Source organism: Festucalex cinctus, chromosome 17 (assembly GCF_051991245.1).
Source record: "Festucalex cinctus isolate MCC-2025b chromosome 17, RoL_Fcin_1.0, whole genome shotgun sequence".
NCBI lineage: Eukaryota > Metazoa > Chordata > Actinopteri > Syngnathiformes > Syngnathidae > Festucalex > Festucalex cinctus.
Genome location: NC_135427.1, coordinates 15,582,449 through 15,654,537, shown reverse-complemented (window position 1 = coordinate 15,654,537; position 72,089 = coordinate 15,582,449). Strand labels below are relative to the sequence as shown.

Below are 72,089 nucleotides of genomic sequence, written 5' to 3'. Positions count from 1 at the left end.
AGCTCAACTTGAACTTCGTGTTCAATCGGGAAAGACGCGCACACACGTTATTCTACCTTCATTGATATTAATATATTTTTTATTTGCCATTCAACTACTTCTACATTTGTCGACCATTTCAAACCATTCCAACTTCAACATGATACAAAAATTCACACTTCATGGGCTATTATTTCTCTGTTTACTAGCATTCACAGTTTTCCCACAATTCAACATTTTCACCCCCAAAACACCCATTCATTTCCAATCAGACATTCAACAAATAACTTCCATTTCAAATTCTCAATCTTCAGCACAATTCACCTTGGGATCAATTTTCAACATTTCCCCAATTTTCCCTCAATGCAAAAGTTCCACATTTTTCACCAACAAAATTCCCCATTCATTTTGAGGGAATCGGGTTATTCAAAATTGGAAATGTTCAGCTCTTTCAATTTACCTTGACATTCAATCGCACCCGCAAATTCCCCTTTTATTTCCAACGACACGTTCAACAATTCCTTCCCATTCTACATTCAAAACTCATTCCATTCACCTTTTGTGAATGATTTTCATCATTCTTAATTCCCACATATCAAAAATTCATTTTTTTTCACTCATATAGTGCACATTTTAACCAATATCATTTCACGATATTTAATAAATATTATTCCACATCATTCCATGCATGCAGTTTCACTCTGCCTTTCAAGATCATTCTATATCTATCATACCACATCATTAACTTTGAACATAATTCCATTTATTTTAACATTCCACCTTATTCAAAATGATTAGCAATTTCAATTTTTTTTTTCATTCAGCATTTCAACATTCACATACAATTTATCCAAAATTGCTTCATCTAGTTTCAAATAAAACAAACAAATATTCCCATCAATGAAGGACTCACCAATAAACACAATTTTTTTCAGGAAGTTACTGCATCAATAGTTGTCCTCTTTTAAAAAAAAATCTTATTTTTGTAGGAACGTGCAACATAGAATAGTCTTTCTTTTAGGTCAGTAAAACATTAATAGTTTGTCTTCTCTTTAGGAGATTGCGACATCAGATGTTTGCTTTATAATACATATTGCAGTCATTCAGACAAAGAAAAGTTTCATTCAGCTCCAGTAAGGGACTCAATAAACTGCAGTAGTATCAGTCGTTCTTTGCAGAGGATGATAAACATATGCCTGTGGGTATTTTTGTCTCTTTACACTACAGGTGCTGATACCTCGTTTGCGTAACCGTCACGTAGATGCTATTTGTTAGTCCGTCTATTTTGTTATTATGGTTTAGCACTAAGCTAGCGGCCTTCAGGACTTTTGTTTTTTTTTGTTGTTGTAAGATTTAAAATTGTGTGGTTGTTTCTAATATATCAATCTTTGTCATAGTGAGAGGCAAATCTAAATATGTCCTGCCGTCGCTACTTTCTACCATTCTACTATATATGTACAAATATATGTAGTTTGACCTTCAAACAAGCAACTCAATCAGGATTAGAGTGCATCTTAAGAAAAGCAGGACGGCATCACGCTCAACTTTTTTCATTATTTTTTTTCTGTAGATATAAAATTGCCGCTGTACTGTATTCACTGATGGCGAACACGTAGTCTGCTATAAAATGTCCCCGAATCACGCAAAGAACAGCCGTGGAGGCTTGGGGGACTTCTTTGTTCCCGATGAATGTCGCGTCGACAGTATGCACACTTAATGCATTGGCGCGGGGCTCGCCCTTGAACCGTCTCGGTGCCGTGTAAACACGGAAGCGGTTGAATTTCACAGCCAGCACAACCAAAGGCTTTTTGTATACCCGAGTAAAGAAGCGCCGCTTTTGATGTGACGGCTTGACAACAACGATGAAGGCCAACGCTGCCGGCGAGCGCACCGTTACGTCACAAATGTTGACTTCTTTTTTTTTTTTTCTTCTCCTCTGGACGCTTTTCACCAAATTGAAAGCTTTGATTGTTGGACGCATTTTAGTTGCGTTGAATGTCCGTTTCGTTTTGGAGCTTGTTTGTTGTTCGCCGCATCACATCGGCGCGACTTGAGTGCGAAGTGTGAAGTGAGGCCATTTTGTTTTGACGGATTTCAGCCAAACAAAAATGAACCAATGTTCAGACATGTCGTTTTTTTCTTTCTTTTTTTTTTTTACCTTGCTGACAGTTTCAGTGCCAACATTTGAGCCTTGTCGCCGCTTCCTGTTCTGAGTGAAACGTCACACGCGAAGTCACAAAAAACGAAGAAGAAAACACAGTAAGTCCCGAATGTCTCAAAAGGTGACTGAACAATAATAGTTTTGTTCCTGTATTGCAAAAACGTGTGTAGTAGGTTGACTGAATACGTGAAATAGTCTTTGTTGTATTTTGAATTAGTTTGAATGATTCAATTGTGTCCGTATACACAAAAAAACAAAGTTTGACTCAGTGCTGAAGTGGCACAAAAAAAAAATCAGCTCGGGCATTTTGACTTAGGCCCGGTACTTGCCTAATATGTAGTTCTTCCACTCATGTTTATTGATTGTTTCAATTTGCTATCTGTATTCGAACTGGATTAACGGACCGGTCCCCTCAAATTGTGGGCCAGTCTATTCGGGTAAAATGTAGGAAAATAATAATTAAAAAACGCTGCATCGGCCCCAAAAGAGGCCGGCCCACCGGGCATCCGCCTTCTATGCCAGATGGCCAGTCCAGCCCTGGTTTGTCTTAGAGCTGCATAAGTGTTAGGAATGGGAAAACGCTCCAAAATTTGATCATCCAGTGAAACTTGAAGGAAATTCTGCACGCAAAACTTGTTTGGACTAGTGTTAATTTCGTCAACACGCATTTTCCAAACTAGACTAAACTAAAACCCTCATTAATAAACAATGATAGGCCTAAACCATTATGCATTTTCATCGACTAATGAAGACGAGATGGAAATGTGCTTGACTTGGACATTTTAATTCATGAACAAAAACTTGACAAAAATATGATTTTTGTAAAATCTTGTCTCTGCTAATCTGTCACATCTGTGACACTGTCATGTGACACATAGTGACACACCCCCTTTCAAAACTGCAGCTAACGAGTGCAACATGCACAAACATGGGACAGACAGGAAGTGGATTCACGGTGAAAGGTTTAAAAAAAAAAAAAATGCAAATTATACATATAACGTAACATTAATCCAGCGGCTATAATGTTCCAACAGTAATATTAATCCAACCGCTAACTAATGCTGGCTAGCTTACTAGCTTGTAGCATGGAACCATATTAGCCACTTGTTGATATACGGTAATTGTGTGTCGTTTTTTATTTTATTTTGTATTTTTTTATTTTATTTTTTTTTATCAAAAAGGTGAGAGAAATTTTTATGTGAAATAATGTTGAACACTTCCGATCTAAAACTATCTGCTGACAAAAAAAAATATAGAGGGGTCAAATGATTGTCCTGACTAAAACTAGACTAAAATGTTGACATTTTTTGTTGATTAAAACCAGACAAGTGAAATTGCTTTCTTGGACTAAAATAAAAACTAAAATGTCAGATTTATAGTCGACTAAAAATGGACTAAATAAAAACGGGATGAGGTTGACGAACTATGTGGAAAAACTAACAAGCGTGATTGAAACTGGACTAAAACTGAGACTAAATTTAAAAATGGCGGATAAAATTAACACTAGTTTGGACTAAGGTTTGAAAAAAAAAAAAAAAAAAAAAGGGCCACTTTGGCGTCAATTTCATCAGAATTTCAAATTGTGGGGAAAATCCATTGTCTTAATTCTTATTGGACAAATTTAATATTATCAGAATGTTTTAAATTGTGCTGTCACGTAGTGTTGGATCCCAAAAATGCAGACACAAATAAGGTTTTAAATATTCACATCGAGAGGCGTGGAACAAACTTGACTAGACGAGAAAAAACGACAATTGCACAGAGGAACAGAGATAATAATCCGACAAAAACACACACTTCTCAGACAGGCTTATATAGACAGTGAATCGATCTGATTGGTTGTCTAGACATGTGGGTAACAGGACTGACATGGAATTATCTGATTGGCTGTTGACCAGATTCACATCACATAGCTCCTGACATCACATAGCGATTTACCAGTTGAAACCAGATGCTGGTTACATCAGTTCAAAACAGACACTTGACCGTACGGTCGTGACCCAAAGAACCCTTGCATGACCCAAACATAACCCTGGCATGACCCAGTCATGACAGTACCAAGGGCGCCTCCTGGCGGACCCCTAGGTTTAAACATAACCCTCACATGACCCTAGTCATGACACGTAGAACATTTTTACCAAGAAAATTTGCATCTTGACTTCCACATTAAATTCAGAAATGAGATTTTTGTGCAGATGATTCGATTTTTTATTTTATTTTTTTCGTGAGCCAACGAGTGGCAGCAAGTCCAGCATGAAGTGCGACTCGCACACCTACACGCTCGTCCACACACTTGCTGACTGATGCAGCCTGGCGTGAGTGTGTGCGTGCGCACGTGTGCGTGTCACCTTGCCGCCACGAGCGCCCTCCTCCCTAATGATGGCGCTGTGCCGCGCAGGCGGCTAACTAGCCTCAGAGTGGAGCGAGCCCCCAGGCTAGTGCCACATCTCTCCATCAAGGTCCGCCTTCATCCCGCTTTGCGATGGGACACACGCACGCACACGCGCACACACACATGCACGTGGCCAATGACAAATAATTCATATTATCTGGCACGGCTGAAAGTTTGCCACACTGCCTCATTAAGCAGTCCTGACACTCCCCGGGCTTAATAGCGCACCTTGCTTGCCGCCTTTTCGTACTTTTTTTTTTTTTTTTTTTTTCTTCTTGATTTGAAGCCGCATCCCACTAGAGGGCCTCAAGAAGAAAAGAAAAAAAAAAGTTGTTGTTTTTCCACCTTGTCAAGGTGATGCAACTTGCACAGCTGTCGCGTATCTATAATAATAATAATTTTCTCTCCTGTGGTTTAGTAAAGGAGGATCAAATGAGCTGACGAGAATTTATAAATGACCCAGTCAAGAGAATTTTGAGATTTGTAAAGATTTGTTTGAAGATTTTGCTGAAAACTCACTTGTGGAACATGAGTCGGTTTTCCGACGTTTGTTTTCCTGATTTTTGGAGGTGTGGCAAAAACATCTGGCCCCTCCCACCCCGTCTAAAAAATTTGAGCGCATTCTTTCACGACGAGCGGTTAGCTTGCTAGCTATGCCTACACCCCAGAAATGCACCTTCATTTTGAATAGTCAGCTGGCATGGCTACTTTAGAGCGCCTCATTGTTGGCCGTGAGTGTGCATAAGTCACAGGGAAAATGTGGAAGAACAAGGTCACATAATAATAAAATTAAAAGTCCAACATGACAGCCAAAGTGTGCATTAGTATGGCCATTTCAGCACAAAATAACATTTTCTATTTTTTTTTTTTTAATTTAATAATTGGTTAAACATTTATTAATTATCAATTAAAAATATATTTAATGATAAACAAATTTTACACGTTAAACGTAATCATTTATTATATTTTTGTTTATTTTTTAAACAAAGTATGAAAGTATTAGTAATGTTTAAAAAATAGCCAATGTTGAAGTAATTGAATTATAAATGTAAAAATTAGATTTTTTTGGTACACTTTTATCTTTATTATGTGTCTATGAATAGTTTATTGTAAAATGTTTTATAATGGTTAATTATCATAATTACATTTTAGTTTATTTTTTAAACAACGTATGAAAGTGTTCGTAATGTTTAAAAAAATTAGCTAATATTTCATGAATTGAATTATTATCTTCATTATCTGTCTGGCAATAAAATGTAGTTTATTTTAAAATATTTTCTAATGGTTAACTATCAAATACATTTTTTTAAACAAAGTATGAAATTATTAGTAATGTTTCAAAAAAGTTGTTTAATTTTAATAAATTTTAAAAATTCTTTTTTTTTTTACATCTTCTAAATGTTTGTTGCCGTCTGTCATTTTAAAAAACAAAAGTTGCCATTGAGCTCAAAAGTTTGCCCATCGTGCTCAATCTGCTCTTCGAAAAGGAATATCGGCACTAATTTCTTTCTCATTGTCCTCCAGTCCAGTGGGTGGCGCCACCTTACAACCCAAACCTGCGGGGCCCCTTTTCTTATTTGATTGTGTGTTTTTTTTTTCTTTTGTATCATCTTTGAAGCATCACAGCTCAGCTTCTTGTAAGTGGCAAGGTCGCTTGGAGAGGGAGACAACTTCTTCCTGGCAAATTCCTTCAAACTGCTTGCTTCAAAAAACTTCAGCTTGTGTACTCTTGCAGAAAAGAAAAAAAAAAGGAAAAGAAAAAGGCAAATGTGTGTTTGGGACTGAAGTTGAAGTGTTTTAACTTGCAAGAGTGCATGTTTCCCCCTCTGCGCTCTTTCCACGCGAAAAAAAAAGTTTCCTCTTCCTCCTCTAGCGGATTCCCCCGGAAAAAGTGCGCGCGCTCTCTCGCCCTCAGGACAGAGTGCGGCGCGGCTCACCGCGCGGCGCGCCGCACATGCCTCGTAGGCTCGCCAGGAGCTCGGCGGCGCTCGACTTGACGGAATGCCACTCAGGCAAATACACACATACACAAAAAAAAACTCGCACAATGTTGCTCGGCTTGCGTTTGCCTCGGTGCACAAAAGAGGATAATTTTCACCCCCTTTTCCAACGTTTCTTCTATTTTGTGCAGGCGCAATCAAGCACTCGTTACGGGTTGAAATCCTGACAAGAATATCAAATCAATTTGCCAATATTTTCATTTCATGTTTTTAATTGCTCTATTCGTTTATTTATTTTCACAATTTTGAAGCTCGTGAACATAAATTTTGGCTAGCAACACAAAGCAAAAAAAAAAAATTCAGAGCCGAGACTGGCTGACTCCAAAATCAAGATACCACAAGGAAGCCGGCTGAGATGTAATCACGCTTTGAGTACCGTTTCGAGTTGCTGTTGAGCAAGAACTATGTTCAACTGAGGCAAGGAGCTTCATTTAGTCAGACTAAGAGAAAAAAATTGAGTTGCTTTACGTTTGCGAACTACGCGACAGTTATTTGCTAACCAAAACAGCAGCATGTAAACAGCTCCTCAGAGGACCAAGGCGATACTCGTCATCTTTAGCAACAACTAGTGTCCTGGTCGACTATCAACATTTCGCAACATTTGTGCGTCCATGTTTTCATTCCTTCGGGAAATATGACGCTTGTTTGCTAACCAAAACAGCAGCATGTCAACAGCCTCTTTGTGGACTCAGGTGGTCCTCTTGAGCGACAGATTCGCTACCAACAAGTTTTACTCTCCACAATGGGAGCTCAGCTACGTTATGTACATACTGTACATTTCTATTTGCTAACCAAAACAGGAGCAGCCTAGTAGTCTCTCTCTCTCGAGGAAAAGGTGGGCTCGAGAAAAAAAAAGTGAGTGTATGTGTGGGGGCGGAAGGGGTGGGTACAGAAATAGGGGGCCCCGTACCCTTGCACCCCCCTCACATCAAAGCCCTCCCCTCCGGCAGCATCTTGTGATATTTATTTATTGAGATGATTTTGCCAGAAAGCCTACCCCCAACAATGTTCTTTGATATGTTGCCTGGCGGTCCTGGGAGAAGGCGGGTTCGAGGGGTCACGAGGGGGGGTGCAGCGGTTTGGCAGAGCGGGGTCGCAGAGCGCCGTAACGTTTCCAGATGATGCACGGGGAATTTTTATTTTATTTATTTTTTTGGTGGTGGGGGGGTGCTATTGATCACGGGGGGCATTGATTACTATTAAAGGGCCAATTATTGTCTTCCTCCACCGTTTGCCGGAGCGCGGCGCACATCTGAATGGATGTTGGATTAAGACGTCCGCACTTTTGCTTCCGACAGCGAGCTTACACAAACGTTAGCGTTGTGAAGCTAACAGATGAACGCGCATAAACACTAGGAACTTCAAACTTTAAAGGGATACTTGCCTCATTGAGACAATTTCAGCAGATAAAAAGTTAATATTTTGTTTAGAATTAATGTGGTAACTTCATTATTTTTCATGTACAATTTGTACCTTTAAAAAGTAATTTATCTACTTGCTGTCGACTGATGATGACATCACCTGTGCTGAGGAAGCCAACCATGGATCAGTTTACTGACCAAACCCAGAAAACAGGTGAGCCAAGATTGATCATTACCTACTTCCTCAGCACAGGTGATGTCATCATCAGTCGACAACAAGTAGAAAATTTACTTTTTAAATGAAAAATAATGAAGTTATCAAATTCATTCTGGACAAAATAATAACTTTTCACTGCTGAAAATTGTTCAGTGAGTCAAGTATCCCTTTAAGCATTTGTTTTGATATCTGACATGAAAAAATTTCAATACCTCGATTTTTTTTTTTTTTCATGTAACTCTTGGAATGATGGGGGAAAAAAAACTGAAGAAATGCAAATTCATACATGAGCTTGTCAAATAAAAATACAATTATGAACATTAATAATTTAAACATTAAACGTATATTGGTTAAATAATAAAAATAATTTTTAATGAATTTTTTTTCTCCTTGGGAAAATTACAACAAAAAATACATTTTGGGGGGTTTATTTACATGTTTTTATTTCAAATAAATAAATAAATAATATAAATAAATAAATCCGTCGAGCAGGGGAAAAAAAAATCATGATATTGTGGCTTTTGATTGCGTTTATGAGACGACAAACTTCTGGAAATTGATTCATGTCAAGCGCAATTTTGAATGATATTCACGTGCAAATTATTGCTCAGCAAAGTTTTCAGTCAAGTCAAACGAGACGAGAGAACAACGGGCACGACAGTCAGTCTCAATTCTATCACTACATTTTCAAATGCCTCGGAAATCACAATGTCCCAACTCAAGTGAACTATTTTTGGAACAAACCTTTTAAGGGCTCACCGGAACTCGTTCAATTATTCGTCACACTGATGTGGAAATAGGAGTTCAGAACATTCGCATTCTACTCGTTTGTTGCCAATGTAAATTTTCACCCGTCGTTTTTCATCATTTCGGTTCTGTTGCAAAATGTCCACTGGGAATTCCCCGTGCCGTTTTTTTTTTTTTTTTTTTTCCATTTCCGGCTGGCCCATCCGCGCCGTAATGCAAATAATTGCGCACGTTGAGATGGGCGGCCCATCCGTCAAGTCGTCTCCGCCTTGTTGCGTCTCGCTCGCCTCGTCAGCCATCTTTGAATCGAAGGCGGCCGCGCTCGGGCGCCCTCAACCCGACCGGCGGTCGATACGCCGCCCGCCGCTAATTGAAGCGGCGCGAAAACAATAATCCGTCGCTTGCACAAGGGTGCCAATTGAACACGGAGTTGTCATGTAAACAAATGCAGCCCTTAAATGAAGATTGATTCTGGGGTTTAAAAAAAAAAAAAAAAAGCAGCATCAACCCGATTCAAAGAGGGGGGAGGCATCAAGCGTGGATTTGGCACGCGGGGGCTAAACTGGTGTCATCCATCAGGACGGACGGACACTTGCAATTTCAAATCTATTTCCTCATCAATCACAATCTTACGCGAGGGCGGCTTTTACGCTGTGTGTCACCGACAGGAAATATTCACAGTGCGTCACTCGTTCCTCATTTTGTCTTACAACAAAATGGAGTCATGACAACATGAATGTATTTGCAACTAGCGCAACATGAGACAATTCTTCAGATGGATTGAATACGGGACAAAATGTTTCCGCTAAATGCTCAATTTCGTCTCAGTTGGACGCGAGTTTCCAACAAAGCAAAATTTATTGAGATTCAGCTCACAGCCGTGTTTTGTCAATGACTTAATTGAAGCTCGTTATTTACCCTGCATCTTGACCTTTGATCTCTGCGCTTGGCATGTTCATTTAACGGATTGTTGTGCTGTAAGGATCTTACAGTATACTGTAATTTGTGATTATTTAAAACGTTTTTAAAAAGTTCAAAAAATTTATTGAGGGTAAGGGGTTGGGTAGTCTTGAGCTCTGTTGCTCATCCCTTTTTTTTTTTTTTTTTTTAACTGTGAAATATTATCAATAACTATATCCAAATAATTTTTACAATAATTTATAATTATTCCAAATAATTTTTACAATGTGAAATATTATCAGTAACTTCATCCAAATAAATAATCCAAATAAATTCAAACACAGGCACAAGATTAATAGTGGTAAGGCATTCACAGTATTTTACAGTCGGTATCATTTTGGCCGATGTGTAAGTGTGAAATTTAAGTGTTTGTGGCCATGATTTTTCATCACATTGAAAAAAAAATCTGCACAAAGCTTATTGGGGTGAGGTGTTTATTTCTTAAAGCAAACATTGCAATAGGAAGTTAACCGGCACTGGTTATTGATTTGAAGAAATAGTAAGTACTGTAAACCATGTGTCTTACATGACCCTAGTCATGACAAAACCCCCCAAAAATCCCCTCCTCACCCTCTATTTTTATTTGGTTTCCACGCCCCGAGTTCCATCGGTGTTCCAACCCTAATAATGCAAAACATAGTTGGAAGACAGTGTACTTGTTTGTGTGTGTGTGCATGTGAGTGGATGATTGCTGAGTACATGTGTGGTCAAGTTTGCAATCATTTTGTAACAGAAAACCGGCGGCCTCAGCAGACTGGCTCTAACCATTCTGCTGCGTTCTTGTGCTTCTTGAGTCATCTTCTGTTAAAATGACGTGTAGCTATGGCGATATGATTGTGAGTGTGGAGCAGAGCAAAGCATTCTTCATTGCAGCAAATGTATGATAACTTATATTTACAATTATTCCTACAGGATGCTATAATCTTATTTGTGACAAGGGCAACCCCCTTTTGTACTTTTTAAGCGAAGCATTCTATGAATGATCCTTAATGATCCTTTTGATTGTTAAACATTCAAACCGATACGCGCTTTTTGGAGATGAGGCGTTTATTTCTTCATGTGGGTATTTGCGTGACGCAGAATATCAACTTGAGGACGTGCGGTATTAACTCATTCACTTGCCGCCATTTTCACGGAAGCAATCCCATTCGCTCCCGGCTGTTTTACTGGATTTGGACTGATTTTGCAAGGCCCACAGAATATTGTGCTCTATTGCTATAAAAATATGGAACCTACCAAAAGAAAGATTAAAGTCTCTTCTTTCATCAGTAATAAAAAGTATATTTCTATCTTTTTCTGTTTTTTCAGCAATTAACATTAGATTATAGCGCAGTTTCATCATTATTCACAAATATATTTAGAATTGTGAGTAATAGAGCTTTTTTTTTCCAACATGTCCCTGGTTGATCTCCTCTGCTCTGCTGCCACCTGCTGGTCGTTTGTGCAATAACGACCATTTCTTCAACCGTTCTTTGCAGTTAAGAGGCTGCATCAAAGCCTTCTGTATGCTCTAGCTCAGGGGTGTCAAACTCATGTTAGCTCAGGGGCCACATGGAGGAAAATATATTACCAAGTGGGCCGTATCGGTAAAACAACGGTATAAAACTTAAAAAACGATTGCCGTCATTTATACGCAGATTTTCATGGGCCAGCCCTAATTTACTGAGCTCAACTGTAATTATTGTTCCTGAAAAATAACACAAATGCAAATGGAACGCGGCAACACTTTACCAGTAAACGTTCCAGACGTGTTAAATCCACCTGATTTGCATATACAAAAATTGTTCCCAGAATACATTATGTGGCGCAGTTAATGACGTGAAAAGGATGCTAATTCTTACTAGTAATTGATTTTTTTTTTTTCGTATTTAACACGTTTTTCGGTCGATGATTAAAAAATAAATAAAATAAATAATCATTAAAAAAAACAACATAACTTTAAGTTGTGTGTAAAATGACATCCAGGACGATTGCCCGTACAAGTTGCATTGCTTATCTGAGGACTGCTTGTGAAATTACAAATTTATATGTTTTGATTGTGGCCGGCTGATTAATTAGTCCAACATTACAATTTTTTTTTAACTTTTCAAAATCATCTCGCGGGCCGGATTAAACCCCTTTGCGGGCCTGATCCGGCCCGCGGGCCGTATGTTTGACACCCCTGCTCTAGCTGATAGCATTAGAAAAAAAAGTATAAATACGTCTTTGGGACACTTAAAACATTTAAAATAGAACGTATTTATACGTTTTTGGGAGCAAATGAGTTAAAGATGGCTTGACGGGTGTAAGTGTTAAAGTCTATTTGTCGTCATGTTAAGCATTTATTTAAGGTAAGGCATTTATTATTATTTTTTTTGAATCTACGGTATCTTTGATTTTGTTTGCTTCTGATTAATTGCTTAAAAAAAACCGAGTCATTCGCTACAGTGTCTGATTAAACGTGTCAGATATTCGGGGAGCTGGCATTTACTGACACGCGTTTTGAATGTTTACCGTCACGCCGCCTTGTTGTTGACGCGCGACGACGACGGCGTCAGCCTTCTTCTTGTCATCCGTCCTCACGCATGCACGCTTTCCCGTCGAACCGCCCGGGAAGCAGAGTTCAGCGTGTTCAGGCAATTGTTTGCAATTTTTTATTTATTTTTTGCTTCTTGTTGTCGACTGCGACTTTGCTAAAAGAATAAATAAATATGCAAACACATACACAAAATGAAAAAAAAAAGAAAAAAGTCTGGCATTCACCGTGCCGGGCTGGGAGACGTTTTAAAGACCTCCTCTCACTTTTTGTGCCAGCTCGGCTTTACCCGAGTGGCGCTTTGCGTTTAAGTTCCCCCATCTGCTTGTCTTTGCGTTATCTCGCTCCAGGGCAGGCACCTTGCCCAAAATACACGCACACACACAATTTCATCTTTCAGATGATGACGCACTTTTTTTTTTTTTTTTTTTTTTGTGTAGCCCACACACGCACACGCTCACACTCCCCGACATGAAGAGGAAAGCGGCGTCCTCCGGAGAGACAAGGCCGCTAACTTCCTCGCAGCGGCGTTGGCGTCACGCGCGACTCCATCCCCAAATCGGCAAATCGACATTTGGGAAGGCAAGTCGACGACGTCTCGGGTGCGTTGCGTCACCAGAAAGAATTTTCACCCTTAAAAAAAAAAAAAAAAAAAAAAAAAAAAACTTGAACACTGAAGTTGCTCACTGCAAAAAGTTACAAATTTGAAAAAGTACAGATTATGAAAAATATAAAATGAGCAAAAAATAAAAATTAAATCAAACCAAATGAGCATATTTATTTAATCATTTATCAACTTTGAATTTAGTATTATGTATTAATTTTTAATAAATCCAACTAAATTTAAAAAAAATATTCAAATGAATTGAAACTCAAATTATTTTAAATGTGTTCATGTTTTTTTTTTTTTTTTTTTTGCTCCTGTTTTTTTTTAAATATAGTTTTAATGAAACAATTGTTTTACCCTTTGAATTATTTTAATTTTGTTTTACTAAAAATTGCTTACGCATTTTGGGAGCAAAGTATGACTGACTTGCAATTAAAATTTTTTTTTTTTGTGCTGCTTTTTGTTTAAGGTGGTGTGTGCCAAGTCTTATAGGCTCCTGCAAAAGTTCAAATTTAAAAAAAATAAAAGTTTAAATTATGAAAAATGCATGAAAAATTACCTAAAATTTATGATTTTCTTAGATTTCAATCAGACAAATGGACAAAATTAATCAGAATATTTTAATTAAGTAAATTGTGTGTGTATATATATATATATATATATATATATATATATATATATATATATATATATATATATATACTTTTAACTCATTTGCTCCCAAAGACGTATTTATACCTTTTTTTTATGCTTGAGCATGAACAAGATTTTGATGCAGCCTCTGAACTGAAGAGAATGATTGAGGCAATGGTAGTTATTACAAAAATGGCCAGTAGGTGGCAGCTGAGTATAAGAACTCAACCAGGGCCATGTTTTTCCCCACTGTTTTAAACATATTTGTGAATAATAATGAAACTGAGCTATATTCTAATGCTAATTGCTGCGAAACAGAGAGAAATATACTTTTTTTCCTGATGAATGAAGAGACTCTAATCTTGCTTTTGGTAGGTTCCATGTTTTTATAGTAATAGAATACAATATAGTAATAGAGTCCATATCCAGTAAAACAGCCGAGGGTTGCTTGAGTGAAAATGGCTGCCAGTGAATGAGTTAAACTTAAATTAGTTCAAATATATTCGCTTCTGTCAAGTATTTCTTAATTAAAATTATTTTTTTTAATAATACAGAGGATAACATTCAATATTTTTTTTATTTTTAATATTTTTTTTATTAAAATTGTTATGTCTGCATTTTGGTAGCGAGTTATGCCTGAGATAACTTGGAGTGCTTGTTTTAGGTCATCCAGCTTCCAGTTTTCTTTCGCCATCGCCACATTTTCCCGCCGTTTCTTCGTCATCGCTATGTTTCAAAGGAAAATGTAACTTGCGAAAGGCTAACAATGTTTTGAAATTCCTAGAAAAAAGAAGGGAGCGCTTGTTTTCCTTCACTGAACTTGCAGATTTGTTGGCCGGCAACATGACTTTCTGCCATTTCTTCATCATATTTACGTAACGTGACAAATATGTTGTTAATAATTTGCCGAATTCCTTCTTACTAAAGGAAGGGAGCGCTTGTTTTATATCACTGGGCTAGCATGTGGCCAAGAAATTACGACTTGCAATTAGATAAAAATGTTGCGAAATTCCTTTTTGGGAAGAGAAGGGAGCGCTTGTTTTGCAACACCGTGGTCAACTTACACGTCTTTCCCGGCGTTTTGTTCCTCTGATGAGCGTTTTTGGGCTATTTTTCAACACCGTCTTGACCTTTCCATGAAGGGAGGGAGCCAGAAGACAGATTGCTGTATAATTCATAGGGACTCCCCGCCGAGGACGCGGCGGGCCGTCGTGTTCACGTCTCCGTCGGAATTTCCTTTTGTTGGCGCCCGCTCGCGTGCGACGTTGCCAGGGCCTCGTCGTCAATTACCTCTTTAAACATTCATCGGCCTCGACCAAAAAACGGCGACAGACGACTGATTTGATGAATAAGTTCGTAAAAAGATTTCTCTGGCACGCTTGGAAAAACTAAAGGGGGAAAAAAAAAGCCGCACAATGTCTGCATGTGCACAACAAGAAGCCGAGGAAGGAAGAGCTCCTGGAATGACGCCTCGCGGTCGTCGCGCGCGTTAGCGTTAGCGTCTCCTGAAATACCTGGCGCGCGGGAACGGCGGAAGCGGCGGACGGCGTTCCCCAGAGAGCCTCTGCTGGTATCATTAGCGCGGCTCAAGCGGCGTACAAACTTCAGCAAAACGTCAAGCGAGGGGAAATGTGCTCGCATTGCACCTCTCCTGCTTTTTCTTTTTTTTTTTTTTGCCTTCTCCCCTTCTGATGCCGCCGACGCCATCACGCTCCGCTCCCAAATTAATATTTCTACAAATAAAAGTCAGGGACAACTTGAAACTAGCGAGAGGAGGAGAAGAAGGAGAAGAGAGACTTGTGTGAAGTGGAGCCTCCTGTCTCATTTTTTGTGGTTATATCGGCTCCATCTTGGATTCTTGCAAATGATGAGGTTGGCGTTTGGCGCACTGGTGTACATCAGCAAAAATGTTTCGACAGAAGAAAAATCTTTTTTGTCCCTCCAGAGGAAATTCTGTCAGTGTTTCCTATTGTCATGCATGTACAGACTCACTTGTGGCGAAAACAAGCTCCCGTCCTTTCTTTATTCATTCCGGAACTTTCATCACAGTCCAAGTCACGTTTTACTTCCAAAATGCAAATATGAAGAACAAATGCCAGCAAAATGTTGTTGTTGGCCACCAAACCTGTGAGCCCTGTTTAAGAAAACAAGCGCTCCTTTTTTTTCCCCTTTACAGTATCCCGTCAGCATTTTTTTTTTTTTTTTTTTTTAAGGAATTCCGGAAGTTTTCATCACATTCCAAGTCCACATACTTTCCTGATGTGAGAAACGAACGCAAAGAATGAAACCCGTGATTCCTGTAAAAGAAAACAAGCGCTCCCTTTCTTTTAGGAATTCACAAAAAAAAAAAAAGTTTTCAGTCACATTTTCCTTCAAACAAGACGACGTCAGGAAGTCGTTTTGGTTGGCCACCAAATGGGGAAGCCCAGTGACTGAAAACAAGCGCTTCCATTTGTTGTTCAAGAATTCAAGATCAAGTTTCATTTTTAGTCGAATCACACCCCTCGTTTATCCAAAAAGCAACGACAATGACATACTTCATAACTTTTCAGATTTGGCTTTGCCGCCATCTTGTGCAATCTTGTTGCCAAGGCGATACATTGACGTGAACGTGACTGTTCAAAATGTGGTTGTAATCTTGCTGTTGTTTCGAGGTTTCACTCATGAATCTTCTTCTTTAGGCTAGTATGCTAGCTGACGTTAGCCTCAAGTGCAGGCGGTTTTAGAATCATGTCACTACTGTTCATTTTATGTAACATAGCTTCATGATTGTGTTAAATGCACGGTTTGTTGATACTTTATGATCATCTCTGTTTTAAGATCTTTGCTGCCATCCTGTTAGTGAAATACAAACTTCTTTTTTGGGTAGGGCAACTATTATTTGCTGATTTTTGCTATTTTTGGCAGATTGCGGGGACGTCGCTGTACATTTACTTCCAGTAGTTTAGTACATTTAATAACACATTCTTATACTTTTACTCAAGTAACATTCAAGATACTCTAACCCAAATAATTCTCTTGTTGAGACTTATTCTCCGGGCAGTCAGCATTTCTTCTACTACTTCTTCTTCTTCTTCATCTTCCTCTTCTTCTTCCACTTCTTCATTTTCTACTTCCATCCATACATGTAAATGTTCACATAGGAAAACGTATTTTGTTGCTTTCCATTGTGAAATCAAACAGCACATCGAGTCCATTAAATGTTCTCGGAACCAAAAGGCTATTAAGACCTACAATTTATGTAAATATTTCAGTATTTTCTTGTGAATTTCACCCCCTGGCATTTTGTTTTGTTTTATTTTGTTTCTGTTTTGTTATGTATAGTCAACAATTGTTTCAATAATTGGTTTTTATTCTTTAAGAATGGCTTTTGTTGTATTGTGTGTTGAGTTGCCAAAAAGAAATCCACTTTTTCTTCTACTTGTACTTCTTCATCTTCTACTACTACTTCTTCTACTTCTTCTACTTAGTCTACTGATACTTCTAGCACTTCTACTTGTACTTCTTCAGTGGTACCTCTACTTACGAAATTAATTGGTTCTGGAAGAAAGTTCTTAAGTCGAAAAATTTGTAAGTCGAGACGCATTTTCCATGTAAATGCCCTAATCCGTTCCAAGCCTCCCAAAATTCAGACATAAATGTTTTATAAAGCATAAAAATGAATCAAAACATGTAACAAATACATGTTACAATTAGATTATTGCACAATAAATGAGAGTTGTGCATAATGTAAAAAAAACAAAGAATAAAGTAAAGAATAAAAATGATGGTCATTTACCTTTTTAACTGCTGTCCTCATCGTTTTTTGCCCTCTTTTTGGTTCATGTTCTCTCTCAGAAGTGTTTTTTTTTTTTTTTTTTTTTTTTGCCTGGTGTTTTGTAAAGAACTGATCCATGGATGTTTTTTATTTTATTTTATTTATTTATTTTCTTTAAAACAATCCTTCGGAAATGTCCAAGGCAAACATCATCTTAGTGAGCAAACGCCCGACTGGTGAACACTTTTTCTGGGCGATTCTTTTAAACAAATTCTGAAACTTCCGGTATGGCGAGGCATCTTTTAAAAAAAAATAATAATAAATAAATGCCCGTCTCGTCGCAATTAAAAACGTACTGTGCCTTCATCAATCACCAATTGTTTGAATTTTTGCACAAATTCGTTGGCCGTTAGTTCATACATCTACGAAAAATCGGAAATCGGAACACCTCATGGGCCGCGGGATGAATGATGAGGACGCTGTATAGACACCGATCTAGTATACGCTCATAGATACCTATGGTAGAGGTTCCTCTTAGCCAATGGGAAGCCAGAAACATGCACAAACACCGATCTAGTATTTACGCTCATAGGTACCTATGGTAGGAAATAGCCATAGCCGAAAGTATGTTGCGTTCGATAATGCATTTTTACCTTTCGTATCTAGAAATTTCTTTCCTAACAAGAGGCAATATTTTCCCGTTGAGGAGTTTCGTAACTCGAAAATTTGGTATGAAGAGACGTTCGTAAGTCGAGGTTCAACTGTACTTCGAATGTCCTGATTTCTTTTTTTGTAATTTCATTTGTTTTTCTTTTGTGTATGTAATTTACAATTGTATGTGTGCATTCTGTGTTTGATTCTTTGTAATTTTTTTTCTTTGCAAACTACTGTTCTCTTGGCGGTTGTTTGTATTGAAAAATGTTTGATTGTTGCCGTGTTTGTATGTCTTACAGCAAATAAAAACTTTGGAGAGAGAATATAAAATCTTTTTTTTTTTTTTTTTTTTTTTTTAACTTTTTGTTTGCTGTAAGACATAGAAACATGGCAACAAACATTTTTCAATACAGATCAACAATAACTTCCAAGGGAACATTAGTTTACAAAGAAAAAAAAATATTCCAAAGAATCAAACATAGAATGCACACATACAATTGTAAATTACATACAAAAAAGAAAATTAAAATAAAACATAAATGACATTACAAAAAAAGAAATCGGGACATTCAACGCCACACTTCTACTCTTCTTCTACTACTTTGTCTTCGTCTTTTTCTTCTACTTCTACTCGCACTACCACCATGTGGTGCAGCCACAATTGCAAGTTGCGTGCGAGTCAACGAGCAGTTGGCGAGCGAGCAGGCTGGTCCGCGTTGATTTCTGTGAAGAAAGCGCTTGAGCCCGTTCTCGCGGCAGACCTCACAAGCGCTCGCTTCGTCTCGCTAATGAGCACTCAGGCCAAAATGCGGTCCAAACGTACAATTTGACACCAGACGTTATTTCGCGATGCCCTCCACATTTCAGAAATAGCTTTGCTGGATGACAAAACATTGAGGTCAACTTTGGATTCCGATTTGGTTTCAAAGTGAAGCAAAAAAGAAATTGTGTGGACTTTGTTTCATTATTGTTTGAGGAAAGTCATAATGTTGACAGCATTGTTGCGCTTAACCAATCACATGACCGCAAACATTACGGAAGATGGTGAGCGTTTCACAACCGACGTACAGACACGGACGGGTGACGGATGTTGGATTTTCGGCTGAAATTTCAGGATGAAATAAAAAAAATACACTATAACCTTCACAGGTCAACTTCATTAATTGACCTTTCTCTCCATTTTGAAATGCAACATGTTTTTGTCGCACATGTTTATATTCTACTATAAATTTCAGGATCAAAAATGCACTCGAAAACTGTTTATTTGTGCGTGTCAAGGTGGGGTTGGTAATTTAACTCATTCACTCCCATTGACGGAAAAAGACGTCAAATGATGCATCGTTTTTGCTGGTCTGGCAATGAATGTGTTAAAAAAAAAAAAAAAAAAATTTAAATAAATTCTGAGCCTTTAGGTTTTCTTTTTTTTTAATTTTTATTTTTTTTACGTAACTTATTTTTAATATGAATATTCCTGATAGTATAACAAGTGTATTTTTTTTCTCTTTAGATAAAATAAATAAAATGGCTGCTGTCCATCAAGTTGTGACAGTTGACGAACAGCACAGCCCCTTTCCAAAAAAGAAATCAAAATGGTGCTTGAGCTGAATCGTTTTCATTCCTCCCTTCCTGCACGCTTGCTAGTGACGACATCGCAAACGTTGGACTCTTAAAATCATCAGCGCGACACACGCGCGTGCGTGCGTGCGTGTGTTTCAAACATTCAAATAATATAATTATGCAAATTGAATTATATTTACAAATGGTCTTTTTTTTTTTTTTTACCTGAGAAAAGTTCAAATACTACAAGAATTGAATCGTTATTATTAGAAAGAAATAAATAAATAAATAAATAAATAAATAAGATGGTAATATTACATTTTTGTTTAAGAAAAAAACAATTTATTTTCTAGAAAGTCATAAAATTTATTTGCCGGATTTTTATTTCATTTACTACAATAACTTGTTACTTAAATGAATGTACTTTGGAATCAGAATTGCCTTCATTGTCATTGTATCCACACATAAAAAAAGTTCACATTTTTTAAAAGAAAATAATTACGAATATATTGAAATAAAAAAAGACAAAGGAACAAGACTAAAGTTGAATTTTTACTGAAAATGTCGAATGCCTACAAGCCTAAATTTTACTAAGAAAATAATTTCTTATTAGGAAAAAAGTTGATATTAATATTCTGAGAATTTTTTTATTTTTTTCCCGTAGTGTGAGCATCTGGGTGTGAATAGTGGCCTAAAGCAGCCGTGTGTGTGTGTTTATTTTATATTTGTGTGTTTGCCTGTGAGTTGCTTTCACTAAACAGCTGAAAGTACATTGGCCACTGTGACTCTCCTTGCCCACATGCGAGGGCATTACACTACCTTAACTGTTCAATTTTTTCCCGTTTGGGTAATTGTAATTTGAGAAATTAAAAAAAATATCAAAAATTAAGATTCCACCTGAAAAAGTAAATTGATGTCACGGATCAAAATCTTAAGCCAATGTAATGTTCAGCTTGCTGTATGATGTCACGGAAATTGTTATCGTTTCGCTTCACGTCGATACGACTTTCCATATCAATCCTGCCCTTGAACGCCTCAACGAGTTGCCGGCCATTATTTATTAGCCGGACACAAAAATTTCAAAGACGCGCACGATAAGCAAAATAGCCGTGCGCGATTGTCTTCGTCTTCGCGTGCGTGCGCGCGTGCGCGATGGCCCCGCAGCCTTAAAACGACAAGCGTGGCGAGCGTCGCTTTGATGTGACAATCATCCCCAAGTTAATTTGTCTTCAGTCGCCAGCGCTCGCTCACGGCGACCGTTCTGCGCTCATCAAGTCAAAAAGACAAAGAAAAAGAACACAAGGAGAAGACAGGGGGAAAAAAAACAAAAAAAAACACACACTTTTCTGAACAATGTTGTCGCTTTGATACGTCGCTTGATGGGAGTCCACCTAGAGGCCAAACGGGATCACTACATGTGTGTGATGACATCATCACTTTACAACAGGGGCATGAAAGTACAATTTCATTTCAATCCATTTTTTGTAGTATTTTTCTAATGACGGTAACATGGTTGCAAATCAAATGCTAATTGTTAGCTTCTGTGCTCAAGCACGTATGCTAGCTAAACCGTGTTAGCAGCCGCTATGCTAGCTGCTAATGTAGTGAAATGGTGTCGCCTTGAAATACGAGTTAAGTTCATTCACTTGCATCTCAAATCATATTTTCCGTGTTCCAGCACCCCCCCCAAAAAAAAGTCAAATAAAATGTCGTTTTTCAATGAGAAAAATATTGGGAATAAATAAAAAAATTATCACGTGGAACTACAAATAGTCGTAATTCGGCACGTGACGATTCTCCAATTCGTAGACCCCCCCCAACCCCAATATTTGCGAAGTATTATTATTATTTATTTATTTTTATACATTTTCTTTCATTTGTTTTAGTGGAAAATGTGTATTATAGCCCCACTTAATTTTTGGGAGTTTAATAAAAGTCACCAAAATATATACAATTGCATTAATACAATTTTTTTCCCATAATATTCTTACATTCTATAATATTATATTTTGCATTGTTCCATATTAACTGTCTTGGGCCACTCCAAGTTCACTGATGCTAGCCTGAAAAAAAAAAAGAAAAAAAAAATCAATCCAATGAAATCAACAAAAAAATAATAAATCAATCCAATGAAATCAACAAATTCTTGCTTTTTCAAAAAAAAATATTTAATATTCAATATTTTCAGTTGTATACTCAAATTGATTAATCATCATCATCTTTTTTTTGTGCTTCAGATTAAAACACTTGAAAGACCAGTAAAAGTCAAATGTTACATATTCAGTTTATACTGCACAAAAAAAATAACTACAGAGGAGTAATATTTTCTTCAATGCTTACAATACGCTTCATATGAAGTAATTATTGAAATATATTAGATTATATCATGAAAATAAAACATGGCTCATAAATTTACAACTGCATTATTGTAACCAAAAAAAAACTTTAAATATTCCACTCTTATTTGTTATTATATACTTTATCCCTGTGATATGAATATTTTTCATCAAAGAACCTCCTCTGTGGATAAATGATGTTTTTAGACACCTGTCATAATAGTCCTTGGTGTCCCTAATCAAGTGGCCAGCAGTTCTACGCGTCGTGCAATCTCCAGTTTCTTCTCCTTCCTTGTGCTCTTCTGCCACCTGGTGGCCGGCGTGTGTATTGGCCCCATGAAATCCCCTCTTAACATCATCCAGCGAGATTCAAACACGCTTTACGTGCGTGTGTGCGTGTTCATGCGCGTGTCATCCTCATGACAGTTGATATTTCTTTTAATGACCAACACAATTAACTTCCAAATAACTAAATCGGGCCTCCTCAGCGTGCGCGTGTTTACGTCGTCATTAAAGTGACGGCCGAAGAGGCGGCGGCGGGCCCTCATTTGCATAATTGAATGGAGTCGCTTGCGGTTTTTGGACCCTGGAGACCACAGACGTCATCATTAAACGTCCTCCTTTTTCCTTCTTCTTGCGAGTTCTCTTTTTTGTTTTCATCACAAAGAGAGAGAAAAAGAAAAACCAGCTCATTACTGACAAATGTAGCCGCACCCCCAAACATCCACCACCACTGATGGAAAACGAGCCATAACTTGACTTTATGAGTTGAATTCCTTCCAGGACCGAGCTCAGAACTTTGTTCCCCAAAATGCACCTTGCTTGCTCCGCTCGCAAAAAAAAAAAAAAAAAAAAAAAAATCATAATCAGTGTCCAATCAATTTTACAATTCTTTTAAAGACCATCTTCCCTTCTCACCGCTTGTCTGCCTTGCACACGCCGACTTGCTGCACTAGTAAAAACTGCACACAAAAAAAGAAAAAAAAACTGTCGGATTGGTGACTAGTTGCAGGTTCAATGGCCGCATAACTTTACTTCAGGGGTGTCCAAACTTTTTCATTTGAGGGCCACATACAGAAAATCAGAAGGATGCAAGGGCCACATAATGTTATGAAGAGAAATTGTGTTTAGTCCTAAAAATTGTACAAATAATTTATTTGTGCTTTTGCATATTTAGAAAATGCTACAGAATACAAACCAATTTATTTGTAATATGGCAGTAGGGTTATTATAGTTTTGCAATTTTACATTTTAATGTGTTTTTATTAGTTTAGTTCTTTAAAAAAAATGTTTAGTTTGTTAGTTTTAGTATTAGTTTTTTAAAATGTGTATTACTTGTGCGCAATATTTAAAAAACACCATGGGAACAACGTCATCTGAAGGTGCTTTTCTATTGGCTGCTGCTAGATGACGTCACTTTTGTGTGACATACTTTCAAACGTCATTATTCCGGTTTATATCAAAATAAATCTACTAAAAATCACATTTAGGCTCATGCATTAAATGAATTACCAAAGACTAAAACAGACGTTTGCTATAATTACATAAAATGTAGTTTCAGTTAGTTCTCGTTTTTTTAAAAAGCATTGTTTTAATTTTATTTCGGGAACAATATTGTTTTTTTAATTTTAGTTTTAGTTTTTTCATTAGATTTAGTTAACTAAAATAACCTTTAATGGCCCCAGTTTTTTGATACCCTCCCTTCTTACTTTGACCATTTCCAAACATTTTAGTTTTGTTTATTTTATTTGAACTGAGTCAAATGTCATTTTTAGCGCATGTCGCGGGCCACTGAAAAATGGACGGCAGGCCGCCAATGGCCCCCGGGCCGTAGTTTGTACACCACTGCTTTACTTCCTTCCTTGATCTTCTCAACCCCAACCGCTTGTCTGCCTCGCTAATACCACCCACTTGCTCCACTTGAAAAACGGTCTGCATAAACGATTCGATCTGCCCTGTTTGCATAAACGTACTCGCCCAAAAGTCGCACAGGTGAAATTACAAGTGATCCAATAATAGTGACGTTATTTTGTTTTGTTTTTTTTGCCCCAGGTGAATTTTGGCATCACAAGTGGGTGACAAACCAAGGAGGTGGAGACCTTTTCCCTCCTCAAATCTCCTCGATGGCCGGTGACGAAAGGAGGCCACCTGCAGGGAGGGAGTGGCCTGCGCACAATCGCCATTCACAAGGGAAGGACAAGAAGATAATAGTAAGCAGACACCACACGTTTCCCCAACTAAACATTTTAACTCATTCAAACCTGCAATTGAAAACGATTTTCATCATCTCACCCCGAACCTGACAATCATTTCAGGTGTTTCTTTATTTGTTTTATTTTTATTTTATTTTATTATGATTATATAATTCTGTGTATCCTGTTGGACAAATAAAAATGTCTTAAATCGATTGGTAAAATAGTAGCACAGATATAAAATAAATATGAGCTCAATACATATAAATTGCATATGAACAGGATTTTGTGCTGAGGTATCATTGACAAATGTGCCCATTTTAAAAAATATGACATAAGGACGATTAGACTTGCTTATTCAGAGAGAAATATTAATTATCATAAATATAAACAAATTAATATTTAATTAACAATGAATTAATTCAGATTTAATACTAAATGTATAACTAAACATACTTGGAATAAATTATTTTTAAATTTACAGACATATTCAGAGTTAGTAATACAATAAAATTATTAAAATGTGCATATTTTTTAAATTACTACAAAAATATGTAATTTTGTGAGAGGAACTTGGGGTAGAAAGCAAGTAAAAAAATATCTAAATAAACTTTTATTAATTAGAATAAATAAAACTATTGTATGTATGAAAACATTATGTATATACACGATTTGTGATGTCGTTGTTACTTTTAATATTATGATATTACCCAGTATGGTATTTTATTTACTTGAAGTATGTCTTGGTGATAACCATGCAACACAATTTGTGCAAATCATAACCACAATAACAAACATAATTTTTTAAGATATAACAATTTATCATCAGCTAAATTCATTTAACTCCCAATCGATATTAATCTTCCTGGCCCGTGATTATTATTGATCATAAAGAAAGCCAATAGAAAAAGTGTGAAAGATGTCAAGCTCCAATTGGGAAAATGAAAGAATTTTTTTTTTTTTTTTTTTTTTTTTTACTCGGTGAGAAGATGCGAGCTTCTCCATGATCGACTCTCGGAGATAACATCTTTCTATTTGCCCGGCAGCATTACCTCTGTCGGGTCAGGTATTTATTATCGCCACCGCCGATAACAGCCTTCTCCCCTCGCTCTGCTGCTAAACGGTCCAGTTCACGCTCGCAAGATTGTTGACGTGCGTGCGCGATAAGCCTCGAGACAAGAACACTCAGCCAATCGACACTTTCGCATCCAAATGAATTGTACTGCTGCGGGCCGAAAAGTGCTTCAACTGGCAGGTTGGGAAAGCGTACCAAAATAAATGAGCCTTGTTGCTAGGCAGAGTTTGTTGGGCGCAATCGGGTATGTGCCCCACCCCAAGTCTTAAAACTCTTTTGTTAACTTTTTAAAAATAATAATACGTAATAATAATAAGTCAATGTTTTGTTTTGTTTTGTTTTGTTTTGTTTTTTTCGGATTTGGTTAGACTACTTGTTGCTTGGCAGAATGTGAGGGGCACAATCATTGATGCCCCGCAAGTAGTTTTTGTACTGTGGTCAAAACTAAAATAGTTGTGGCTGGCCTTAACAATAGAACTAGTAAGATGTTCATTTATATATTTTTTTGCTCTGATTTGGTTGTGCTACTTTTTGCTTGGCAGGATTCATGAGGCGCAATCAGTTAGCATTTGAAAAGAGTGGTGTTTTTTGTTTGTTTGTTTGTTTGTTTGTTTTTTAGAATCAGTTTTGCTACTTGTTGCTAGGCATGATTCATGGGGCGCAATCAGTGTTTGGAAATGTTTTTTGTTTTTTTTACTGACATAAGATAAGTTGTTTGTCTTTGGTTATGCTACTTGTTGCTCGGCAGATTTTAATTTTGTTTTAAGTAAGTAGCTTGTATTTGCTTTTGTTACGTTTGCGACTGGTTGCTAGGCAGAATTTATGGGGTACAATCCATTTTGCCCCCAATAAATTTATAAACAGTGATTGAAACAAAAATACCTTTTTGGTTGACATAAAAATATTAAATATAGGTGAATGAGAATGAGTTTTGCTACTTGTTGCTAGGCAGACTTCATGGGGCACAATCAGATATGCCCCTGAGAAGTATTTTTCTAATTGTGTTTGTTCAAATGAGGTTGAAAAGCACAAAGCTGCTCTGAACTGTGCGGCAACTGACGCAAAACGAGGCTAAAGTCCACCCGGAGACGAATTCCAGATCAAAAGCACAACCTTTTGAAAAATAGAACAACATCGTCCGCGTTCGCGCATGAAACACTTTGGCTGCTGTTTGCTCCCGTCCCGCGCTACAAATCAGTTGTGACACGGGCAATCTGCGCGTCCACGGCGGAGAGAAAAATAAAAAAAACAACAACGGTTCAAACACGGCGCCAAGGAGGCACAATGCAGCTAATGGCCTCCCCCCCGTCTGCGTCTCCCGGCTAGCGCACTTAAAAACTTGGTTGTCGCTTTCATTGGCGCCGCGACGGGCGCGCGCGTCTGCCTTCCTCTTTGGGACCGCCGTCCCAGATTTAAAGGCTTGTCACGCGCCGCCGGCCCTTTATTTTGCCGTAAACTCTTGTTTTTTAATCTTTTCGCATTCCTCACGGGGGCATGTTGTTGTCGCAGGGTTTTGGAAAGGGGCGGGTTCCACAAGTGGGAGTTGAAATGGAAGGCGTCTTTCTTTTGCGCATCTGTGTTTGTTGCATAAGTATATTCTTATTAATTTGGCCATATGAAGTTTTTTGGAAGCCATTTTGAATGAATGTAGGTTGAATGTCGATAGAAGATTTTCTAAAAATCCAGCAAATGAAGTTGTGACTTAACTTCTTCTTTTCATTTTGTTTGTGGGAGAGTGCGGTGTGGAAACGACCATTTTGTGTAAAGCACTTTTTGGCGGACCAGTCAGGCGTGGTCCAAACCCCTCGTGACCAGCAGACATTCCAGTCGTCATATTTTGCAACGGATAAAGTATACGTTATGTTGCGCGTCGACATGTTTTCATTCACGATCCGGGTTATTGATGCTAGTTTAGTTAGCTTGTCTATAGTGTTTTATATTATGAGTTAGCATTAAGCTAGCTGAGATACTGAAAGTGAACTTGTGGTTGTTTTGTATACACAATGTGTAATTGTTTTGTTTATGATTAGTTTGACAAACTACAACTGCAAGTGGCAATAAACATTTTGAAACATTTAAGAAGAATTTGAAAAGGGATTTTTTTGGGGTATTTTTGTGTGAGGGTAGCTTGTTTGTGTATTTTTTTTAATTTATTTTTTTTAGTATGATGGTGTGTTGTCAAACAAACAAGCAAACAAGATTGAGGGGTGGCCATTTTGCCAGGTGAGCTCAGGCAAAAGCTAAAATGGCCGGACCCCTCATGGATAAAAAAACAAAACAAAACAAAACAGTGGACTTTTTTTCCTGAATTCATATCCCAGGAACACAATATTAATCAGAATACCGTGTTTGGACTAATGGGGGCACTTGTAAAATTCAAATATCAAGAAAATATTTGACTTGACAACCATTTAACTCATTTGCTCCCAAAAACGTATATTTTAAATGTATTAAGTTTCCCAAAGACGTATTTATACGTTTTTTTGTAATGTTTTGGGTTTTCTTTTTTATGCTAGAGAATACAGAAGGTTTTGATGCAGCTTCTCAACTGCAGAGGACGGGTGGAAAGAATGGTAGTAATCACAAAAACGGCCAGCAGGTGACAGCAGAGTATAAGAGATTAACCAAGGCCATGATGAAAACAAGCTGTTTCCCCACAATTCTAAGCAGATTTGTCAATAATGATGAAACGTAGCTATATTCTAATGCTAATTGCTGCAAAATGGAAATGGTTAAAAATATACTTTTTTTCCCTGATGAAAGAAGAGACTCTAATCTTTCTTTTGGTAGATTCCATGTTTTTATAGCTTTTGAACACAATATTTTGTGGACCTTGCAAAATCCAGCAAAACAGCCGGGAGCGAAGTGTGTTGCTGCAGCGAAAATGACTGCCAGTCAATGAGTTAAATAAAATTGTAGTTTGCTTCGTTCAACAGCTTTGCCGATGTAACCTTCACTACCGTAATTCCACTAGTGGAAGCGCAACCAAATTTACTTCTGGAATTTACAAAGGCCCCTTCCTTCCTCGGCCTGTTTTTACACCGGCCGTCCCGCACCTGTTCTGTTCCCCCCTATTTAGACCCCTCAACACCCCTCCCCACTTTACAGATGTCTTGCCGAATGCTTGGAATGCAAAAGGAGCTGAATGGCTGATTAAAAAAAAAAAAAACGAGATGGAGGCGCGCAGACGCGCGCGACGATTCGTCGCTCTTGAAGTCATCCAAGCCAGGTGTCGAGTGTTTGTTGAGCTCTCGCGTTTGAAAGAAACTTGTGAGAGACGCAGAAAGAGAACGAGTGAGCGGCGGCGAGCGTTTGAGAACAATGCGCCGCACGCGTAAACAAGTCCTCACATCTCCAAACGCGAGCGGGAAATGTTTTGAAAGTCTCCCATTTTCAACGCCGCGCTCATTAGCATGGCGAGCATGTGTTCGTCGATCTGCTCCGTCCTGACGTCCTCGTGCGGCGGCTTCCTTCCTTCGTCTCCGCCTTCGCGTTGGTCGCGACAACTTTGACGTCATCTTTCGTACGGAGCTCTCCTTTCCATCCTCATATCAACATTTCACTTTTCTCGACATTTCGCTACATCCCAGCAAAGGTTAATGTAGTTGACGAAAGCTAACACAATAATTCACATCAAAATTGACATAATGAAATCAAATAACAATAAAAACTAGACTAAGTGCAATTTCTGGAGAAATTGTGTGGGAATGCTGAAAGATGAATGCTAAGATTTGAATGCATGAATTAAGTGGAAAGAAAAATTATGAAATGCACTTTACCAACTGTGCCAGCGAGCAGTATCAGACACCTGGTAATGATGATAAGTTATATGTATGGAAGTGGGCGTGGAAAGTGATACTTGGAAAAAGTTCGTCTGTCCCATTGAAAATGAATAGGGAAAAGTTGATATTAAATGTTTGAAATAGTGCAAATACTGTAAGTAATGTGGAATCAGACGATATATACCCCGGGAGGGTAAATTTTGCTCTTGTGGCAAGAATACGCTTTCGTGCTCACCACTTAGCATGGTGCTAGTCAGAGATTAATTTGGTTTAGTGGCAGGCACTTTCCATCCTTGCAGCCTGCACTTTTACTCATCTTTTTTTTTTTTGGGATGAGCATTTTGAGCGTGACTTTGTGTCTTGGCATCGCTGACTCTCCTCACCAGCTCCCCCCCCCTTCATTCCGCCACCCCCAATGAAGCATCCACGCGGAGACGCCGGCTTCCTTTTGCGCCGCAGCCTCCATTTTGTGTGATCTCGCCGTGTTGTATAACCCTTTTGCGCTCCTCCTGTGTCTTTTTTTTACTTTTTTTTTTTTTTTGTATTGGATTTTTTTGAAATCCCTCCCTTGCTCTTTTCTGCGAGTTGCGTTCCGTATCGACTGCTCGGCGCTTTTGAATGTTGCGCAGAAAAAAAAGGCCCGGGGCTTTGCGGCTGGGTGGTGATGGCGGAGGGAGGGGTTGACTCCTGCCGCCCCCGTAGTGAACTTGAGTCTCCCAGCGCTCTCGCAAGTACACTTGCTCTTTTCTTCTTCTCTTGCCTCCTCTTTTCCCGCTTTCCCGCACCCCATGCAAAGATCACCTGACGGAAGATTAAGACGTCGGAGCGGCATATTTGCACAAATAACCCTCCCCGTCTTGTCTTGGCATCAAAGCGGGCGAGGCGAGGCGTCCCGCGGGGGGGCGGCGCGGTCACGGAGGCCTCGGTCCAAAGTTGCCGGGGAACAAACGGGACGGGCTCCTCCGCCGCTCGGCCCGCGTTCAGATCCCCCTCCTGACTGGCGTTCGTCTCTTTTTTTAAACGCGATCGATGCGCCGCCGCCCGTGATGAGCCGCCGCTGCCTTTTAATGGGACTTCAGCCGCTGATGTCTCACTTCTCGTCTTATTTGAATGCCAGGGTGCGCATCCCTGCTCGGCGGGCTGGCCGCCCCCGTTTGACAGCGGCGGGTCGGCCAAGAAGTTGCCCGGCAAAGCGGGAGCTCGGCCCGGCCTTTGTTGCGCCGGCTAATGCGGGACGACAGCTAGCCGCTCGGTAGGCTTTGACGCGGTGAAAAACATAAACTGGCTCGCAGACGTAGCGGTGTTAGCTGTGTTAGCCAGGCTAGCAGCATTTTTGACGCGGTAAAAAACATATACTGGCTCGCAGACTTAGTTGTGTTAGCATGCTAGCAGCATTAGCAGCATTTTTGACGTGGTAAAAAACATAAACTGGCTCGCAGACGTAGCGGTGTTAGCTGTGTTAGCCAGGCTAGCAGCATTTTTGACGCGGTAAAAAACATATACTGGCTCGCAGACTTAGTTGTGTTAGCATGCTAGCAGCATTAGCAGCATTTTTGACGTGGTAAAAAACATAAACTGGCTCGCAGACGTAGCGGTGTTAGCTGTGTTAGCCACGCTAGCAGCATTAGCAGCATTTTTGACGTGGTAAAAAACATAAACTGGCTCGCAGACGTAGCGGTGTTAGCTGTGTTAGCCAGGCTAGCAGCATTTTTGACGCGGTAAAAAACATATACTGGCTCGCAGACTTAGTTGTGTTAGCACGCTAGCAGCATTAGCAGCATTTTTGACGTGGTAAAAAACATAAACTGGCTCGCAGACGTAGCGGTGTTAGCTGTGTTAGCCACGCTATCAGCATTAGCAGCATTTTTGACGTGGTAAAAAACATAAACTGGCTTGCAGACCTAGCGGTGTTAGCTGTGTTAGCCACGCTAGCAGCATTAGCAGCATTTTTGACACGGTAAAAAAACATACTGGCTCGCAGACTTAGCTGTGTTAGCCACGCTAGCAGCATTAGTAGCATTTTTGACGTGGTAAAAAACATAAACTGGCTTGCAGACTTAGCTGTGTTAGCCACGCTAGCAGCATTAGTAGCATTTTTGACGTGGTAAAAAACATAAACTGGCTTGCAGACTTAGCTGTGTTAGCTGTGTTAGCCACGCTAGCAGCATTAGCAGCATTTTTGACGTGGTAAAAAACAAACTGGCTTGCAGACCTAGCGGTGTTAGCTGTGTTAGCCACGCTAGCAGCATTAGCAGCATTTTTGACGCGGTAAAAAACATATACTGGCTCGCAGACTTAGCTGTGTTAGCCACGCTATCAGCATTAGCAGCATTTTTGACGTGGTAAAAAACGTAAACTGGCTCGCAGACTTTAGCGGCGTTAGCTGTGTTAGCCACGCTAGCGGCCTTTAGCAGCATTTTTAACGTGGTATAAAACAAACTGGCTCGCAGACGATATTTTTTTCCAATTATATTTAGAAGAGTGAATTTCAGAGAATCGATTAACTCACTTGCTCCCGAAAACGTATAAATACGTATAAATACGTTCTATTTCAAATATTACCATACTCCCAAAGACATATTTATATTTAAATATAGCTGTGTTAGCGACGCTAGTGGCCTTTAGCAGCGTTAGCAGCATTTTTTACACAGTAAAAAACATAAACTGGCTTGCAGACTTAGTGGCGTTAACTGTTAGCCACGCTAGGGACCTTTAGCAGTGTTAGCAGCATTAGCTGTGTAAATAATAAACCACCACAAACAAGTCGCAAACAAATCCAGTCATATGTTCTTTTTTTGTGCTTTTTTTTTTTCCAATATCTTATGTTTTGTTTTTCATAATACAATTCTCAACGCATGTATAAAATAACTATCCACTTAAAACAAAGACTTTGAACAGACAAAAAAAAGAAAAAAACACATTCAGGGATTTTTTATTTTATTTTATTTTTTACATAAATCAACTCAGTTTTTTATTATTTTTATTTATGTATTTATTTATTCATTTTATGTATTATTATTGCAGTACTGTTTGTCTTGCATGTCCTTCATTAAAAATGTATTTAAAAAAAATCGTCTCACACATTGTAGTATAGGGCAGTAAGACTCGGTGTAAGTGCACTTAAGACATGGCTGCCATCTAGTGGCGAATTGTGAGATTACAACCTAGAACTACAGTGCTGTGGCACCATCGCATGGTGTCTTTATGCGAAGGAACTATGTTGGAATGAGGGGAGGATCTTCATTTGAACAGGTTGTCGTCCTATGTCATTTAAAAGTAGAGATAGAGGTAAAGAAATAAGCACCTTCTAAGGGTGCGTGTTTGTGTGGTCCAAAAGTCATTTGCCTTTTGCTGACCTCCTTATTGGAACCTGATTGTCTTCGCTGGGTTGGGCCAATTTTGCCGTTTACACGACGTTAGCTGTCACGTCAATATTAGCATACGAAATTGCTCGCTAACTAGAAGCTAGCGCAGATTATAGCAAACGCACGTCACCAACTGAGTCCTCGTTGGCATTCTCGACAAACCATAAAGGATACTTTCAAGTGATGTTCTGCTGCTTTTGACGCAAAAAAAAAAAAAAGAAAAAGAAAAATCTCTCTCGTCGCTAACGGCGCGAGCTTTGACGGCTGTTTGAAGGCTCGGCGGCGGTGACAAGCGCGTCACGTGTAGCGGACATGTTATGTGTTAATGCGACAAATTAAATCAGCTCACCCGGCCCCCCCGTCGGGAATTCCATATGCAGTGAACACTCGCGGTGGCAAATTGTTAAATTATGCGAGGGCTGGAGGCCCCACAAAAATATACGGTAATTGCCAATTTTAATCCTTTAAAACCTAAGTACAACTGAAACAATCATCACAAAATACTTTAAGAACATTTCACACTCATTTTCCAACATTGACGTTAAAAATAAATGGCTTAGATATCAGTTGAGTTGCGGAAAAAAATTCAAGAAAATAGAACCAAATATAATTACTACATTCCTATTTTCCGATTTTATTATGTTTTTCACTCAGTAATACGTATACTTTTTTTTAGGTACAGTGCTCCTGTGAAATTGTAACGTTATTAAACCGTTGGAGTCCCCTCAACAACATTTTCATTCACTTTAATGTAATTATCTTTGTGCTTTTATTTTGAAGGCCTGACTTTTGACAGGCTGCTACGCAGTTTGAGTTTTGCCGAGCAAACCGGGAGGCTTGTTATTGCTGAGTTGTAAATAAAAGCTTGTCAGGTTAAAAAAAAAAAAAAAAAGTTCATTTTCACTCTGTTCTGGATGGAAAGTTATAGTTATTTTCTATAAAATGTATTTCTAGTTAATTTTTTGTAAGTGGCTGGAATGGATTTATTGGATTTACTTTAGTTTAGGCTCGATCGATTAAAAGGGATACTTCACTTATTTAGCCCATTAAAGCAATATAAAGTTAATATTTTGTCTATAATGAATTTGATACTTTCATCAAATTTCACATGCAATTAGTACCTTTAAAAACATATTTTGCGACTTGCTTTCGACTAAAAATGACATCACAAGGACTGTTTTCTAGGCTTGGTCATGTGACATTCATAAGCTGAGCTGTGATTGGTTACCTGTGTCCTTGTGATGTCATTTTAATCAACAGTAAGTTGCAAAATGTGTTTTTAAAGGTACTAATTTTATTGTACATGAAAAGTAATGAAAATATCAAATTTATTATAGGTAAAATATTAATGTTTGACTGCCAAAAATGGCTAAAAAAGTAAAGTATCCCTTTAAAAGGCAAACCGATTTAAGTGTATTAAGTTTTTCCCAAAAATGGCAGATTTTTTTTTTTTTAACAATAAATTGCAGCATAATATAAAGATATTGACAGTCAAACATTCACCATTCAAAAATAAAATGAAAAAAATAAAATAAATAAATAAAATGACCGAAAAAGAAATTGTTTTTCCTATTTATTTATTTATTTATTTATTTATTTATTTATTTTAATTAATTGGCCAATTACTTGGTTATTGGAATTCTATTATGTCAAATTTTGGAATCTTCATCGACTTCAAAATTTGTATTGGTTGGGCCAATAAAACTGAGGTTCAACTGTCGCGTAGCTTGTCAGTGCAAAAGTTGGACTCCAAATTTGAAAAGTCGAGTGAATCGACATGAAGATGTTTCTTATTTTTATTTCTAGCCACCAACGAAGATGTCATTAAGGAGTAAATGATATTCGTTCTGGACCCGCCACCACCTCCCGTCGCGTGTTCCTTCCCAACCTGCTTTGCTGCCAAAAAGCTCAAAGACGCCGACCCTGGCGCGATATTGATCGGACACTCGATAAAAGGTCACGGGGGGGGTCCGGCTTTTGTACCCCCCTCCTCCAATCATTCCATTTCCCACAACACTCTCAGTGGAGACATCTTGAGTGGCTTGCAAATGTCAGGAATTTATTAATTAATTGTTAATTAGCTCCCTGAGGCTTGCACGCTAATTGAGAGCTGGCAAGCCCAAAAACGACAGCGCTGCACAACTTGTACATAAATTATCCGGGGATTAAAAAAAAAAAAATAAATAAACAACTGTTCAATTTTGATCTGCGTCTCCTGGATTTTGCCGGCGTCTCAGCGCGACCTGTCAAACGCTTTCCCGTCTGCGCCCCTCCCCAGTTCGCCGTTCCACAAAGTTTGGTAGCAATTAGCACGGCCCTCGCCGCGCCCAACTTTTAGCGCCGCTAAAGTCGAGCTGCGTAATTAGCGCTTGACGCGCTTTTCTTTCCTTCCGACGCGCGACGAGCGCTTTTGTCAAGAAGTCACAACCCGGCTTGTGTGAAAGACTTGAGAGATAAAGGTTGGCTGCGGGTGGGCGGGTGAACACTTACGCCGGTTTCGTCAATTACGCCCCCCCCACCACCACATCCACCCCACCCTTCCTCTGATATGTCGTCGAGCTAACGCAAAGTCTTCCGTCCGCTTATAAATAGATCACATGGATCAACCTTGTTTTGTATTTTTAATTTAAAGTGCGACATCAGTGGCGTCAAACTTAAAATACGTGAAACAAAAACTGTAAAAACACGGGCGTCTAATTGCGAGCCTCGCTACAGGCTTGATTTTTCTTGTTTCGTTTTTTTTGTCATTTGTAGACGTCCCGGTGACAGTAAACATGCGAGAGTTATTGGTTTTTGTCTATTTGAACTCGCGTCACAAGTTGTCGGCTGACTTGGGAAAAGTTTTCCGACGTTTTCGTTCCATTGGCTCACGCTGTTAAAACAAATAGGTCAAAGTTTGTTTTCAAGGGCGAAACTTGAAGATGAAACCGCCCCGCGTCGCTTTTTAGGGTGCTCCATGTCGACGTTCGACATTTCTGCGCAAGCTAATTATTGGCGTGCACGGGAAGACTTTTTCTTTGTTTATCGGATGAAAAAAAAAAACTTTCAACAAAATTTCGTGAGTTTTTATCTGAAAAACTTTGAAAAGTATTTTTTTTAAATAGTTTTATTTGATTAAAGCAAACATCTCACCTAATATAGCGATATATGTTTTTTTCTTGGACGATTGCTTGGATAAGAGAATATTTTTGAGCTGTTTTTCAAATTGAACATTTCAACCCGAGCTCATTATCGGCGACAAGTTGAATAAATGAAAGCATTTTATTTTTAACGGATCAAATAATGAATAATATATAATAAACAGAATGAAGACTTATTCTTCATTTATCAGGTGACAAAAGAAACAAACTTTTCAATCCAGTTATTGTTAGTGGAAAACAAACTTGGAAGAAAAAAAAACTCACACAGAAGATATTTTTATTCAATCATTTATTTTTCTTGGACTATAATTTTGCATGAGTACATATTATATTCTCAGCTGTTTTTCGGATTAAAAGTTGACATAACTGAAAAATCTGCCATTTTCTTTTCATTGGACCAATATTTATTTTTTCCCCCCAAGAAAAAAACAAACAAAAAAACAAAGAAAAACTTTGGAGATTTGGAGTTGGTTTTGTAGGCTTTGGATGAATTTTTTTTTCTTATTATTCAAGAAATAATATGGGATTGTACTGTATGTAACAAAATTACTAAATTTGAAGATGCATACATTTTTTTGGAATGTTTTTTTTATCCAAATATATAAAAGTAATTTGATTTTTCGAATTTTCAGATATAAAAGAGTAAAAACAGTAAATCTGCCTTTTTTTTTTTCTTTTTTTTTAATCACACCCATTTTGTTACCTGAAAATTGCTACATTTAAAAATACATATATTTTGTCGGAATGTCGTTTTTATCCCCCTCCCCCTCCTCCCAATATAAAAGTAATTTGTTTTTTCAAATTTTGTAAATGAGTAAAAACAAAATGTGTCATGATTTTTTTAATCAGGCCCATTTTGTTACCTGAAAATCCTAGAGAAACCATTTTTGTTGGAAAAGTAACACAATATTCCACATTTTTCAACATACAAATAATTTCTTCCTTTAATCCTCATTTTCAAGGAAGAAACTGACTTTCAATGTAGGCTACTTTTTTAAAATATAGGAATAGTTTGTTGGTGAGACTTTGTTTTGTATGGAGTTAATAAAAAAGCCCCACCCCCCATCCAATGTCTTGCTGGGGCCCTCCTGTCCCAATCCCCTCGGACGGGCCCCCTCAGATCGATCGGTGCTCGGTATCGATACGACACCTGCCGGGGGCCACCGTTAAGCCGTCTGAGAGCCGATGTGGCTCATCAAAACAAACCCCCAAAAAAAAGAACCATCCGCTACCTTTCATGTTTGTCAACAGCCTCCATTTGCATAATGACCTTAAAAAAAAAAAAAAAAACAGACAAGGGCAAAGCTGCTTTGTCGTTCGTCTGTCGCCTAATTAGAGCGAAGCGAGGAGGGGCCGAGGCTTGCGATCGCCTGCAGGAAGGCGCCGTGATCGCCTTGACGAGGCGCACCTTGGCGAATGAAAGCACCTTTTCGTCTTACTGTTAAAAAAAGAAACGAAAGAAAGAAAAGAAAATACCTCGCCGACGTCTCGGCAGACAAAAAGTGCTGAGGTGTGACTTTTGCGCGCATGCAAATGACGGCGTGTCACGATCATTTATTCATGAAGGAGGTCATGAACACGACGGGTTTATTTGAGACGGATTTCCCATCATGCCTTGCTGCCGGCCAGCTAAGAAAGATGAGGACACAGAGAGGGGAAAAAAAAGTTCGAAAAAGTTGAACGTGCACATATTTTTACCCTTTCGGAATGATGTTTACTTGGTAGCATGTCCAGCAGAGGGCGCTGTGGCGAAAAAAAGATGTCTTGCTTACTAGCCAAGACTGTCTGCAAAAGGACAAACTTTTAATGCGAATGAAAAATAAATCATTCATCCACTGAAAAGTATTAATCCTATTTTTTACATTTTACTTTTAATTCAGTCTAGTACTTTTTCCCAATTTAAAAAAAAAAAAATCCCCCTCACTTTTTTACTTTTAATTTTAATGTTGTTTTTTGTTATTATTTTTTCCAAACCTAGAAAATTGTGATTTTTTTTTTCACTTTTTTTTTTTTTTTTTTTTTTTTTTTTTAGTTTTACCCTTGTCATTTTTTTAACCAAATTGTTTTACTTTTAATTCAGTGCAGTACTTTTTTCCATTTCTTTTTTTTCATTTTTCTCCCTCAATTTTTTACTTTTAATTTTTGATGTTTTATTTTTTCCAAACATAGAAAATCATGATTTTTTTTGTTTTGTTTTTAGTTTTACCGTTGTATGTTTTGTTTTTTTTGTTTTTTAACCAAATTGTTTCATTAATTCCCCCCCCCCCCCCCATTTTTTTTTCATACATTCTTTTACTTATCCTGTTATTTTTTGTTTTTCCATATTTAGTTTTATGGCTTTGATTTCTCCTTTTTTTATTTTGCTTTGAATGGAATCCTGTATTTGTTTTTGTTTTGTTTTTTTGAAAATTAACTGATTTTATTTCATTATTTTTGTCTGTATTTTGTGAATTGATTTTACATTTTTTTTACTCCTGTGCTTTTTCTTTCCCCCAAACACAAAAATGATGCAAAAAATGATATTTTGATGTGTTTCAGGAATTTAAAAATTATTTTGATATATTTTTTTACTAGTTCTTTTTTTTCCAAACACAAAAATGATGCCAAAAATTATTTTATTTTAATGTTTTTCAGTAATTAAAAAAAAATATATGTATCTATGTACATGTACCCATGTCGGACATTTTTGTTTCTCATTGGGTTCGGTCTGGCTTGCGTGTTTCAAGGGTGGAAATAAATCCGAAAATATTTGCCATTGTAAATCAGAGAATATTTTCCATTCCAAAAAATTGTCAGTGCTTTGTTTTTAGTTCTTGCGCGATCCCGTCTCGTCACTGAACGTTCTGCCGGTTTTGTGTCCCAAACTCAAGTTCCCTCCCTGCTCCGACTTCCATATTTGAAGCATTCCGAGGAGGCGAACGATATCGGTGCCAAAGCGTGGAATTTGATTCCGCTCCCTTGCGGAATGGGCCCTTTTTCCTGGTGTTGTCAAACAGAATGACTAAACGTGCCGGCTCCCGTGGCGGGACTCTTATTAATTTATAAGGTTACGAGCGGCGACGCGGCGTGATTGACAATGTGATAAATGTTATTTGAATATGCTTGACATGAATTATGTAACCGCCGAGAGAGACTGGGGGGGGGGGGGGGGGGGGGGGGGGGGGCGACGCTGCTGGTGGCTTTGTTGGCTCCATCCAGCTCGCAGCCAAGATAACATCAGCAAGTGGATGGTGTCAAGATAGCGGGGCCACCTAACTCATTCACTGCCAATGACGACTATAGACGTCAAAAATCCAAGCAAACAGCCAGTGCAAATTTTGACAAGAAATTTGAATTTAGTTTTAGTTTTTCATTGTTTTCATTCATAGTTATTAATCCCCATTGTTATTAATAACAACAATGACAACAATTTCATTGCTAAGTGCTACCATCGTGCATAGTGATCGGTCTTGGTCTTACTGAGACCACAAACTGGGTCTCAACCTCCAGAAGTCAATTTAGTCGACTAAAATTGCTCCTTGTTTTTGTCGACTAAAGGTTGGATTAAAACTCAAATACAATCAGTGACTAAGTTATGACTAAGGCTTTAATTATATTTAGTCAGAAGACTATAACTAAAACTAAATTGAAATTTCTTTTTTATTAATTAAAATTTAATGTTATTTATTTATTTATTTTTCAAAATTAACACTGACTGTTTGCTTGGATTTTTGACGTCTATAGTTGTCATTGGCAGTGAATGAGTTAAGTGTTAAGCTAGTTGGTGCAAAAGAACGAAAAAAATGAATACAAATACTTGACACATGGACAGACAGAATAACAGAATAAATGAATACCGTACCCCAATAATACTGCGTTCACCTTTATCATCCACTTCAGTTGGGCCAACAGATGGGAAAATAACCCCAATCAAATCAATACAAAAACGACACACTTTAATAGGGAAAAAAATGAATGCCTTACCCGTTAGTCACCTTCATCTAGTTCACTTTATCCCCAAGGGCATTTATTAACCCTACAGGTCAAAAATGTCTTTTTCATTTTATGAACGATAGGCTGAAAAATATTTGCAACAAAGAAATAAGTGTGGGGTGGGGGATGATGCCTAACCCTCAGTAAACTTGTTTGCACAACAAATGATTTGAATTTGAAAGGGATACTTGACTCATTGAACTATTTTCAGTTCAGGTTTTGTCCAGAATGAATTTGATAACTTCATTATTTTTCATATACAATTAATACCGTTAAAAAGCCATTTTTCTACTTGCTGTCGACTGATGATGACATCACCTGTGCTGAGGAAGTAGGTAACGACCAATCATGGCTCAGTTGACTGACCAAACCCAGAAAACAGGTGAGCCATGATTGGTCAGCACAGGTGACGTCGTCATCGTCAGTCGACAGCATGTAGAAAAAATACTTTTTAAAGGTATTAATTGTACATGAAAAATAATGAAGTTACCACATTAAATATCAACAAAATCTGAACTTTTTACTGCTGAAAATGGCTCAGTGAGTCAAATATCCCTTTAATACTAAAGTATAGCTTTGAATTTGGGCCTCATATAAATCATTTTTTGATCGACAGATAAATAAATGAACATTAAAATAACAGTAAGAGAGCGAGAGAGATGGAAGAAATAAAATCCTTACTCCCAATAATCTTGTGTTTTCCCTTATTATGACTGAGGAGCAAAAATACACAAATAATGTCCACTTTTGTAATCTTACAGTACATCTTTGATTGTGTGCCCCCCAAAAGAGTTTTTTTTTTTTTTCTCCCTAAATTGGTTGTCAACTGGCGGAAGTCGACGGCTTACCCCGAATTGATATTTCATGCGGTCTGGCCGTGTAATAATCGTTGAGCGCACTGCAGCCACGCTTGATGGGCTGACATGCTGAAAGGTTAACATGCACTTTGCTGGTGGAAAAGGAAACACTGCTGCACTTTGATACGTGCTTGACATTTGACAGCCTCTTAAAACAATACTGGACTCACTTTTGCCGTATTATTTTTTGAACTTTTGCTTTATTATTATTGCATGAATGTGTTCGACCACAGCTATCAGCGACTGTTGAATTTGCAAAGTTACTGTAATGCAGTAATCATTATACTGCAATGGTGAAGCATTCCCACAAATAATTATTGTGATTTTTATTCTCCACAAAATATTATTACACATAATATTTCCAATTTACATTGTTCAAATATCCACTAGCTTAAAAAATTCACGCCTCACAGGGTATATATATCGTCTGATTCCACATTACATTTGCACAATTTAACATTTAAAATGAACTTTTCCCCATTCATCTTCAATGGGAACGACATTGAACTTTTTCAAAGGTAAAGCGCGTTGTCCAGTAAACAGGAGGTTATAATTCCATAATTTATCTCTCAATGTACTTCATAAGCATTGCACATGCATTCAAATCTTAGCATTCAGCTTTCGGCATTCCCACGCAATTTCTCTAGAAATTACACTAAGTCTAGTTAAAGGGATACTTTACTTATTTAGCCATTTTTGGCAGTCAAACAATATTTTGCCTATAATAAATTTGATATTTTCATTATTTTTCATGTACAATTAGTACCTTTTAAAAACACATTTTGCAACCTGCTGTCGACTGAAAATGACATCACAAGGGCTCGGGTAACCAATCGCAGCTCAGCTTGTGAATGTCACATGACCAAACCTAGAAAACAGGTGAGCTGTGATTGGTTACCTGAGCCCTTGTGATGTCATTTTCAGTCGACAGCAAGTTGCAAAATGTGTTTTTAAAGGTACTAATTGTACATGAAAAATAATGAAAGTATCAAATTAATTATAGACAAAATATTAACTTTTTATTGCTATAATGGGCCAAATAAGTGAAGTATCCCTTTAACAAAAAATAATGTTGATTATGAGCCATAATTAGAAAAAGAACAAACAAAAGTCTGACGACCAATAAACTTATGTTAGGCCTTGTTTTAAATCAGGCAGAAATACAGCAGTCATGTCACATTTTAATATTAAAGCAAACCTCTAAATGTGTCGCTCACGTGATTATCAAATGGACATCAACATTAACAAACGAACGCCTTGGCCCTCATAATCTTGTTTGGCGTTGATATAAATCATGCAGAAAAAATAAATAAACGTGTAAAGTTGTATTCAAATGTACTTCACATAAATATTTGCTCATTTGTAAATTTGTTTAGCCCCATGAAATGAATTGTCCCATTTTGGAGCCAGTCCAAGTCCATTGGTCGTTCACGGGGGGGGGGGGGCACCTTACCCCGAATAATCTCATTTAGTCTGGTTATAAATCAGGTAGAAATACACTAATCATACCATATTTTAATATTAAAGTGTGCCCAATAAATGTGTGCATTGCATAGTTATTGGACGTCCACTTACCGTAATTAAAGAAATAAACACCCGACTCCAATCGTAAGTTTGACCATGTTATAAATGAGACAGAAAATACACTTTTTTTTTTTTTTTATACTACAGTGTAACTTTTATCCAATAATTCATCTATAGATTAGCCATCCATGTAAAGAAATAAATGCCTTGCCTCTAATAAATGGTCTTAATTGTACTAATTTCTCAGTGTACTCGAAATCCGTTTGTGGCATCTGTGTGTTGAGCATGTTGTTTACATCCCATTTGACGACTTCCTGTCCCCACTTGATGAGGCAACAACTTGTTCGACGCGCACGCGCGTATTCCGGCATCCCGCGCTGGCTGTTCAGGTCCCGCCGCGGCGCCGCCGTACATCAATGTAGTGATGTCGTTTGTGAAGGCGTCGACAGCAAATTGTATGCACAAGTGATAATCAAGCAAACAATTGTGTGTTCGTTGTGACAGCAGCTTGACCTTGTCGGCTGCATTCCACGCTCTCCTCTATACAATTTCTGATTTTTGAGAACCGGCTATATGAGCATTTTTGTTTTATTTATCTCTGTGTGTGTGTGTGTGTGGTTTTTTTTTCCCTCTCTCCCTCCTCGCCTTTTGTTGCAGACATCCATCCACGGCTGCCGAGCCCCGCTGTTGCCGTGGGACGCCCCCCCCTCCCGTCAATCTCGGCTTGACGGCTCCGTGACAACGTGTACGCCCAAACATTTCAAACGGGGCCCCTCAAAGGCGACGCGTGACAGGCGAGCGTTTGAAAGTGGCTGTAGCGCCTCGGCGGCGGCGGCGAGAAACAAACTGCGAGAACAACAGCGGCGCAGGCAAAGGAGAGGACGACCCCCCCCCCAAAAAAGTGGGGAAAAAACAGGCAAGAATGTGCGTCTTGATGATGGGAATGAGGTTGTCATGATTTTATTATTTTTTTATTTGCCTCCCTGGAGTGGAGACGCTGCTGCCGGCCATCCTGGAGCTCCTTTCCGCTCCTCGGAGGTCTCGCTCGCAAGTCACCGGCGCACCTTTTGGATGTTAATCACATGCTTGATTTGCACCTCCTTTGCTCGCCATTCCCGGTAGGGAAGCGGAAAAAAAAGGAGAAGGCCGCTTCTCCTTTTTCTTCAGAGGCGCTCATGAATGGGAGATGCGGCGCTTCACATTCCGGCATTGCGAAGCGGTTCCATTTTTATGGTGACTCATCAAACTTTCTCACCACGATGTAAACTTCAGCAGGATCAATCAATTCAATTCAATTCAATTTATTTCACTCTTTAAAGTAAAAGAAATGAAAGGGGACAGAAAGAAGTCAAACTTGTTTTGTCTGCCCCTCATCAACACACAAAAAAAAGAATCAACACAAAATGAATGACAACATTCTTGTTTTAATACTACCAAATATGCTTCATCCTTTTGCTATATATATTTTTGCTAGGGGTGTTAAAAAAAATCGATTCGGCGATATATCGCGATACTACATCGCGCGATTCTCGAATCGATTCAATAAAAAAAATCGTTTTTTTTTTTGTTTTTTTTAAGAGCTCAGAATTGTTCATTCGGTAGTCTTACCGATTCAACGTCTTATCATCATTGCCTTTTCTTTTTTGTGTGTGTGTGTGAGAATCCATTTTTAAACTTCCATTTTTAATGGAAAAATATTCAACAAAACGTCTGACTTCGGGTTAGGATTCACACCTTGAGCATGGAAGAATGTTATATGAACGGAACATTAAGCCTTAATATTTTATTTTAATGCTGTTCAAACATGAAACAGATTACAACCTCTATAAGACTGAAATTTCAGATAAATAAATAATACATTTTCATATAAATCTTACACTCTACAAGCTTACTGATTAGTATTTTCTAAATTTGAATGAAAAAAAATCGCAACAATCGACTTATAAATTCGTATCGGGATTAATCGGTATCGAATCGAATCGTGACCTGTGAATCGTGATACGAATCGAATCGTCAGGTACTAGGCAATTCACACCGCTAATTTTTGCAGTAAATATGCTTTAATACATTTTTTTAAAATACAAATAGATTGAGAAGATTTTGTTTTACGATCCAAATTGTTCCACAGACTGACAACTTTGAGTTGAAATACATCCTTCTTTTTTTTTTGTTCTGTTTTTAGGTTTAGAAAAAAATGTATGTTCCTCTTAATTTATACTCACTTTCCCTTTTTATAAATGTAGTTTGAATATTAACTGGTAAAAATGTCATGGTGGGCTTTATACATTATTTTAAGGCGGTTAAACTCCATCAATACACATTTGAAAGTTTTTCGTTGTATAAATAATGGATTTGTGTGGTCTCTGTATCCACAACCAAAAATGACACGGATAGTACGTTTCTATCCAAGAAAATTGCAACCAAGGTTATTTTTAGTTAGCTAAAACTAACGAAAAAAAATAAAACTAAGATTAAAAAAAAATTTTTGTTAACAAAATAAAAACGAAAATGCTTTTTAAAAACAAAAACTAACTGAAACTACATTTTATGTTTACAAAACTAACTAAAACTAATTATAATTATGGGAAAAAATGTCCTTAATTTTAGTCTTTGGTAATTAATTTAATCCATGAGCCTTTGGGGATGATTTTAAATTTGATTTTAAGTCAATTTATTTTGATATTAACACAAGTGATGTCATCTAGCAGCAGCCAATAGAAAAGCACCTTCAGATGACTTTGCTCTTATGGTGTTTTTTAAATATTGCGCACAAGTAACACACATTTCTTTTAAAAACTAAAACTAAGCATTTATTAAGTAACTAAAATGAATAAAAATCATCAGAACCACCCTGCAAATGAATTAAAACTGACTAAAATTTTAAAAAACAACAACTGTCAAAACGAAATAAAAACGAACAAAAACGAAAATTCCCAAAAATATCCCTGGTTATTGTCCCGCAAAAAAAAGTGGATGGTATGTGCTGCTTTGAAGATCCTCTTTTGCTTTTATAGCATCTTTTGTTGAATTACAATTATGTCTTTAATAAAAAAAAATATGTATCAAGTTTCCTCCTGTAAACATCACTAAGTATATAATTTATGCATGTATTTAAGGCAAGTTGTAAAATTTCTAAAGTCCTCTTGTTTATGTTCAACAATTTTAAAACGTCATAAATCATACTGTTTCGACTAAGTAAATGCTCAAATGTTCTCCACTTTCGATACTGTAAATGTATAAGGATAAACATTTGGGAGGAGCAATATGGCGGCCTCAAAAGTCATATATTCAGATCAGTGGAAACAGGCTTTTGAGGCTTCCAAAATTGCACTTAAAATGTCTGCTTCGAACCAAAAATGGCGGCAAATTTGCGTATCTTTTTGTGCATCCTTTCATGATAGATGGGCCGATCAAATTTCATGTTGCCAACTGAAACTGGATTCAAGGGCTGAATTTTCAAAGAAGTTGTAGCAAAAGACAGCAGAAATGGTCAAAATCACACCTAAAATGTCTGTTCAATGGCAAACTTCTCGTGTCTTTTTTTGGGCACGAGTTATAGATGGACCGACCAAAGTAAAATTGGCGGCTGAGTTCACTTTTAAACGACATTAGAAATAGTGACAATGACCCTAAAATGTCCGCTCAACCCAAAATGGCAGCCTTTGTTTGTCTTTTCAGGGAGCCCTTCTTGAAATTTTTGTTGTTGTTGTTGTGCATCCTATCATGATAGATGGGCCTCGCAAATTTCTTGTTGCTGAGTCAAACTGGATTCAGGGGTTGAATTTTCGAACATTTCTGGCGAGGATGTTGAAAGCCCTCCAAATGATGTCATTGGTTTGTCCCACGGATAATAACAACCACAAAAAATGAATCCATTTCGAGAGGGCTGGCCAAAATATCACCGCGTTCGTCGTCAACAGACACGACAATCAGTCCAATCAAATCTGTCCAAAGCTTAAAAACAACACTTGAGAACATTTCAGAAGGACAAACAAACAAACAAGAGTACAAAATGAGTCAAAGGGGGTCTTTGGCGCGACAGGCCCTGACATGAACAAGCTTCGTCTCGACGGCCCTCACGCTCACAAAAACGCAAACGCGGCGGCTTGAAAGTGCGACAAAGGCGTGCGCACGTGTCTGACACTTTTGACTGTTTGCTTTGAAAGCGTTTGCGTGCTGGGGGACACGGGTCACGTCAGTCTAGGAGTGATTTTTGTTTGGGGTTTTTTAAGCGCTCCCTCGCTAACACCAAACACACAACGATAACGCGCACGCACACACATTCAGAGCTCTCATGTGTTACAAATGTTTAGATGCAAGCAAACAAATGCACATCCAAGCTGCAACAGAGACATGGCTGCTGTTAAAAAGAAAAAGAAAAAAAAGTTCCTCTTATGGAAGCCTTTGCTTTGGCTTCCAGTGCCCTCTAGTGTTGGGAAAGGATTTGTCAGCTTCATCTGGGTGGGATTGGATAAATTAGACAGGACGTGGAGAAAGGGGCTTGGGGGGAATCATTAAAAAACAAAACAAAAAAAAACATATATACACAATTGTTTTGATAGTTTTTTTTTTTCATTTCTATTTATTTACGTATTTTCACATATATATAAATCAATCAACAGGTTTATTTAAATAAAATAGATTAAACATAAGGTTATCTATTATCTAAAAAAAACGTACATATATTCACAATTGTTTTTATAGTTTTTTTTTATTTCTATTTATTTACGTATTTTCATATATATATATATATATATATATATATATATAAATCAATCAACAGCTTTATTTAAAATAAAATAGATTAAACATAAGGTTATCTATTATCGAAAAAAACTTGCATATATTCACAATTGTTTTTATAGTTTTTTTTAAATTTCTATTTATTTACGTATTTTCATATATATATATATATATATATATATATATATATATATATATATATATGAATATAAATCAAGAGCTTTGTTTAAAATTAAATTGATTAAACATAAGGTTATCTATTTTTTTTATTTTTATTTTATTGTATTTTTTTTAAATGTTCTTGGTAGTTATAATTTGATTTTTTATTTTTTTTTAATTAATATGACAAGGTAAAGTTATTCATCCATCAGATTTATTTGAAAAAGCCCAAAAGTTGATGAAATCATATTTCAAATGTATATAATATTTTAAATATTTGTGTGTTTCATGTAAAAAAATATATATATAAATACATTTTGATTTATGTTTTATTCTTTTTATTTATTAGGGTTTTTTTTATATAGATTTTGTATTTGTTATTGTTATTCTTTGTGTGTTTAAGTTATTAATGGTATCACATACATACAGGACATACATGTGAATAAATATTACCTTTTGGAAAAAAACCAAAAAGTTGTTAAAAATAACCGAAAATGAAGCAAATAAAATCCTCATCCAAGCAAACGATCCACATCTTCACCAGAACAGAAGGTCAAAATAACACGTTTTTTTCCCCAAGTATAGAAGCTCGCAGGGTAAAAAGTTGAAGCATGAATAGTTAACGCATTTATTATCAGGCTTAATGAATTCAAGGCGGATGTGTTTTTTTTTTCTTCTTCTTCTTCTTCCTTGAGCGAGCGAGCAGCTGCTCGGGCTTCTGCTTCTTCTCGCGCTTCTTGTTGCCCGCGCACGCAAGTCAGAAGCTCGTTTCAAACAAGTCGCTCGCTCGCTCCCCCTTAGGACGCCGCCTTTCGAATGTCATCACTTCAACTCCACTAATGCCGCGCTTTTATTTTATGCTGCGCCACAAGAGGAAGAAAAACAGACTCAAAACCATTAGAGCACTTTTGTCTTTTTTTTTTTTGTACATTATAGTCATATTTCCGAAAGACGCCGATTTCACCTTTTGACTATGTTTGATTGTAATTTGAAGCCAAGTGATCATTTGGCGCGTGCTTATGGTTATTATGCACCTCTTTGTTGCATTATTAATACTCAAAAGTCTTTTTTACAATAGTTTACAATAAGAAAAAAACTACGCAGTAAGTTGACACCTCATTAGGTACTCGTACGCAATGTGGCATTTAAAACAGCTTTTTGATGACTTGATAAGTAAGAAAATGTCTTCACATTGCACATCACATACAAAATCTCATTAAAAAAATAATAATAAGCAATTTTAAGATAACAGTGCTTTGTGATTGGTGCTAATTGTCACTTTTCAGTATGATGCAGTACAACTCCAAACCTGCTTGAATACAAAATACGTGACAACGCCAAACACATTTTCATCTTCAGTTCAACTGATGATTTTCTGATTGGATTTTTTGTCTTGGATTTCATACACAGTGTACGAATGTGTTGGAAATGCACCATGAAATTTAAGCAGTTTTAGAGGCTCTTTTGATTGTTACCTGTTTGACATCCATTAAACGTGACACAAAAAGGAGAGAAGAGGAGAGAGGAGAGAGGAGAGGAACTGACTGACACAATTCACTCCTGTACTCTCTGAGGATTCCTCTCCTCACCCTCTCTATTTATTTGGTTTTCCACGCCCCGAGTTCCATGGGTGTTCTAACCCTAAAAATGCAAATGCAAGGCATAGTTGGAACACAGTGAGTACCGTATTTTCCGCACTATAAGGCACACCTAAAAGCCTTCGATTTTTTCAAAAGCTGACCATGTGCCTTATAATCCAGTGCGCCTTATATATGGATCAATATTGAGCCACAACAGGTCTCGCTGTCAAGACGCTATCGGTGACCCTGCACGATCGGCAGAAGATCCCGCCATCTTGGATCGCTAGCTAATACTAATACTTTACCTCAGAGAAAATAATATTCATTTTGGGAGTGAATGGAGTTGTCAGAAAGCTGGTTTGTAATCTATTCATATAGTTTGACTGAACTATCTGACTGTTTTGTTGGCGTTCCCTTTAGCGCAGGACCATCTAATGGATGCATAACGTAACCCCAGCTTCTACTGTAGCGCCTTATATATGGAAAAAGTTTTAAAATATGTCATTCATTGAAGGTGCGCCTCATAATGTGGTGCGGAAAATACGGTACTTGTTTGTCTATTTGTGTGTGCATGTTAGTGGAAGATTGCTGAGTACACGTGTGGTCAAGTTTGCAATCATTTCTGGGGTGGTCCTTTGGGCTCTGGAGGACCGACTGGGCTAAGCTATGAGGTGAGCAGGCAGTTTTTTGTTTTTTTTTTCGGAGGGTTTCAACTTTCGTCATGTGTCAGTAAACATCGCGACTTGCTTGAAAGGCACCTGGATTGCGGCAGGGCGAGTGAAAAGTTGCCTTCCAGATCAGATGACTCGTATATTTGATTGGTGGTGTAGTTAGTGCGTCACATAGCTGACTGATTATGAGACCGGAAGCTCGACTGTAAAGTGGCTCTTGAATCTGATTTATAGATGGTTCCAGCCATGAACTAAATTCACGCCAAGGTCTACAGATTAAATGTGCACGTCATTCGTAGTATAGTATGTCACATAGCAGCCTTTATTTGTTCATATTGGTGATTATAAAGTTACCGTAGAACCTGAGTGTGAATGGTTGTATTTATTAGCTACATTTGCAGCAAGCAGTGCAGTACTGACAGGGAGTTTATTGGTAGTGTATTGCTTCACATAGCTGTTTTTTTTTTTTTTTAATTTGGATTATAATGAGACTCTGAATTAGTCATGGATGTTAAATGGTTATATATGTTAATTCACATAAAACACTAAAGAAAAGTTCATAGTAGTTGAATAACATCCAAGCAAAGAAAGTCAGCTATGTGACGCACTATACTATCAAAGAACTGTCCCTCTGAACTCTCCCACTTGTTGAGAATGTAGTTATTGAAAAAGAAGACATGTAACTTTAAAGTCTCTTATCAATCAAGAAAAGAAAGCCAGCTATGTGACACACTACACTATCCATGGTGAACTGCCCATTTAAACTGTATCACTTCTTTGCGAATATTGTTAGATACCAACACCAGTTCTGAGTGTCTCTGACCATTTCAGATTCTCCAAGCCAGCTATGTGACACACTATACTACCAAAGAACTGCCCCTCTGAACCACTTGTTGAGAATGTAGTTACTGATTAAAAAAAAAGACATAAGTGACTTTAATGTCTCATAGCAATCAAGAAAAGAAAGTCAGATATGTGACACATTACACTATCCACGGTGAACTGCCCATTTAAACTGTATCACTTATTGTTAACACATTCACTGCCAGCCCAGCAAAAATGCATTATTTGACGTCTTTTTCCGTCAATGGCAGTCAATGAGTTAAGATGAGATGTAACCAAAATTGATGAATTTTTAAGCAAAATTTGCCTTAAAAAAAGAAAAAAAGGAAAAAAGGATGCTGCAATATAATCACAAAATATATTGGCACATTGTGTTTAACACAGTCACTGCCAGCCCAGCAAAAATGCATTATTTGACGTCTTTTTCCGTCAATGGCAGTCAATGAGTTAATTGATTCGCTTATTGTTAAGTAATGGTAATTGATACCAACACCAGTTCAGAGTTTCTCTGACCACTTTAGATTCTCTAAGTCGGCTATGTGACTCACTACACTACCAGCCAACTACCCGTCTGAGCTTAGTTAATAACAAGCATCCGTACTCAGGTTTGCAGGCCACCTTGTATCTGCATATGCCAGTTCTCAGGTAACTGTAAAGTGTCTGATATCATCTAGGCTAAGAAGATCAGCTATGTGACATGCTACACTACCGAAGAACTGCCCATCTGAACCGTACCACTTTTTGTGAATATAATTAATTGCTGCAAGCATCCAATATAAGTTTCTATGGCCACTTTAGATTCTTCAAGTCTGCTATGTGACGCACTACATTGGCAACATAGCATACAAGGCTCACTAAAGCATGTAAATACAGCTGTAGCTTTTAATGAGATGTTTTTAATGAAGTGAAGATTTTCTGCAAACTTCCAAAGTGTAGTGTTGCAGTGAGCATAATTGACAGCTGCATGCATTTGTTGGCTGCGTCCAAGCGCCTCCCGTCTGCTTCCCGTTCTTCCAACAAACCGCTTCCTCTTTTAATTATCCCCCCAGCAACAAAAAAAAAAAGCTGGAGCACATCAGACATGTGGCGGCAAATCCGGAGGCCCTGGCACGGGCTCACAGCGCCGCCGCCGTCTGGCGTTCCCGATAGAGCGCCGACGCTGGCAGGGACACGAGAGGCGGCGGCGCGCCTGGAGATTCGGCGACAAAGAGCGGCGAGGACGATCTCGCCGGCTTCTCATTTGGGGCGGCTTACTTGGCCGGCGTTTTTTTTTTTCCTCCTCATTTCCCCACCGCCAGATTAAGCCGCGGACTCGCACGGGAGCCATTGTTTACACCTCGGCGGCGTGCTGCTTTGGAGAAGGAGCGAGGCTGCTCTGCTATCTCGCGCGGCAACATTTTGGGGGTGACACTTGTTCTGTGCGCCAGGGTCAACCTCCACGTGTCTGTTTTTGGATTGGGCGAATCGTACGTCCCGACGCCGCTGTCGAGCCACTCAAGTGTTAATTGGATGCTAGCGGAGACAATGTGGCCTGCAAACCTGAGTATGGATACTTGTTGTAATTATTAACCAAGTTCAGAGTGGCAGTTCGCCGGTAGTGTCGTGTGTCAGATAGTTTATTTTGTTTGTTCATTCACATCGGAGAGTTTTAAGTGTTTTGACAACCGCAGTATGGATTATGTCGTCAATTAATTACGACTAAGCCTAATTTTATAGGGCAGTTGTTGGTAGTGTAGCCTCTTTTATTTTATTTTTTTATTTTTATATTTTTTTTTGTTTTTTTAGTTTTTTCTGCATCTGGCATCATATTGGTGACTCTTAATTGGTCTGGGAAGCTTTTTGAAAAGATTGAATTACAGGTATACATTAAAAATGTTCACTTTTAGCTCGAGTTGAAGGTCATTGGATTTTTTTTTTACTTGGCATACACCTTTCACTCCGTGAAATGCGTCATCTTTACTCACTATCTACCACAACATTATACAATTTATCCTAGGGTTGTAACGATATCCAAACATCACGATACGATATGATCACGATACAAAAATTATCACGACCATTAGCGTGTTTTCTAAACATGGAAGGGCCAGAACATGCCTTGTGAAAATTAAACTGCACTAAAAAAAAATGCCACCAGAGGGTGCTAGAAGTGCACAAATGTAAATTAACCTTTTTATTTTTATTTTAACAGATGTGCTGCTTTTAATATTGTGACATGACGATATATTGTGGCAATTTTAATATCACGATATCGCCATTATTGTTTCATTCTTAATGTATACCATACTTATACATACTCTGAGTGTGAGGTGCCTCAACTTTGAGCATGCTGGTATTTCTCGCCCTCATGATCGTAACGACAAGCCAAGATTTGCTGCCCAAATCCAAACTGCTGCCACACCGCCATCTACTGGCGTCTGTCCGTCATTGAAGTCCACAGACAAAGCTTGAATGCTTGCCCATTGAAAATGACGAATTTATTCGTCAGTGGCACTAAACGGTTGGATTCTGTTTGATGAATATATAAAGTAAAGTATTGTAGTACGTCACATTTTGCAGAAATACAGTATATTTTCTTTTGTGAGGCACACATGATAGAGGTTGAAAGTTAACCAGTGGCGGTGTTGCCGTCATCCCGAGTTTCTCCCCACTCGGTGGGGCGTGCATCAATCAAGCGCGTCCTCGCCTGACAGTCCTTCTCCGGGCTAACGGTGTCATCATCTCCCCGCGCGACGACGCGCTACACGCGAATGCACCGCAGCCGACTCCTCGGACACCAATGAACCCCCCGCCTCCGCTATCACGCCGGTCCCTGTTCTCCTTTTCTTCTTTCTTCCGTCATTCTTAGATGAAGAGTGGAATGCTCCGCAACGGGGGGCTTTCTTCTTCTCCTCCTGGGGGGGAGCCAGGAAGAAGCAAGAAGGCGAGGCAAGGCGCTGTGTGATGTTACTTTGCCTTCAGGGAGGGGAGCGGAGGGGGTGTCTTGTAGCTGATGAACGTTCGTACGTTGCTGGGAGCCAACCGGGGTCCTCGCTAACGAGCTCGGGTTCGGACGGCGTTCCGAAGTGATTCCCGGGCTTGGGTTTTGGGGAAAACGACAGTACGTACTTTGTGTTGCGTGTCAAAAGAAATGGCAGAGAAGCGAGCAATGGCCTAACTTTCACGCAGAGATCATGCAAAATTCCTGCATCGGTGCATAACAGATGATGCAGCATTGATAGGCCTCAGCCTTTTTGCATAGAAGCAAACAAATCCTGATACTACAACAATTTTGTGTGTTTAGTTTCCGAGTCTTGGCTTTTGCACGTGTAGAAAAAAATCCAGTTTCACACAGAGAACCTGCACAATTCCAGCAATTTGTGTTTTCGCACAAAACTCAACAAATCCAGATATTGTAGCAACTGAGTGCATTTCAATTTTTGGCTTTTACCGGTAGTGTAAAGCCTCTTTCACGCAGTGATCCTGCTAAATTTCTGCATCATAGCGTAACATTAAAATTGTAAGAGCAACAAACAGCCTTATTCATTTACACAGAATACAGCAAATCGGCACATTGCAGCAACTTTCAGCAGTCCATTTTCAAGGAAGTTTAGGTTCTTTAAAACCTCACACAGAGATTCTGCAAAATTCTTGAATCAGAGCCGAATCAGGTATATACAGTTTATATATGCTGCCTTGTGGCCCAGAGCCCAGCTAATCAGGGAAGATGTGTGCTTTTACAAATATATCGGCAATTCTTCTTCACATAGAATTCCACAACATTGGCACAGCAGAGCCGATTATTTCTGCATTTGTTTTTTTTACACAGAACACAGCAATGGCAGGATGTCGCAACATCCCACAAAGTTTGTGATTTATTATTAAAATATAGAAGAAATGCTGCGTAAGTGTTTAACGCCGAGGTCTCTCAAAGTTGCCGAGCTCAGGGTTTAAACTTCTTACCTGTATCCCGGCATCGCAGAATTCTTTTAGGTTTGAAGCTTCGTCATGACTGTGAGGTTCTAAAGTTAGGAAAATTCTATTATTATTATTATTTTTTTTTTTTTTGCAGCTTTGTGTCGAGTGCAACATTAAAGAGGCCACCAGCCTCCAATTTCCACATTCCTTTCTTATACATTCTAGATAAAAGTGAATATTTATCCCGCCAAACACAAGCATTCGGCGTGCGGGCTAATCTGCCGCCATTAGGCAACTCAGTGTGATGAAAGGCTATCAGTGATCTACTTGTGTCATAGGAAAAGAACGCAGAACATGAAAATGTGCCTGTGAGAGTTTCACACCCATCAAAAGCGCAAAAGCTTTGCGGCTATTGTGTTTCCACAGAACCACAACAAAAAAGCCGGTGTAAAGAGAGGGGGCGCTAGCTCTTTGTTTAGCCGTGAAAGGCTAAAAGATGAGAGTGACCTTTCTGGCATCAAGCAGGACGAGGGGGGAGCGCAAATTCATGGCGGTATCGCTTTCTGGCCTTTTCCCGCCCTGGGAAGCTTGCGGCTACGAGCTAAAAAGTCCAAACGTCTCCGGCTTTTCCACAAAGACTTGTACACATGCCCCGACCTTCCCTTTTATCCGCACGCACGGACCGCTGGTGGAAACACGCCTGTCCCGTCTGGCTTCACACGGCGAGTACTGCAGGCTACGGAAGTGAACGCATCGCGCTGGAGATTATAAAAAGCTTGGCTTGGTTTGTAGTATTTGTGACACCTGGGATAACCTTCGCATACAGCTACAGACTGACTGGTTTACCAAAATCTTAACAGTAACCCCAAAAACTTACCATAACTCTGACCTAAGATCAACCTTAACCTTAAAAGTCCTACATTTAACCCCTTAATCCGAAATCCAGCACTAAACCAACTCTCACCATAAACCTTATCTGAACCCTTAACCAAATACACTAAACTCCTAAATTTAACCCAAAATCTAAACCCAAGCCTCCTGTTCACCCTTACAATAACAGTAATCTGAATTATTCCCAACCCTAAACCTAAACTCTAAACCGTAAAACCGAATATTAACCGTAGCCATTGCCATAAACGCGAAAGCTAATCCCTTAGTTTAGCTCTTATCCAAATCCTAAACCACTTAACATTACTTTTATACTTTTAGACTTAATCTCTTGACTCTTAAACCTAATCCAATCCCTGTCCTCAACCCTAAAACCTAACCTTACCCTAACAATAGCCATAATCGTAACTATTATGCATAACCCTGAACCTAAAATCTACCCTAAAACCAAACCCAAAAACTTTAACTTCAACATCAACGTAACCCTAAACCCTAAACTGTAACACTAACGTTAAACCCGGAGATTAATTCTATCCTGACCCTAATGACCGAAACATAATGAATTCAATGGTTAGCAACACAATGTTGATCTCTCATAGCCCTGATGAATCATTTTTCCTGAAATAGCACGTAGTAAATTGTCACGGTTTCGTCACCTGCTGGTCAGTTTTTTTCTTTTGTTTTTTTTTAACGCATTGTTGGTATGAGGCCGCGCAACCTAAAGACCTTTTGTCCTGTGTTTTCAAAAGGTTGCAAGCGGCCTTCCATAGGTAAACTCTAGCAGAGAGGAGATAAGTTAGCGCTGACAAAAGAGGATCCGGTGCTAAAGGGTACAAGGGAGGATATAAATGGACCCGTTAAGTGTGCATGGAGCTGTGATGCATTAACATCCATTCGACCATGGGGAAGGTATGAACTCATACGCAACAAGCTTTTTTCTTTTTTTTGTCTTTTTTTTACCTTTTATTTCTTCATGTATTAAAAATGACCGAGTGCTCGACCTTGGGCAGGTATTTTATGACCAAAACAACAAATGCGGGTCGCAGGGATTAACATTTTAATTTTTAAGTTTGTCTTTGAAGGAACTCAGACAAAATCGGCCACTTTAAACCCAAATGGTGGATTTTCAGTTTCTCTTTGGCCATGGCTTTAAGACTTTCTAGACCAGGGGTGTCAAACTCACGTTAGCTCAGGGGCCGCATCAGGAAAATAACGGTATATAACTTAAAAACGAGTGCCGTCATTTAGACGCAGATTTTCGCTGTTTGTGTGCCAGCCCTAAATTACGGAGCTCAACTATAATCATATTGTTCCGAAAAATAACACGGACGCAAATGGAACACGGCAACATTTTGCCTGTATAAGTTCCGGTCGTGTTAAATCTACCTGTTTTGCATTTATATTGTTCCCATTTTTCGCGGTTTTATAGTATTTTGACTGATTTTGCAAGGGCCACAGAATATTGTGTCCTATTGTTATAAAAACATGGAACCTACCAAAACAAAAGATGATTTTCTTCTTTCATCAGAAAAAAAAAAGGTATATTTCTATCTGTTTCCATTTTGCAGCAATTGGCATTAGAATCTAGCAAAGTTTCACAATATTCGCAAATCTGTTTAAAACTGTGGGGAAAAAAAGACATGGTTGATCTCTTACACTCTGATGCCACCTGCTGACCGGTTTTGTAATAACTACCATTGCTTGAAGCATTATCTTCAAGTCAGAGGCTGCATCAAAGCCTCCTATAGGCTCTAGCATAAAAAACAAAAAACATATAAACATGTCTTTGGGACCATGGTAATATTTAAAATAGAGCATATTTATAGGTTTTTGGGAGCAAATGAGTTAATGATTTTATAAGGACGCGAATCCTTGTCATAGGTATTTGTATGACCAGAAAGTGAATTTGTGTCATATTTAACACGTTTATGTCGGTCTATGCTTTAAAAAATAATAATAATTAAACAAACCTTAACTTTTAAGTTGTGTGTAAAGTAATGACACCCAGGACGATTCCCCCGTACAAGTTGCATTGCTCATCTGAGAACTGCTTGTGAAATTACAAATTTATATGTTTTAATTTTTTTTTTTTAACTTTACAAAATCATCTCGCGGGCCGGATTAAACCCCTTTGCGGGCCTGATCCGGCCCGCGGGCCCTATGTTTGACACCCCTGTTCTAGACAGTGTCGTAAATTCAAATTTCTTTGTCTAGTATACTTCAAATCTGGTAGCAATTAGACTAACTACAAATAATGTACATTTTTGAAGGAAATAGCTGTGAAATTTGATTTAAAAAAAAATTTGATTTTTAGAGGATCCCGGCGGATGGATTATAGTCACCCTAAAATGGCCACTTTGAACCAAAATGGCAGACTTCCTGTGTCTTTGGAATGGTTAGCATTCTGGGCTAGTAGATGTGGTTCAAATTTAAACATACAATTTTGGCAAGTAAACTTTTTGAAGGGCACCTGGAAATGGCGGACTTAAAAGGACTTTGGACTGAACTTTCTCCATGAACTGACTAAACCTTAAATTCTTTGCGATAGCGCCATCTGTCTGTTATTTGCTAGCCAATTTCGTGATGCTAAATTGGAGAATTTCCTCCAAAATTGTCAGGGTGCCACCAAGCCTGGGAAATCCTGAAAACGGCCAACATTGACAACCTCAAAGGTCAACTTTGAACCAAAATAACAGACTTCCGGAGTCTTTTTCAACATGTCTTCTTAAGACTTTTTTGTGCATCTGCTCATGATGGACGTTGCTATTAAATTTCATGGTGCTAGGCTGAACAGAATTCAGAGGCTGAATTTTCCAAGATTCCAGCGCAAACATTCAGCAGTCTCTACTTTGCATTCCAGATCGTCTTCTACGAAGGCTGCAACTTCCAGGGCCGCCACTGGGAGTGCGGCAGTGACTGCGCCGACACTTTCCTCCACTTCAGCCGCTGCAACTCCATGCGAGTGAGCGGCGGTCACCTGGTGGCCTACGAGAAGGCCAACTTCGCCGGCTACCAGTACGTGGTCGGCCCCGGCGACTACCCCGACTTCGGCAGCTGGATGGGCTTCAACGACCGCATCCGCTCCTGCCAGATGTTCCCGCCGGTAAGTCAATCAAACAGACAGCTCCGGTCCCCCCCCCCCCCCCACCCTCCGCCCCCCCCTCGCCCCGGTGTACCGCCGCTCACCTTGCACATCAAATGGCCGCCTTTTCAAAATGGATGTCAATCAGCGAGGCTTTTGATTCCATTTAGAGATCCTCTGGCAGGTCACGTCATGAAAGGCTTTCGCTGCGAGGCCCACAAAGGAGAAGCAGTCAGCCTTTAAAAGGAATATCATACAACCCCATAAGACTCGCCGCCTTCATTCTAATTCCGCTAATCACACAAACGGCTTCTGGCACTTTTAGGCAGCGGCGTAAAAATGTTTTTTTTTTAAATAAATAAATAAATAAATTCAAACTTGTGTCACGCCCCTGAAAGTGTTGCTGCTTAAAGAAGGCTGACTCGCTTTCAAAAGTGAAAGATCATCTCGGGGCACAGAGTTCAGAACGAGTTGCAAAACTGGCGTCAGATTCGCGTCGCTGTTTCCGCTCCCAGCGGCGGCTGGTAACAAAGTCCAAATACTTGATGAGTACATTTTTCAGGAATCTCAGCTGAACTTGAGTGATTCTATTCGTCACAATGTTGTACTTTTGCTGCCTCCATTTGAAAACAACCATGCAGTAGACTTAGTGAAATCCGCAACATAGAATTTGAAATACTACTTAATAGGAATTGCCTAGTACCTGACGATACGATTCGTATCACGATTCATAGGTCACGATTCGATTCAATACCGATTAATCCCGATATGAATTTACAAGTCGACTGTTGCGATTTTTTTTACTCAAATTTAGAAAATACCATTCAGTAAACTTGTGCATGTACACTGTAAGATTTGTATGAAAATGTATTATTTATTGATCTCAAACTTCAGTTTTATAACTGTGAGTCGGTATTTAACAAACAGGTTGTAACCTTTTTTCATATTAGAACAGCATTGAAATAAAATATTAAGGCTTAATGTTCCATTAATGTAACGTTCTTCCATGCTTAAGGTGTGAAAGTTAGACGTTTTGTTGAATATTTTTTTCATCAAAAATTAGTGTTGTTCCGTTTTTTTGGCCCCCGATACCAATACCGATACCCAGCTTTGCAGTATTGGCCGATACCGATACTATACCGATACTTCCTTTTTTTTTTCCTCAACATGAAAAAGCTGCCCTGCCATTGGTTTAGACCATTCAAGGGCCAATAGGATATCTTAGATCGGCATGCAGTGAACATGTCACATATCAGTGAATGTCATGCACCCGCAAGACACAAGATGCTGCATCCAGTCCTATATTAGCATTGGAATTAATGGTATCGGCATGTTACTTGTGCGTAGTCACCGATACCGATACCACTGTTTTAATGCAGTATCGGCACCTCTGCCGATACCAGTATCGGTATCGGAACAACACCATCAAAAATGGATGTTAAAAAATCGATTCGGCTGCCTATTGAATCGATTCGATTATTGCGTGCTGTAGTATCGCGATATATTGCCGAATCGATTTTTTTTAACACCCCTACTACTTAGGCACATTTGTGTAGCATTTACGACAATTTCGCACTTTCAAAATAATACAAACACGTTTTTTTTAAAAAAACATTTATTTTATTGAGAGAGCACAAAAGCGATTGATAAAATAAAAATACTCCCATCCCTCTCTTTTTTTTTTTTTACAGTAGTCTAAATTAATTTCCAAACTAACAATTAAATGTATCATCTCACAATATACATAAAAAATCATGCCCAATGATGAACATGATTAAATTCCATCCGTTACTTTTCGTGGGAGTAAGAAGAGGATTTGAGTCAATCATTAGGCTGAGTTGAAATACTTCCTGTTTTCACTCTTCTTCCTTCAAATTTATAGTGACAAGCAAAATAGTGTGCCGCCATCTCGTGGCCGACAGTGGATTTACACGCAAAATAAACAGGCGGTGGAACGAAATAGGTATAAATTGGAGTTTTTCAAATGACGAGCTATTGCTTGGTTGATTTATTTATTTATTTATTTTGTTCTTTTCTCTGTTTTAAGCCAAAATTTGACTTGCAAGTGATTGTCAACCCTTTAAAACCCCACCCCTGCCTTCTAGTACAGGGGCTCGTACAAGCTGAAGCTGTTCTCGCGTCCCGACATGTCGGGCCAGGCCACGGAGGTGTCGGACGACTGCCCCGACGTGTACTCGCACTTGGGCCTGCACGACGTCTACTCGTGTGACGTTGCCGAGGGCTTCTGGGTCTTGTACGAGCATCCGGACTACAGGGGGCGCCAGTTCTTCCTGCGCCCGGGAGAGTACCGGGCCTGCGGCGACTGGGGCTGCCAGCAGCCGGCCGTGGGCTCGCTCCGCAGGATCAAGACCCTCAAGCCCAATGAGCAATAAAGTCGCACGTCTTTCAACACAAAAGTGCTTTTTTTGTGGCGTTATTTCCGCTCCTTTGGATTTTGATAGGCCACATCCCGGAAATGAAGACTGCCCAATCATATCGCGGCACAGAGCAAAAGTCTATCCCAAGGTAAACAATGTTTCGTCTGTTAAAAAAAGAAAATATATATATATATTTTTTTTTACTTATTCTATATAATAAAGTAACAAAGAGAGAGAGAGTAGTAAAGCTTTTATTTAAAAAGTAAAATAATAAAATAATGGCCATGTATAATAAGAGTTTTCTTTTAACCCTGAACCCCCCCCCCCCCCCCCCATAAGAAGTTTACAAATAAAACATCTATTTATAGTAAATGGTATGTACTGTTTAGTATAACTTTAATAAATAAGTTTAATGTATTTTTTGATAAGTAAATAAATAAACAAAAATGACCATGTAAGGCGTTAACAAAAAACGACCATGTAGATAGTAAGGCCTTTTTTTTGGTTTACTAAATGTTTTTTTATTATTATTATTATTATTTTATTTTTTATTTTTTTTAATGACCATGTATAGTAAGACGTTTTCTTTAAAAAACAACCATGTATAGTAAGGTGTTAACAAAAACGACCATGTAGATAGTAAGGCCTCTTTTTTTTGTTTACTAAATGTTTTTTTTATTATTATTATTATTATTATTTTATTTATTTATTTTTTTAATGACCATGTATAGTAAGACGTTTTCTTTAAAAAAAACAACCATGTATAGTAAGGTGTTAACAAAAACGACCATGTATATAGTAAGGCCTTTTTTTTTTTTTTCAAAAATAACCATAGTTATTTTTTCTTTTTTCTTTATTTTTTTAAGTGACCATATATAGTAAGGCGTTTTCTTTAAAAAAAAAAAAAAAAAAAACACACACACAACCATGTCTTCCTATAGTAAGACTTTTCTTTAAACGACCCTGTATATATATTTTTAAAAAACTATGAATAGCAAACATAGTGAGAATGAATGAATTTAATATTTAATCAAATTTAATCAAAAAGTTTGCCTGACATCATTATCTGCTCGCTAATAAATGCCTATTGTGTTTTTTGTTTTGTTTTGCTGCATGGGGAAAAGTGCAGCCGTACAGTGTTTTCCACAGCGCTCGGGTGGGACAAAGCGACCAGCTCTTGCAGCTGGGTCAGCTCTGCTGACTCGGCCACGCTTGGCTTTTGTCCGTGCAACCCGCTGGGTCTATAAAGGCAACGGCCACCGCCGCGTCTCGCTGGTCAGAGCTGATCTGCACTTGATTGAAACGCAGTCACAATGAGCAAGGTAAGTGGCAAACCCACGGATACTGCTGCTTTACAGTGTCAAATGCAAACTTTGCCAAAGGAAAACCTTGGAAAAATAAGGCAAAAACAAACAAACAAAAAAACATGATGTATGGTAAGACTAAAAATGGCATGATGGTGATTTGAAAATAGATTTTATTTTCATTGTATTTATCAATTTATTTCTGCCTCACCAAAAAGCAGAAAAAAATTGTATTTCACCCCATCTAAAAGAAGAAAAAAATGTATTTTACGCTCCAAATCTTTAATATCACACTTTGCTTGCGCAGATCATCTTCTTTGAGGATCGCAACTTCCAGGGCCGCCAGTTCGAGTGCAACGGCGACTGCCCCGAGATGCAGAACTACTTCAGCCGCTGCAACTCCATCCGCGTGGAGAACGGCTGCTGGGTGGCCTACGAGAAGCCCAACTACGCCGGCTACCAGTACGTGCTGCACAAGGGCGACTACCCCGACTACCAGCGCTGGGCCGGGTTCAATGACTGCATCCGCTCCTGCCGTCTGGTGCCGCCCGTGAGTCGCCAACACTTGCAAAAACAACTTTTTCCTACAAAAAGAAAAAACGTATCTCCACATTTTCCGAGTTTTTTTCTGTTTCTGTTTAACTACATATAATATTATTTATTAAAAATGTATGTTTATAATTGTATTTATTGTATTTTATCATTATTCCTATTTTCATTTTTTTGTGTTATTTGTATTTTTATTTTTTATTAATTAAAAAAACTCGTGTAAAATTAAAAATGTGCATCACCATTTTTTTACATTTTGTAAAAAAAAAAAAAGTAAAATAACAATAATAAAATAACGACCATGTATAGTAAGCCGTTTTTTTTTTGTTTTTTTTAACCCTGACCTCCCATAAGAAGTTTAAAAATAACACAAAACAACTAAATTAAAAACTATTTACTGTTTTGTAAAACTTTAATAAATAAACACATTTTATTTTTTATTTTTTTGAATGAATAAATAGATAAAAATAACCATGTATAGTAAAGCGTTTAAAAAAAAAAAATACCATGTATCGTTTTGTTTTTTGTTTTTTTCTGGTATCTCCTTCAATACTATTGGAAAAGCATTTCAGGTGACTACCCTTGAAGCTCATCGAGGGAATGCCCAGAGTGTGCAAAAAAAAAAAAAAATCATAAGAGCAAAGAGTGACTATATTGAAGAATTTTGTTTTTCTCCATGTAATTTTTAATTTAATTTAATTTAATTAAAATTTAAAAGAATTCAAGTCTTTCACTGATGTCAAGTGGAAACACTTGAATCTCAAATTTTGGCAAGTTGTCCACCAAAAAAAAAAAAAAATCCTCAAATTTTTCTTCTTATAAAAAAAAATAAAAAAAATTGAGGTGTATGTTGTAAACGACAATACAAAGATACAACATGCGTCTCCAGAAAAAAAATAACAAAATCAATGCATTTATGGTTTTCATATGAAAAGAAAATACATAATAATGTGAGATTGTTGTACAAAGATTACATTTAAAAAGATCAAAATTTCCATTTTCAGAAAGTTTGTCGATGCACTGAAAATGCAACAAAACCTGTTTCTCCAAAAAATGAACAGCAGAAATGAGCCTAACTCTTAACATCGTTTCGATATACGAAGTAAATACTTCCAAAACAACAATTCAGTATCTCCATTTGTCAGAAAAACTATTCAGGATTAAAAAAAAGTTTGTGTTTGTTTTTGCAGTACAACGGCAGCTACCGGATGAAGATCTTCGAGCGCTCGGATTTCGGCGGCCAGAACCTGGAGCTGATGGAGGACTGCCCCGACTTGAACGAGCGCTTCCACACGCGCGACATCTCCTCGGTCAACGTGATGGAGGGCTACTGGATGCTGCACGAGCATTCCAACTACAGGGGGCGCCAATACTTCCTGCACCCCGGCGAGTACCGCCGACACAGTGACTGGGGCAGCGCCAGCCCCACCATCGGTTCGCTCAGGCGCGTCACCCAACTCAACTGATCGCTTTCTCTCGTTCGTGCGCATCGTCGTCAACATTCCGTCACGTCCTCTTCATGTCTTGTCTATTTGCTGTGACATAACACACACACACACAATAGTCGCCTGTTAGAATGTTTTTTCTTGCCTTACTAAAATGAACACAAATAAAATCTTCAAAAGTCAACTTGCTTTGGTGGTGGAATGAAAAACTTTCACAGTCAAAAATGTAAGATGAAGAAAAAGAAAAATGACCTCATCTTAGTATGCAAACAACCCTTTTTTTTTTTTTTTTTTTACTTTGCTTTTCTCGTAAGAAGAAAACAAAACTTACATTTTTATAACGCCCTATTTGTCTTTTTATTTTTGTAAAAAAAAAAAATATATATATATATACATTATAAAAATTGATGTATAGTAAGACTATACTAGTATCTGGTATCTCCTTCAATACTATTGGAAAAGCATTTCAGGTGACTACCCTTGAAGCTCATCGAGGGAATGCCCAGAGCCTTGATCGCGAGATGCTGTGACTATCGCGTGACCGGTAGCGAGACTGGGAAAATCTAACATGGCGGCGCTCTGTTGCTAAAATAGAATTAGCTTTATATTTCTAATTAAACCCGAATTTAATGATTAGATAAATTCGATTTTTTTCTTTTCTAAGAAAGATCGGAAATATTATCCAGTGTGGACGACCTCGAACGTTTTATTGACGATCATTTTTATAGCTGCGCGATGGATGAGTCGGCGGCTAGTCGGGATAATCCTTCGAAAAAAAAAAGGAAAAATGACTCGTCAACAGACACGGACGATTTAGCAACCGCCGACGTATCGGTGAGTATGCTGGATTCCATAAATAAAAAACTTGACGTCCTCTGTCTTATCCGCGAGGACGTCAAAGAATTAAAGGCAAGTTTGGAATTCGTTAGCCAACAGGTAAGCGATCTCCAATGCGATAACTCCGAGCTACGCTCCTCTCTCGTCGCTGTCACAGCCGAGTTGGAGACGATTAAAAAGGAAAATAAAATGCTAAAGGAAACGGTCTTAGATGTTCAATCCCGTAGTATGCGGGAAAATCTAATATTCTCAGGTATATCCGAAAATTCTCCAGATAATCCAGAGGGTGAGATAAAAAAATTCATGACATCATCGCTAAAGATCCCACAGGAGACGGTAAATAATATCTCTTTTCACCGTGTACACCGGCTCGGAGCTCGTAAGGGCAATAAGCCCCGTCCTATTATTGCTAAGTTCGAACATTTTAAACATAAAGAATTGGTAAAAAGTAAAGGACGGGAGCTCAAAGGGACATCTTTCGGGATGAATGATCAATTCCCAAGAGAGATAAACGAGCGGCGAAAAGTACTGTTTCCTATCATGAAACAAAATAGACAGGAGGGTAAACGGACTTCGATGGTCGTTGATAAATTATATATCGACGGCCAGCTATTCCGAAACCCAACCTCGACCCCTTGGCTGTTCTAACTGACAATTGGTAGAGCCGAGCATTGTGTGATTATTTGACGTAGGTATATGTATATGTATGTGTATGTATATGTGTATATATGTATATATATGTATATGTATATGTATGTATATGTATGGATAATGGGTTACGAAATAGAATATGAATTTATATTATGCATAGGCTATATAGTAATAATAATAATAATAATAATAATAATAATATAGAAATATATTCTTAAAAAAAATAAATTAATAATAATAATAATAATCTCGCTTAGGTCACCATTTACTGGTGTATTGTTATGTTGAATCCCCCACAGATTTCCTTCACACTCACTTCCCCCCACGTTTCTTCACTATTATACTTATCTACTTGCTATCTCTCTCTTTATATAAATTATATAAATTGCCTAATTACTCTTTTGCTATCCTACAATATGTTAATATTAATAAGCAGCTTATATAGATGTATACATAAGACTGAGTCTATATTGCTTGTATGCAGAAATTAGTTCTGGTCTCCTGGAATGTGTGTGGCGCTCGCTCCCAGGCAAAAAGAATAAAAATTTTAGACCATCTCTCAAAATTTAAGGCAGATATTTGTCTCCTACAAGAAACCCACTTACAAAAATCAGAAGAAAAATTATTTATAGATAAAAATTTTAGTCAAGTTTACTCTGCCTCCTATAATAGTAGACAAAGAGGTGTCTCTATACTTATACATAAGAATTTATTCTTTACTCTAAATAATATAGTAACAGATTTAGAGGGCCGATATATTATTATCCAGGTAACTATATTTAATAAAGTATATACAATTGGTAATTTATATGCCCCAAATAATGATGACCCTGATTTTTTCCATGAATTTTTCTCTCGGTTACTCGATTTAGCAACAAATTCTACTATTATTATTGGAGGTGATTTTAACACGGTCTTGAACCCGTTAATAGATCGTTCTAATAATACGATATATACAAGGCGATTACGATCCGCTAAAGTAATAGATGAATATATGGAGGATTTTGGCCTCAGCGATGGCTGGAGACTTCAAAACCCAACTAAGAAGGAATTTACTTTCTTCTCTGCTGTGCACCGATCATTCTCAAGAATTGATTTTTTCCTTACAAATAATTCTATTGTTGATAAAACTGCTATAAAAATACATTCTATAATTATAAGTGATCATGCACCAGTCTCCCTCACTCTACAAATTGACTCTACCTTTAAACCTCCCCCGATATGGCGTTTTAACATCTCATTACTGAAAGACGTAGAGTTTGATAAAATTATTAGAAGGGAGTGGGCAGATTTTTTGGAAATAAATGACTCTCCAAATATATCTCCATCTCTTCTCTGGGAAGCAGGGAAAGCGGTAATTAGAGGGAAAATTATATCATATTCAACTTATAAAAAGAAACAGGATCAAAAATTAGAAAAATACCTGGAAGATAAAATTAAACAACTAACGGATGAATATGTATTAAACCCAAATAATCAAATATGGATAGAACTACAGAATATAAAAATACAGTTAGATAACATGTTATCTAAAAAGACAGAGTTTATAATACAACAGTTGAGATATAATAATTTTGAACATAATAATAAATCAGGTAAATTCCTGGCAAATCAACTTCAACGGAATCGGGAAAAATCTCTTATAACGGCTATTAAAGATATAAATGGTGAATGCACACAATCACCAGAAGAAATTAACCATATTTTTTATAACTATTATCGAAATCTATACACAGAAATTAATAGACCTAACCCTGAATATATTGAGGAATTCCTAAACAGCTTAAATATACCTCAGTTATCTATTGAACATAAAGATATTCTCGATACCCCGCTTACTATAGATGAGTTGTATCGTGCTTTAGACAGTATGCCTAATGGCAGAGCACCTGGTCCAGACGGCTTTCCGGCTATATTTTTTAAACATTTCTGGTTAATGTTTGCTCCATTATTTCTAAGAGTAGTAACTGAAATTAAAAGTAAAGGTGATATACGTCAAGATATGAATATAGCAGCAATTAAACTTTTATTAAAGCCAGAAAAAGACCCTACCCTCCCGTCAAGTTACCGACCGATATCACTAATTAATACCGATATTAAAATTATCGCTAAGGCCTTGGCAACTCGATTAGAGACGGTAATCTCGACAATTATTCATAGTGATCAAACAGGTTTTATTAAAGGTCGTCATTCTACTAATAATATTAGGAGACTCTTTAACTTGATTAGTATGTCACAGCGGTATGATAAAAAGGCAGTTGTTATTTCGCTGGATGCAGAAAAAGCATTCGATAAAGTTAACTGGTCCTTCCTCTTTGCTGTCTTAAATAAATTCGGCTTCGGGGAGTCATTCATTCAATGGGTCTCAATATTATATGATTCTCCTAAAGCTACAGTTACTACTAATGGGATTACATCACAGAGTTTTACTTTACAAAGGGGAACAAGACAAGGGTGCCCAATTTCTCCTTTATTATTTGCTATATTTATTGAGCCGCTTGCATTAGCTATACGTCAGGATAGACGGATCCAAGGAATCCACTCCGGGACAATAGAACATAAAATTAATCTATATGCCGATGATATATTACTCTATTTAGAAGAACCTGCTATCTCGCTAGGGGAAGCATTTAAATTAATAACTAAATTCTCTCACTTATCAGATTACTCTATTAACTGGACAAAATCAACATTATTACCTATTACAGAAAATTCATGGAATCCTACAAGTCAGGATCCACACTACTCCTTTCCTACAGGTAATTTAAAATACTTAGGTGTTAAAATTTCACCTAAGTTAACTGAATTAACTTCTTTAAATTTTTCACCATTATTGGATAGTATCCGTAGTGACCTGGAGCGCTGGAATAATCTTCCGATCTCTTTAATAGGACGGATAGCTACTATAAAAATGAAAGTTTTACCAAAGATTAATTATTTATTTTCAATGATTCCATTTAAACCTACGTCTAACTGGTTCCAATCGCTGGACTCTGCTATCATAAAATTCTATTGGAATAAAAAAAAAGCCAAAATTAGTCTATCTACTCTTCAGGAAAGTAAATCTAAAGGAGGTTTAGAGGCACCAAACTTTATGTACTATTATCTAGCTAATCAACTACAATATCTTGTGCTATGGACACAACCCAACAGAGATACTAACTGTTGGTTGGAATTGGAGCAGAAGGATTGTAATAATCTTAGACTGTCAGATTTACTCTTTATTACAAAATCAATAAGACGACATAATTGTTTTAAAAACCCAATGATAGCCGCCACCCTGACTGCCTGGTGGAAGGCATTAGAAATTACAAACTCCCAATTGGCGCCCTGTGGGCTCTCTCCCATTTGGCATAACCCCGACTTTCAACTTAATAATCAGTCGTTCCATTTAAGCCTATGGGAGCAGAAAGGAATTACACACCTTCATCATCTTTTCTCAGATAATAAGTTTATATCGTATACAAACTTGGTCCAGAAATATGAAATAAAAAAGGGAAATTTCTTACATTATCTGCAAGTTAAAAATATGGTTAAGAAACAAATCCCAACACTTCAGGATACGCTCCAACTGCCTGTCTTAGCTAAAGATATTATAAAGCTTTCTCCAACAACAATAAAGAAAATATCAAAAATATATAAGTTATTTTTATACACAAATAAAACGTATTTACCGACTTTAAAATGGGAAAAAGACTTGTCTATAGTTCCGGAACCAGACTTTTGGACCCAAATCTGTGAAAATGTATTTAAAATGACCAAACAGACAAATTTGCAACTTATCCAATATAAGATACTTCATAGAACATATATTACACAATATATGATGAAAAAAATGGGACTCTCTGACTCCGACATTTGTCTCCAGTGCTCACAAAACACTGCCGATACTTATCTTCATGCTTTATGGTCATGTACTCCAGTGCTGCATTTCTGGACTAAAATCTTGGAAAAGCTCGCTGATATATTAAACTGTAGGCTTCCTTTATCTCCAAGACTGTGTTTACTAGGTGACTTAACAATAACTGAGCTACCATGTAAACAATCTCAATCTATATTTATAGCCCTTACTATTGCTAAAAAAATAATCCTTGTCAATTGGAAAAATAAACAATCTCTAAATATCGACCACTGGTTAAACTTACTAATAAATTATATCTCAATGGAAAAAATCTCTGCCTTAAATAAAAATCAAGTATCAAGATTTAAACAAATATGGTCTATGTACATAGAATATTTTAATCTCAATTTGGCAACTTAATCCTGCCAAGATTCTGCCTGTTAACGAGAGCCACCACATCGTTACAACTTCTGTTTTCGCTGCTCCTGTATTTGGTATTTTGTATCTGATTGTTTTTATTTTTATATAGTCAGGAACCTAGTTGCTGCTAGTGGGCTCGAGCATACCACACTATACGACACTATACTCAATAACTCCTTAAGATCTATTTCTAGTGGGCACTAAGCATCAACACTTGGTGTTACTGCATGCTAATTAGTCAATTTTCTTGACGCCGTCCCCTGTGGTCGGGCGGGGGTGGTTCTGCCCCCCCCCCCCCCCCCCCGTTGTCTGCTCGGTGGCGGTTGCGTCTTGGCCGCTCCCTGGGCCCCCTGTGGGGTGCGGTGTTGGGGTGCTTCCCCTGGTGCCCGGGGCGGTGCCGTCCCGGCGCGGTCCGCTGCTCCGTGCCCGGCGGCGCGGTTCGGGGTGGGTGGGCCTCCGGTGTGCCCCGTGGTTCCCTCTCCCCTCCCCCTTCCTCCCCCCCGTCGCCTCTCCCTCCTCGCCTCCTCCCGCCCATCCTCCTCTGCCTCCCGGTCCCTTTTCCCTTGTCGCCCTCCCTCCTCCTCTCCCCCCCCGCCTCCTGCCCTGCAGCCGCCCTTTCGCCTTCTTGTCGTCTTCTCCCCGCTTCCCCCGCCCCCCCCCCCCCCTTCCCTGTCTGCCCTGCGGCCCCTCCCCCTCCCTCTCCCTGGGCCTGGGGCTCCCTCCCCGGCCCGGGCGTCGGGCTCCGGGGGCCGGGCGAGGGTTTGGGGCCTGCCCCACTCCGGTATAACTCCTGGCGCCCCGGGCGGGCTCCGGTGGCCGGTGGGCTGTCCGGTAGCCCTGCTGCGCTGGCTGTCCGCCCATTGTGGTGCCGGGTGGATGAGGTGGGGGGCGGCAGGGGGTGGGGGTGCTGGGGGGCGGGCGTGCCACCTACACCCGCCGGGTTGGGTGAGGCCCCGCTGGTCGCTCCTCTTACTCACTTCACTAGCTTGCACTATACACTTTGTAAATATACACATAGGGCACACAACACATTTCTTGGTGGGGTGGGGAAGGGTGGAAACACCGTCTTCACCCTTCAACTCCCCTCCAATTTTAATGCACCTCACGTCCAAGGGGAGGGGTGAGTTGGGGCGGGGAGCCATCAGAGGGGATGGACTGCAGTGCCTGGCAGCGCTGTGGTCCCCCCCATTTGTGTCCCTGCCCCACCACTTTGTCCCTCCATTCCCTTTTTTAATGCACCACACATATACATATTCATTTTTTGGGGGGGGATACGGGTGTGTCGGAATAGGGGAAATTTTTTCCCTCTGCTCCGACTCACCTGCTCCCAATTTTAATGCACTACACGCACACACTTGTATATACACTGGGTGGGGCCACATTCACGGTGTAGGGTAGAGCTCGCCAGTCGGCGAGCTGGCGGACTCAGTAACAGGGTTAGGTGTCACTTGTACTCTGGCGTGACGACCGGGGCCTCTCCCCACCGGGCTCGGTGTTCTGGTGTTCCGCCTTCTCCCCTGGTGCTTCCTCCTCTGCTTCCCCCCTCCCGCCGCTGTGCAAATCTCGCGCGGCTGGAGGTGGGGTGGGCACATCTTCCCTCTCTGCGCTGCTGCCCGGTGCCGGTTTCCGGGGGGGGGTGGGGGGTTCTCACGGGGGGCCGGGTTCGCGGGGGGGGGGTGGCGGCTGTCGGGGGGGGGCGGCTTGTTTGGGGGGGGGGGTGGAGGTATGGGTGGGTGGGGGGTTGGGTGCTGGGGGTCGGGGTGTGTTCGGGGGTTTGGGGGTCGGGGGTGGTGGGGCCTGGGTCGTGGTGGATGGCGGGTTTGGGTGGGGTGCGGGGGGGTCGTGGGGGGATGGGGGCTGGGGACCGGTGGGGCGCTGTGGGGGCCCGCTGGGCCTCGTTCTGCGGCCTTGGGCTCGGGGGTGTGGGCCGGGGCTGGGGCGGGGGTGTTCCGGGTGTCTGGGTCGGCTCGCCGACCGGTGTCCGCTCGGGTGGCTTGGGGGTGGCCTTGGTGCTGCTGCGGCCTGGGGATTCCGGGGGGGGGGGGGGGGGGGGGGGGGGGGGGGGGGGGGGGGGGTGCTCGCTTTGCTGGACCGCGGTTGACGGCTTCTTTCTTTGGTGGTGGTCCTTATGCATGCCAGATCCGTCGCACCAGCATCTACTGAAACTCAACAGAAGTACCCTCTCCCTCCCACAGCCCCTTGAATCAGTTGGTGCTGGTGTCTGTGGTTCTCACTTTGCTTTATCTATCCTTCCCTCCTTCCTCTCTTTAGTTTTTCCTCTGGTCACTTGAGATCTTAATTTATTAGAAGTATGAGGTTTCTGGGGTTGGCATAAGACTCCGGTTTTGTAACCACGCAGGAGGGGTCTTGTTGGTGCTGGACTTCACTTTGATGGATTGGATGTACTGGCTTCTATTGATCTCACTCTGCCTTATCGATCCTTCCCTCCTTCCTCTCTTTAGTTTTTCCTCTGGGCTCTTGAGATCTCGCTAAATTTGCTGGAATTTAGAGGCTTCCGGGGTTGGCGTAAGACTTTGATTTTGTAATCATGGGGAAGGCAGGAAGTGTTTGGTCGGTGCTGGATGTCACTTTGATTTACCTTTCTTTTCTCTTTATTTCTTTTTTTTTCTGACCTTTTCTCTGGTCTCCTGACCATTTAAATCTCACGACTCTGGCAAGATTCTGAAGTACCTGGTTAAGGCGAAGGGTAATGGGATATTTATAAGGTTTTAGGTGAATGAATGAGTATAAATTTATAAGTATTTGCACGCACGCACACGCACGCACGCAAACGCACGCAAACGCACACACGCAAACGCACGCACGCACGCAAACGCACGCACGCAAACGCACGCACACATACACACACACAAAAAAAAAAAAAAAAAAAAAAGAAAGAAAAGAGCAATGATGACAAGACGTTGAATCGGTAAGACTACCGAATGAACAATTCTGAGCTCTTCAAAAAAAAAAAAAAAAAAAAAAAAAAAAAAAAAAAAAGACTAAAAATGGAACAAA

General features: G+C 38.8%; 2 protein-coding genes across 3 annotated transcripts; both read left to right on the top strand.

Annotated features, from left to right (window-relative positions):
- The first annotated feature begins 23,942 nt into the window (after positions 1-23,942).
- LOC144005494 (gamma-crystallin M2-like) lies at positions 23,943-60,062 on the top strand. Of its 2 annotated transcripts, none has more exons than XM_077503741.1 (4): positions 23,943-24,086; positions 42,441-42,699; positions 57,425-57,667; positions 59,752-60,062. In XM_077503741.1, the coding sequence occupies exons 3-4, from the start codon at positions 57,521-57,523 to the stop codon at positions 60,037-60,039; spliced, it is 435 nt and encodes a 144-aa protein (XP_077359867.1). In that variant the 5' UTR covers positions 23,943-24,086; positions 42,441-42,699; positions 57,425-57,520; the 3' UTR covers positions 60,040-60,062. The 2 variants fall into 2 exon arrangements, with proteins under 2 accessions (XP_077359867.1, XP_077359866.1); XM_077503740.1 differs by lacking the exons at positions 23,943-24,086; positions 42,441-42,699 and adding exons at positions 42,876-43,016; positions 55,314-55,473.
- A 1,135-nt stretch (positions 60,063-61,197) lies between these two features.
- LOC144005495 (gamma-crystallin M2-like) lies at positions 61,198-63,506 on the top strand. Its single transcript, XM_077503743.1, has 3 exons — positions 61,198-61,346; positions 61,636-61,878; positions 63,068-63,506. Exons 1-3 carry the CDS (start codon positions 61,338-61,340, stop codon positions 63,341-63,343), a joined length of 528 nt encoding a protein of 175 aa, XP_077359869.1. The 5' UTR covers positions 61,198-61,337; the 3' UTR covers positions 63,344-63,506.
- The last annotated feature ends 8,583 nt before the right edge of the window (positions 63,507-72,089 follow it).

Bases quoted from the DNA above. Each gene is read 5' to 3' on its own strand.
- LOC144005495 (XM_077503743.1), top strand. The intron at 61,879-63,067 runs GTGAGTCGCCAA...TTGTTTTTGCAG, and splicing joins CCTGCCGTCTGGTGCCGCCC to TACAACGGCAGCTACCGGAT.
- LOC144005494 (XM_077503740.1), top strand. The intron at 57,668-59,751 runs GTAAGTCAATCA...CCTGCCTTCTAG, and splicing joins CCTGCCAGATGTTCCCGCCG to TACAGGGGCTCGTACAAGCT.